This window comes from Haliotis asinina, chromosome 4 (genome assembly GCF_037392515.1).
Source record: "Haliotis asinina isolate JCU_RB_2024 chromosome 4, JCU_Hal_asi_v2, whole genome shotgun sequence".
Taxonomy (NCBI): Eukaryota; Metazoa; Mollusca; class Gastropoda; order Lepetellida; family Haliotidae; genus Haliotis; species Haliotis asinina.
In genome coordinates, this window is record NC_090283.1 from 66,720,310 (window position 1) to 66,792,398 (window position 72,089).

Genomic DNA, 72,089 nt, shown 5'->3' on the forward strand with positions numbered 1-72,089 from the left:
AGTCTTGATTCGCCCGTGAGCAAGTGCATACGCCGGTGATTTCACCTAGAAGCAGGCGATGTCTCAGCCACGAAGCAGGCAAAACACTGGTGTTGCACAGAGGTTGAGGGGGCGACCCCGAGAGGATAGGCGATGATGGTGAAAGGGTAGCAGGCGCAGGCAAACCCCTTTCGAGTCTTGACAGGAGGCTCCAAGGTGATTTGGTGGTGGTTCATGATTTGCCGTGTCAAATCTTTGCGATTCCCTGAGGTGTGGCATATGGGAAATTGCTGTGTGTCTACAGCTATTTACGTGAGGCATCTACTTGATGGGTAGATGCGACGGCATGACATGCTAGACGGACATTGACGTTTTGTGACCTTTTGTTATGCATGTTGATGTAAAGTGTAGTATGTGTTGTTCATCACGTGTAGCAGCTCAACTGCCAAAAGTACTTGAAGAACCACTACCTCCTTCCTTCCGTCGACTCAAGTGTGCCTTCACAGCAATCAGACTTTGGAATGAAATTTGTATCCTTCCAGGTTTCATGATTTGTATGATACATTTGTGTTAACATATTTGAGGTATCTGTCAATTATATACGGCAACTGTATGGGTATTGAATTCGTGAGCTATGGTTATCATGGTGCATGCTAAATTAAAAGGACAAGCTAACACCGTTCCCCTCTAATCCAAACCATTAACCTCCAATCAAAATAACATAAAATTAAAACGGGAAGTCTACGTCCTTCTCTCTACACTAAATCACTAACCCTTTCCGAATTAACCAAAGTGACATAACCTTAAAGCTAAAAGCACCAATACCGAGAATGTTAAAACTAAACCGCTAACCCAAACCTAAATGACATAAATTTAAAGCTAAAACCATGAATACCGCGGTGCGTATAACTGAATAATAAACACTGACAATGACAGAACGTAAAACTGGAGATAAATGCCAAACTAACAGTACAAAAGTAACGCCGCCTAAAAACACTAACCCCAAACAAAAAACATTAAATTAACGTGAAAAATATACCAACAGAGAGACGGTAACTACGAAACTCAAACATTACCAACTCAAAACAAAAAACACCTAACACCACTAATAAAAAGTAAAAGCGCGAAATAAACAAAGTAGGTGCAAATGGGTAGGTGATGTAACCCTTGACACAAGTGAAATGCTATACTTGCATCAAGGTCTACAAAGTCAGTCGGTCGGCCGAGGCATTCACAATATGTTACCAGGTGAAGGTGACATATTTACAATGCCTACAAAACTGGCCCGTAAAAATTGTCTTCAATTCCAGCTGGTGTGATCCTTAATACCGGGTTTCCATGTTTGCCGATAGTTTGATGTTGTATGGAAATGTAGCCTTGGTATTGTCTTTAATTCCAGCTGGTGTGATCCTTAATACCGGGTTTCCATGTTTGCCGATGGTTTGATGGTGTATGGAAGTTGTTTGACGTTGTATGGAAATGTAGCCTTGGTATTATCTTCAATTCCAGCTGGTGTGATCCGTAACACCGGGTTTAAGTGTTTGTCGATAGTTTGATTTTGTATGGAAGGATGAAGCCTTGGTATTGTCTTTAATTCCAGCTAGAGAGAAAGCGAAGACACTGCCTTTGTGATTCTCAGTGTTACTAAACGTCACCCTCACACAACACAAACACAATCACATCACATCACTACATTGTCTGGAATTGTGCTGTGATTGGTGTCATGTTTGCAGAAGCACTTGTTGGGGTGGGACACACAAGCTTGGCTCTGATGTTTTGATAGTAATGCCTAATCCGTGAGTTTCTGAGTGAGACATGGAAGCCAACCAAAGTGACGGCAATTACGACTGAAAGCACTAATCATTGATTCGTTGTTTTATCCCATAACTCAACGAGATGAGTGAGTCGTGTCAGGCTTAAGCTAACAACAGGTCTTAATCCATGAACGATTGGTCCTGTGAGTTCAATGCAGAGCTTAGTACAAACACTTATCAATGACCCAGGCTATATATACTTAGCAGTCAGAAACGAGCATCACGGCACTTGTGCTGATATTATTTGACACAGCTCATTGTCAGAATTCGTTCTTGAAGAACTACTTCATTCAAGTCATGGTCTGCGCACGTTTTAGAGCTCCTGTTTCAAAGCCACTGCACTTTGCCATCCTGGATCACAGTTTCGTGCGGCGACTTGTTCAAGTCTGTCCCCTCCACATGGCATCCTCACTACCGTGCGTGGGATTTGAGGGGCGACCGTCGCTCGGATGAAAGCGGAGGTGGATGCCCTTGATGCAGCTTTTCAGGGCATTGTGTTCTTTCAAGTGGGAGAGAACGACGTGTCGGAAGATGTTGCGACGCCGTCTGGATGCCACCCTTTGGGAACACAGCCAGCACATGAGGATGGGACCTGCGCTGCTAGCCAAGGATGGCGTACACCTGACACCAAAAGCTAATGGACAGTTCTGGCTTTCTATTCGTTAATGTATGTGTAGGTATGTTTAATCACTCACTCACTCACTCATCCACCCATCCACTCCTTGTGATATCAAATAAGCTGTTTTGCATCCCGCCGCACGCACAGGCTTTGGCTTTGGGTGGCTTTAAGGGCGGGAAAACATGACGGCAGCCACACGTGTCGCACATGACGCGAAAGTCGAGACACATGGCTTCCGATTCATGTCAAAGCCAAAGCCCTGGGGTCGATGTACGAAACACGACAAGTACCTAGAGCGTGAAAAACTGCCGTAAATCGGGATAAATCGGGCTTTAAAGCGCCCCGGCGTCGAACCCGGTAAAGACGTGTCCCTCCTGATGATAAAACCAGATAGCCCTGGGGACCAGCTTCACGTCGATGTGAAACATGTGAATAGGATGTCAATATTCAACGTTCGAGTAACGTTCGAGCTCTCCGAGTAAGGCTTTTTTTTGGTAAAATTACATGTCTATAACAGATGGCAAAATGGGTGTGGACGCCCAACCAGGCGCCCCTTGTCGACCCCGTGTTAACCCCAGGTGTTCCATGCACGTGGCCAAATATTTATGTATGATATGTGTGCAGTATGTCTCTTTCTCCCGAGGGGAGACAATTAGTGAACGCAAGATGCATAGATCAAACCCTTGTGATATCAAATCTGAGCTGTTTTGGCTCCCGTTACACGCACGGGGCTTAGCTTTGGGTGGCTTTAAGGTTGGGAAAACATGACTGCAGCCGCATGTGTCGCACATGACGTGGAAGCCAAAACACAGGGCTTTTGATCCAGAGTAACATCAAAACCCTGGGGTCGATGTACGAAACATGACAAGTAAGCGCAGCGTGTAAGACTGCCATAAATCGAGTTACATCGCGTCCCGACGTCGAACCTGTCGACGACAGGTCATTTCTGATGACATCACCAGATAGCCCTAGAAACCAGCTTTACGTCGATTTTTCAACGTAAGATTGGGCCGAGCACGGTAAGTGCCCATGTGGCCGTTAAGTGACGGCACCCTACGTCTCTTGCCCCCTGATATAGGCCTTCGGGAGTTGGTCATATAGAGCTTGAAGATCAGGCAAACGTCAAAGACTGTGAAATATAAAGAGAGCATAGCGTAAATGCTTCATGTAAAGTAATTCTCACTGCAACAACCTGCATATTAGTATTAAGTGAAACAGGGCTTTGAATAACGTTTTGTCTGACTAGAATGGATGACCCGCCAGTGGCTCTATCACCCAGAGGTGAAAAACAATGATATGCATTAAAATGACGAAGCTCAAATGTATCTGATTGTTTCAAATATGTATCTTGGAGACATAACGCTGAAGGTGTAAATACCCATTAAAATGACGAAGCTCAAATGTATCTGATTGTTTCAAATATGTCTCTTGGAGACATAACGCTGAAGGTGTAAATTCTTGGACTAATAGCTGTTATTCAGGTAAATTAGTCCTCAATCCTCTGCAGTTCCACTGTACAATATTATTGGAATAAACTATCTTTTAGGTGGATTTATTGGGAATCTACCCCGCACACGTTTTAGGGCGACAAGCTATGTGCCCTAGAATGGACGTTTTCGGAAACGTCCATGTCTTCACGTGACCCATATTTATTAAACAATTGTGACCCTTTCGGGGCTCTGCCACTTAGTTTTTCAAAGGATCTGGCCTTTTAGGTTTAGTTTTAACGGTTTCCGAAGATTTTGGAGTTGACTGAGAAGATGCCTCATGATCAGAGGATGCTACTGATTTGATTTGACACGAATGTTACTCTGGCGTTTGGGTAGATATTGTAGGTGAAATAATCAGAGGAACTTCTGATGTAATCCACGTCAAGTCAGTTTGACAGCTTGTGGTTGATTTTGTTATACTTGCTTCCGACGGTGTTTTAGTTATAGAAGCATGGCTTTCTTTAGGTTCAGAACTTTGGACTGGTTTTTTTGGCATCTGCAAAACTAATGTTTCGGGTGAATTTTAGTTTGTTGATGTCCATGTGAAACTTCCAGACAGGACAGTCTTTAGAAAAGGATGAATGGGCACCAGTGCAGTTTGTACATTTCTTAACGTTACTGTCACAAATCTTCTGTTGTATGTGTCTTTTCACCACAGTGAGCACAAACAACAGACAATGTGCAGTTATTAACCCCATGGCCGAACTTTTGGCATTTGAAGAGGGTTTGGAATGTACAATTCAACGTTGATGTTACAGTATCATGCTTTCATTGATTTCGGAACATTTGGAAAAGATAAAGAAAACAAATATGTGTTTGTGTTGACAGTAGCATCATTTCTACGGGTTGTAAAACGTTTGACAAAAATGACACCTTGCTCCTTCATCTCTGAGGCGATGTCAAGTTCTGACATGTCAGCAAACAAACGTTCACGGTCCCTGACAATTCCTTTGCTCGTGTTAAGTGTTTTGTGAGCCGAGATCGTAACTGGAATGCCGACAAAAGATTTTGTGCTCATAAGATTAGTGGCTTGCTGTCTTTTTGCACACTCAACCAGAAGGGCACCGGAACGTAATCGCCTAATGTAACTTCACCAGCGATGCCTTGTATACCTTTAGCTACGGCAAAAGGATTCAACTTTAAAGTAGTCTTGTCAATAGTCTCAACAACAAGAAAACGTGGCCAGTAATCAATTGAGTTGGGCAGTCTGTGGTCAGTTTCAACAGGATCAGAATCAAGTTGACGTTTGCTCTTTTTTTTGAGGGGTTTCGTAAGCCATGTTTTGTTAGTTAGATTTCATCATCTGAGCTCCCCACCCACCACGGAGTATCACAAGGACAGTGCTAAACGCAAGTGGGTCTCTGACTTGCAGCACCAAGGATACTCAGATGATATACTCTAGCGGAAGAATTAAGAATAACTAATCCACCAGATTGGCCCATGAGCCACCGCCTTCTGGGCATAAGACTCTTGGCAAAATACAAGTACATATTTTCATATTGCAAAATAAAAATAATGTCACCGTAATAATAAGACCAAGTCCGAAAATCAAACAATTCCAAATAAAATTTGTGCATTGACATATATATAGTCCATACACAGGGCTTGGCATGACCAGCCGATTGGTTGAACCGGGCCCATTCAACCACCCATCTAGGTAAGGTTCGAAGGGGTATGTTGAGCAAAGGGAACACGATTACAGGCCCCCAGTGCCCTCAACCCCCAGACTCCCGTCCTCCACCGACACAGGGCCGCAACCCACGGCAAACGGGTTGGTGGACCAAATATCCCCTCCGGGTCCACAACGGGCTTGTCGGCGAGCTCTTGGCGTTACCCCGCACCCACCACGAGGAGGTGGCTCGCCACGGGTGCCTTTGGAAGAAAGAATTTTTATCACCGGAAGGCACATAAGAGAGAATAAAAAACACATATTCTCTATAGTAATGGCAGTTTCAATATATGTTCATGCTGTCAATATAGCATTTGCTTCTGTGGTGAAGATAGAGCTTACATTCTAGAAGATATTGCTCTGGATCCACTAACAGTGGCACAAACTACAGCACCACCATCCATAAATACATCTATAAGTAAGGACTTGTATGCATGATATTTTGTTTTTATTTATCAAATCCTTCTTTACATAGTAGTTCATTAGTTTCTGTTTTTCTGAAACGGTGTCAGTCTTAGGTCAGACGACCTGCGGCCTCATCAGTTGTCTTTCTTTAGTCGCTGAAAGTGGACTATTTCCAGTAGTCAAAGTTTTCTCTTTGTAACAGCAATATAGATTAACATATACGTCTTCAAGATAAAAGTTTTCATCACTTGGTTGTAGTCACTTTTCTTTTGGTTGTAGAATCTACACCAGATGATATCCTATAATCGAACAAGTTGTTGTAATTGAAGTTGTACGCTGTATCTTCACTCACTAACGTTTAGAGAATGTCGAAGAACAAAAACACAGATTCTTGTGAACGCGATAGTTAGAGACAGATAAGAGAAAGAAAGCACCTTCAACTTAATATCCTTCACATGTACTTGCACCAAAGAGGTGCCGTTTCTGTAACATAGCATACATCTTGTATCGACCCTACAAATAGTACTTAGTGCCTCTCAGTCGGTACCTATTTACTGTTTGCTAGTGATCGCGACTGACCACTCAGGTATATTACTGGAAACAGAGTGTTGTTGTTTTCACCGTACCAGTGTTTTAAAGACGAGGACACCAATAGTTCGTTAATTCTTTTCTATGACGTGATCTCCATTCTGGTGTCTGTTGCGTGTCACCCATATCCTATATATGCGATCATTGCTTTTTGTTACATGTGACGGCTGTACAAAGAAATATCTGTACCTGGAAAAGACAATGCAAATATGTACATCCATCTAGGCAGCTGGGATGAGATAGCATGCATCAAAGTCGTAGGGCGACTCTCAGGAGAAACATTTTAGTGCGAACACCAATGTTATCATGTATGTTGAGACGAAATAGTTATATGGATGCATTTTTATGTTATAGCATTTCCATATAATCCAGAGCCGAAAAGTACTTGTCATGTCCAGGACAGGAGAGCGACAACCCTCACCCCCAGGACAGGAGAGCGAGAAACACCGATCTGATTCTTGATGGCACAGCGACGTGTATAACACAGAGGTTATCAAACGTATCAGGCACTTAGAGAGCATAACGGCATCAGGACATTATTGTCATTAATAGCCCGGTATTACATCTGTTTCAAAGGGAAGGTGTACGTCGTGCAAGTGGTGAAGGTGCCTGTCGTAGAAACGAAAAACCTGACCATCGTCATAACACTCAAAATATAACTGTGAACCGCACACTCCAACAAAGTGTTCACATCCAGATTCCTCACTCTGTTGATTGTAGCAGATATTCAGAGGACGTTGTTTATCCGATGTGATGTTATAGGCTATAAAATCTACTGAATCGCTGCTCCAGAATATTACCGTATCCGTCAAAAAACTAAAATGCTCAGTGTTAATATCAAATGTTAATGTGAACTTCTTCATGCGAGACAAGGGTTCTGATTTACTGTAGTCTGCAACACTAATCGTAACACCCTCGGAACCATCAGTCAAAAAATTATCTGCCATGCATATCATGACATTTGATTCCGTATATCCTCTGCAGTTATCAAAAATCAAGTTTGAAGCAATCACAGACGTCTCAAATTCGGTAATGCTGAAAGCTTGCACTTGTCCTTTATGATCGTAATAAAGATGTTTACTTGTTTTGTCATAATGTATAAAATACATTGGTTCATTAGGGTCTCGGAGAAGTGTTTTTGTATATTGTCCACTACTTAGACAGTGTTGATTTATTTTGTATTCATTTTCTTTATCTGAGCCAGACACAGACGTAAATAGCGAACACGACTCAGAATCTATTAAAAAAATCTTGTTTGCTGGTAATTGGTACATTTTTGTAAATGTGTTTGTGTCCTGGTTGAGATAATACATTATGTCATCTTCTGAAATTGTAAAGAGGATACCGAGGCTGTTGTGAGTCTGTCCTGGAAAGTTGCATAAACACGTTTGTAGTATGTCCGAGGTGCTTTGTCCTGATGGATCGTCTCTTGATGTATGATCTATTGACCTACCATTTCCAAATTTGTCAAGACCAAGAACACATGATGTAGAAAAGCCATCCGACTCGCACTGCCATTTGTCACTGCCTACTTCATATACAAATTCGTCTTTGTCAGGGCCGGACGATTTAATCTTCCAGGTTGCAGACGTTGGTCGGTTCGATAGGCAAGGATGAAACAAACACACTACTAGGACAGTGAACATGGTACCTTGCTGGCGTTGTACACGCAGCCTCAACATTCGAGAAGCCTTGCTATTTTACCGTGCAGTTTGTATTAACATGATATTAAACATGAACACATGCAGTTCTGAATAGGGTTTCTTAATGAGGATGTATATTGCTGTGATTTGAATCAATAGACCAACTGATTAGAACAATGAATATTCAAAACTGAAATCTCAATCTGAAAAGATAAGTTTTAGTTTTGGAGAAACGCACACATTCAATACTTTATGCAGATGCTTACCGATTAAATAAGGACGTTTATGTTTATTTTATGTTCCTCCCTTTCACAGCAAAAATAACTTCGTTTCCGTTTTTGCGGAAACCTGATGGATACTGGGTAATGTAGGTTTCTGCTGGCTTTCCGCTTCAGGAAATGCGCAATGAGAGTTTCCCCATAGTTTCCACAACTGAAAGTAACAAGTCTTGGTTTCCATCATGTTTCCCTCAGCTGAAACTATAGTTGGGAGTTTCCACTTAGTTTCAGTTCACTGAAACATTTATAGCTACAATAAATAAGTTTATGGTCTTGAGGAAACCTTGTGGATCCTGGATAATGTAGTTTTCCGAGAGGCTTCTGTACAGGGTATATGACAATGATAATGAGAGTTCCCGCTTAGCTGTATTATCAATTATATTTATTACATATTTATTTGAAGAAAAAAAATGGTATGATTCAATTGTTTCAGTTTTTAGAATACGTCACATTTAAATGCAACAGGGCAGCTGTAGTAGTACACAATTCGCTTTATTGTTTTAAGAAACACAGGCGATGAGAGAAGAGAAACAGAATTCTCTCCACACAAACATTGCTCAAGAGGTAGGCACACTGATTGAAGACGATCTGGTTTGCAGCGAGACACTGCACAAAGTGCTTTGTTCTTCTGTAGATGTTTGTTGGTATATCCGAGTCCTGGTTGATATCTTGCGAAACATCTGAATCCGAATCGATCAGGCTCTAAGTCACACTTGTGCTAGCTCGCAAACCTTGAATGGGCCTGTAAAACCATGGAACGTATGGTGAATAATAGACTAACTTGGTATTTTGAAAGTCATAACCTGATCACAAATATTCAATGTGGTTTCAGAAAAAATCGAAGTACCGTTGATCATTTAATATGTTTAGAATCCTTCGTGTAAAAATGCCATGGTCAATAAACAACATGTCAGTATTGATTTTCCTTGATCGCGAAAAAGCTTATGATACGACCTGGAAGCATGGTATTTTAAAGCATTTACATGATTTCGGTTTGCGAAGTCGTTTGCCTCAATTCATAGCCAACTTTTTAAGAGGTCGTCTGCTTCTTTTTATATCAGAGTTTTTAAACGACAGGCAATTTCAAGTAAGAGTAGGTTCAACCCTGTCTGATCATAATAATCAGGATCAGGGTGTCCCACAAGGCGGCATTTTGTCTGTCAGATTATTTAGTTTTAAAACAGTTTATCCAAGGTTTTAAACGATTCCATTGACAGATCACCTTTTATGGATGATTCTAACATTTCTTGTCGTGGCAAAAATATGCATACTAAAACTACAGTTTTGTTTGAATAAAATACATAAATGGTGTCTGAAAACGGCCTTAAATTTCAAAACAAATTGTATACACTTTTGTAGAAAATATAAGCCGCACAAGGACCCTCAACTATCTTTAAATGGCTCTCCCATCAGAGTTGTCAAGGAGGCCAAGTTCTTGGGTGTAATTTTCGATTCTCATCTAACTTTCTCACCGCACATTAAATCCCTTAAAGCTAAATGCCTGAAGGCACTAGATTTGTTGACAGTTGTTTCCAACTCAAAGTGGGGAGGGGATCAAACTACCCTCTTACACCTATATCGATCACTGGTCCATTCGAAACTCGACTATGGCTCCATCGTATATGGTGGAGCCTGCGAAAGCAACCTTAAACTTCTTGATTCTGTCCACCAACAAGGCTTAAGACTTTGTCTTGGGTCTTTCAGAACTTCACCCATTGAAAGTCTCTGCGTTGAGGCCGATGAACCATCTCTTACTCAACGTCGTATAATATTGTCTTTATAATGCATTACTAAATTAAATTCTAATAAATCTAATCCTGGATATAATTGTGTGTTCAATCCGCTTTATCAGGATTTGTATCACAAAAAAAGTCTTCTCTTCTTCCGCCTGAGGGCACAGAATTAAACCATTTATTTCTTCTAGGGGCATTCAGCTGAAACGTATATCGCCTTCCCGTCTTCTTTCTTCTCCTCCTTGGCAATTCTTCTCTTCTTCCGCCTGAGGGCACAGAATTAAACCATTTATTTCTTCTAGGGGCATTCAGCTGAAACGTATATCGCCTTCCCGTCTTCTTTCTTCTCCTCCTTGGCAATTCGTTAGGCTACAATTTGACCTAACATTAACATCACTTAACAAATCAGAAACAAATGACTTACTATATAATATAAACAACAATATCATCAGTTAAAAAAACAAATATAACAATTACAAATCCTTATTCACAGACGGGTCCAAGAACGGTGGCGCAGTATCTTGTGCCACTGTCATTGGATCCAGAACAATAGATCCAACAATAGATTACCGGATAGCAGGTCTATATTCACAGCTGAAGCTAACGCGATATTAACGGCTCTCAAATATATTCAAAGACACCCTAAATATAAACAGTGCATCATCTATTCAGACTCTCTTTATTGTCTTCAGGCTATTAAAAAATTATCATGTAAAGATGCCCTTTTAATAGAAATTATTGAACTGTATAATTATCTTGCTACTGGCCAATACGACATAGTCTTTCGTTGGCTACCAAGCCATGTAGGCATTTCTGGCAACACAATGGCCGATCTTGCTGCTAAGGCAGCACTAAACAAATCTGTGACTCCATTTCTTTATACTCTGATTATAAAGCTGCAACTAGATAGTATATCCGTGATCTGATGCAGAAGAGTGAGTGAGTGAGTTAATATTCTACGTCACATCGGCAATATCTCGGCCATATCGTGACGAGAACATTTAAACTAAATATATGCATATGGAAAAATCTGTCAACGAAGGACAGTAAAACAACTAGCATATCACAATTTTAATTAAAACTAGTATAGAAAGTTAAAACAAATAGCACTATTTAGACAATACATAATAAAAACAGACTATAGATCGCCAACAACTGAAGGTAGATCACCACACTAGGGACCATTGGGACTTTGCTACCTACATGGACCCTAGTTGGATTTACATCATCCCCTCAGCTGCTGGCGATTGTACGAAAGGTTAGCCAAAATTAAAAAAAACACATGAATACTACGATTAAAAACTTGGTACACTTAAATCTACTATGAATGTTTGTGGACTTACGTACCCTCTCAGGAGGATACTTCAATACTTCAATACTTCAATACTTCAACCCCCTTTGAGGGTACAGCCACCAACAATTTCAAGTTACTTATTCAAACTACCAATCATTAAAATACATCTATTTACAGAAACATACTATTCAAAATTCAACCAAAAAATCAATTTCCTTTAATACACCTATAATAAAATGAGAATTAACGTTGGTAAACAGATCCTTCATTGTTTTAACTGTGAAATACTTATCCCTTGTGATGGAGAATTCAACACAGTCGTGCAGAATATGCTTGACCGTGATTCTCTCATCACAAGGGATACAAAATGGACGATCCTCACCTTTCAACAGGTATGAATGAGTATATCTAGTGTGGCCAATCGTCGTCGTAGTATGACCTCTTCAAATCTCGACTGACAACCCAAGTAGGTATAACCAATGTAAGGTTTTATCTCATGTAATTTATTTATACCCACTTGGGTGTCCCACTTCTTTTGCATCAGATCACGGATATAACATCTAATGGTGGCTTTGTAATCACTGTAGGGAATAAGAAGCGGTGTCACAGATTTGTTAAGTGTTGCCTTAGCAGCAAGATCGGCCATTGTGTTCCCTGAAATGCCTACATGGCTGGGTAACCAACAGAAGACGATGTCGTATTGGCCAGCATTATATACAATTCAATAATTTCAATTAAAAGCGGATGTTTACAAGAAATATTTTTAATAGCCTGAAGACAAAAAAGAGAGTCGGAATAGATTATATACTGTTTACGTTTAGGGTGTCTTTGAATATATTTAAGAGCTGTTCATATGGCGTTAGCTTCTGCTGTAAAAAGAGAACTATTATCTGGTAATCTAGAAGATATTGTTCTGGATCCAATGACAGTAGCACAAGCAACTGCACCACCGTCCTTGGACCCATCTGTTAATAAGGATTTGTAATTGTTATATGTATGTTATATATGATTATATTCTTGTTTATATTGTAATTCATTATTTTCTGATTTTTTAAATGTAGTTAATGTTAGGTCAACCTGTGGCCTAACCAACTGCCATGGGTGAGAAGAACGAAGACGGGAAGGACCTATATTGTTCAGCTCAATACCAGCAGCAGCGGCACCCCCGTGGCGAGCCACCTCCTCGTGGTGGGTGCTGGGTAACGCCAAGAGCTCGCCCACACCCCCGTAGTAGACCCGGGGGGATATTTGGTCCACCAACCCGTTTGCCGTGGGTTGCGGCCCTGTGTCGGTGGAGGAAGGGATCCTGGTGGTTGAGGGCAATAGGACCTTGCAACCGTGTTCCTGTTGCTCAATACACCACTTTGGCCCTGATTTCGCCTAGACGGGTGGTCGAATGGGCCCGGTTCGACCAATCGGCTGGTCATGCCAAGCCCTGTGCATGGGGTATTATTATATTTATCAATGCACATATACCATTTGGAATTGTTGTAAATTTGGACTTGGCTTTTATAATCTAAAACATTTTTGAATTTGAAATATGTTGTTCTGTAATTTGCCTAGAGTCCTATGCCAGAAGGTGGTGGCTCATGGGCCAGTCTGGTACAATTATTAATCTTTTAATTCTTCTGCCGGAGTATATCATCCGGGTATCCTTGGTGCTGCAAGCTGGAGGCCCGTGGTGGGTGGGGAGCTCGGATGATGAACCATATTACCTTAACCATGGCCTACGAAATACCACTTAAAAAAACAAAACGTCCACTTGATATTGACCCTGTTGATACTGACCAGAGACCATCTGCATCGATTGAATATTGGCCACGTTTCATTGTGATTGAGACACCTGACAAGACACCGTTAAAACTGAACCCCTTTGCTGTGTCCAAGGGTATGCAGGGCATTGCAGGGGAGGTGAAAAACATTAGACGCTTGCGTTCGGGTGCCCTGCTAGTTGAATGTGGGAAAAAACAACAAGCAACGAACCTGATGAACATGAAATCTTTCGTGGGCATTCCGGTCACGGTCTCTGCTCACAAGACCTTGAATACAAGTAAAGGTATTGTGAGAGATCGTGATCGATTGTTGGATGATATCTCGGAACTTGATATAGGATCTGAAATGAAGGATCAAGGTGTGCGGAACTTGATATAGGATCTGAAATGAAGGATCAAGGTGTGCTCTATGTCAAGCGCTTTTCAACTCGCAGAAACAACGAAACCATCAAAACGAATACGTACCTGTTTACTTTTTGATCTCCAAATGCACCCAAATCAGTGAAGGCAGGCTACTGTAACATTCCAGTTGATACGTACATTCCCAACCCGCTCAGGTGTTTTAAATGCCAGAAATATGGACACGGTGTAAATACTTGCACATTGTCTGTTGTGTGTCCTCACTGTGGTGAGAAGACAAACACAACAGAAGATTGTGACAGCGATTATAAAAAATGCACCAATTGCTCAGGCGATCATTCTTCATTTTCTAAACAGTGTCCTATTTGGAAAGAGCAAATGGAGATCAATAAAATAAAATTTACACAAAATATCTCTTTTTCGGAAGCCAAAAAACTGGTAAAGAGTTATGCTACAATAACAAAAACATCATCGGGATCTAGTTCTAAAACAACATCAACCACAGGATGCCAAACTACTTTGACTTGGGTAAATTGCGATTCTCCACAGCTTTTGTACCCTGCTATATCATCACAGACCGAGGAATCACTTCCCAATACTTCAAAGTCTTCTTCTGATAACAAATCATCATCTCAGTCACACTCAAAGTCTCAGTCGACAGCTGATAGTCAGCAAGCTGGAAAAGGTCAACGGAAGTCAAAGTCTGATGCTCCAAAACAACAAAGTGGCAGAATTGAAATTGATTGTTTTCTTTTCTTCTTGTTTTTTATATTGCTGGAATTTTGGTACATAATTTGAAGAGGAAGAGTGTTTAGCAAGGGTTTCACCTAGTTTATTCGCAATATCTGATTTATCAGTCAGTAATTGATCTCCATGTTTAAGATGATGGACAGTAGATTTAGTACCTTTACCTTTGATTTTCTGGACCATGTTCCATACCTTGGACATGGGTGTCCGAGAATTTATTTTAGATACATAATTTTGCCAAGATTGGCGTTTGTTCTGTTTAAAAGTACGCCGTGCTTTAGCATTTAAAATTTTAAATTTATTTACATTATGCACCATAGGATGGCGACGGAAATAATGTTCTGCTTTTTTCCTTGCCTTCCTAGCTTGTTTGCACTCATCGTTGAACCATGGTTTCCTTATGTGTGGAACTACTGAGGACTTTGGTATACAGTCATCAGCTATGAAATTCAGTTGATCAGAAAAGCATTTAATAGCATCAGGAACGTCAATAAAACGTTCAGGTTTAAGTTTTTCAGCACACAGTGTTTCATATAAAGCCCAGTTAGCCTTTTTAAAATTTCGTCTTGACGATGGAGGAACATCGGATGGAGTTACAGCTTTTAATACAGTAGGAAAATGGTCACTTCCACAGAGGTCATCGTGGACTGACCATTCAAATTCATTTAGTAGTTCTGAATTTGTCAATGACAAGTCAAGAGCAGAATAGGTCCCTGTACCAGGGTGTAAATATGTGTTGGAACCATCATTATAAATACATAAATCATTATCAGAACAAAAGTCCTCCAACAATTTACCTGTAGTGTTTGTAGTTATACTACCTCAGAGTGGGTTGTGCCCATTTACATCTCCCATTATAATACAGGGTTTCGGGAGCTGATCATATAGAGATTGAAGATCAGTTTTGGCAAACGCCGAAGACGGTGAAGTATAAAGAGAACATAATGTAAACGCTACATGTAAAGTAATTCTCACTGCAACAGCCTGCATATTAGTAATAAGTGGAACAGGGCTTTGAATAACGTTTTGTCTGACTAGAATGGATGATCCACCAGTGGCCCTATCACCCAGAGGTGAAAAACAATGATATGAATTAAAATGACGAAGGTAAAATGTATCCCCCTGCTTTAAATATGTCTCTTGGAGACATAACGCTGAAGGTGTAAAATCTTGGACTAATAACTGTAATTCATGTAAATTAGTCCTCAATCCTCTGCAGTTCCACTGTATAATATTTATGGAATAAACTGTCTTTTTGGTGGGTTAATGGGGGATCTACCCCTCACCTTTTTCCAGGGCGACAAGCTATGTGCCCTGGGATGGAAGTTTTCTGACACTTCCATGGCCTCAAGCGATCCGTATTTATGGAATAATTTTACAATATTTTCTGAACCCTTCTGAGGTCTGCCACTCTTTTTTGAAGATTCTGTTCTTGAGTCAGTTTTACTTTGAACAATATTCTTAGAGCTTGTTTTTGATCGTGATTTGTGAGTTGACTGAGACAATGATTGTTCTCCAGATACAGATGAAGTCTGACTACAGGACTGTGACCCGGCTTTAAATGCCACCTGAGTGTTGACAGAAGATGTCAAGGTTTGCGTAGACTGTTCGGGTGCAACAAACTGAGCATTATTTGTTTTAACCCACGTCAAATCTGTCTGGCAATGTATCGACGAGGTAGTTACTTTTGAGGTATATTCAGGGGTTCTGACAACTGATGCAAATGATTCAGTATGTGCTGCAGATTCCACAAGTTTTTTGGCGTCAGAATAGCTGATGTTCTGGGTGAATTTAATTTTATTGATTTCCATTTGTTTTTTTGCAGACTGGACACTCTTTGGCGAAAGACGAATGATTTCCCGAACAATTTGTACACTTTTTATGGTCACTCTTACAGTCTTCTGTGACATGAGTATTCTCACTACAGTGGGCGCATGTTATGGGCTTGGTATATGTGTTAACACCGTGCCCATACCTTTGACATCTAAAACATTTGGGATGTACACGTCAACAGAAATATTACAGTAACCTGCTTTAACAGACTTTGGCGATGAGAAGGAGAACAGATAAGTATTTGTTTGGACCGTTTCATTGTTTCTGCGGATCGTGAATCTTTTAACACAAATCACTCCCTGATATTTCATCTCAGAAGCAATATCTAACTCTGACATATCAGCAAACAATCCATCTCTGTCTCTGATTATGCCTTTACTGGTATTCAGAGTCCTGTGGGCAGTGATAGAGACGGGAATTCCAACAAATACTTCCGTTGACATGAGGTTCTTGCTTGCTGTTTTCTGCTGCATTCAACCAACAGAGAGCCTGAACGCAAGCGTCTAACGTTTTTAACCTCACCTGCAATGCCATGTATACCCTTGGAAATGGCAAAGGGTTAAGTTTCAGTGGCGTCTTGTCTACAGTTTCAAGAACTAAATATCGTGGCCAATAGTCGATTGAGTTGGAAGGTCGTTGGTCGTCATCATCGTTGTCAAGTTGACGTTTATTGCGTTTTTGGGGGGTTTGGTATTCCATAGGTAGTATATATGGTTCATCATCCGAGCTCCCCACCCACCACGGAGTATCACAAAGGACAATGCTAAACACAAGCGGGTCTCCAACTTGCAGCACCAAGGATACTCTGATGATATACTCCAGCAGAAAAACCAAAAGATTAATTCTTCCACCAGATTGGCCCATGAGCCACCGCTTTCTGGGCATAAGACTCTGGGCAGAATTCATGTAAACAAAATTCAAGTCAAATAATATTATGAACAAAGGGTGCCAAGACTAAAGTTTAAACAATTCCAAATGCAATTTTGTGCAATTACATATTATCTATGCACAGGGCTTGGCATGACCAGCCGATTGGTTGAACCGGGCCCATTCAACCACCCGTCTAGGTGAAGTCATGGCCAAAGTGGTGTATTGGGCATTAGGAACACTGGTCCTGCTCCCTTGCCCTCAACCACCAGGATCCCTTCCTCCACCGACACAGGGCCGCAACCCACGGCAAACGGGTTGGTGGACCAAATATTCCCCCGGGTCCACTAGGGGGGTGTTGGCGAGCTCTTGGCGTTACCCAGCACCCACCACGAGGAGGTGGCTCGCCACGGGTGCCTGATGCAGAAGAAGTGGGACACCCAAGTGGGTGTAAATAAATTACATGCAATAAAACCTTATATTGGCTATACTCACTTGGGTTGTCAGTCCAGATTTGAGGTCATTTTTCGGCGATGTCGTATTGGCCATACGAGATATACTCACGAATACCTTTTGAAAGGTGAGGATCCTCAATTCCGCATGCCTTGTGATGAAAGAATCACAGTCAAGCATATCTTGCTGGACTGTATTGAGTATTCCATCACAAGGGATCAGTATTTTAATTCACAATCTATGAAAGATCTTTTTAGCAATATTAGCCTTCGTTTTATTCTTGCAATTTTAAAGGGTTTAGATTTGTTAACTGAACTGTAAATAGATAAATACTTTAAAATTGGAAGATTAAATTAGTAGCTCAAATCGTAAGTGGCTGTACCTTCAAAGGGGTTTGAAGTACCATAAAATAATTGTCCTCCTAAGAGGGTACTTAAGTCCAAAAACATTTGAAGTTAATTTAAGTTTTCCACGTTTTTAATCGTAGAATAAGTGTGTTTTTACTTTATGGCTAGATTTGTCTAAATTGCTAACAGCTGGAGGAATGATGTAAATCCAACTAGGGTCCATGCAGGAAGCAAATGTACTGTAAGTCCAAATGGTCCCTAGTATGGTGATCTACCTTCAGTTGTTGGCAACCTCTATAGATACATTGCTTTAGGTCTCTTCGCTAGTTTTACCTTCTACTCTGTGATATTCTACTTAGTTTTACTGTCCTTCGTTGACAGGGTTTACAATATGTCAATGAATGTCAAAAGATCTTTGCCTTTGCTAACAGCTCGAGGTTGTCTGATCATGTTTCCAACATTGAAATCCTATGTTAAGCTTTCAAAAGGCTTTGTGGTAGTCAATTGAGGACTTTTCAACCGACCAGTGGCAAACTACGACGTATCTCATATTGTTGATAGGTGTAGATGAACATTCGACTTCCTCTTGGTGGGTTTCGTGACTGGTATACTTTTGACTTTGTTATACTATAAATATATTTACTGACATTTATAAATATGTATAAAAATGTGAACTTTGGGTTATCTTCGACAATAACACTTTCTTGGACAGTTTCCTAGAATATTCAAAGCACATGATAAATTATTGGATGGATTAATATATAATATGGCGTTGATGGCATTCCAGCTACACAGTAACACCCAAATGTCAAAATCACGACTTCAGACGTTGATGTATGTCTCTGTAATAACTTCATCACAGCCTACTCCAAATCAATATATTTCCGCCGGTTTATTTGTTGATAAGCTGAGGAATTTAGGTAAATGATTGGTGATTTGGTTTATACGCTTTTCGTAACTTATTCCATTTGAACCTCGTCACCTCTGTTGATGAGCCCCCATGCGCACTAAAAAAATGACTTGGTTTCCAGAAACCTGGAAACCATCCGTAATGTGGGTAATTGCGGATTCCAGTTGGTGTCCATTCCCTGAAACTCACTAACTGAGTTTCCAACTAGATTCCATTTTCTAATCTGTGATTTTGGTATTTCTGTAAATGGAAAACTAAGTTCGGGGGTTTCTTATTGGTTTCCATATCTGGAATTTGCAATTCTCAGATCTCACTAAATGGAAACCAACATAAAGGCAGTTTCATGTTGATTTCCACTGCGCTGTTTTGAACTCAGTAACATAAAATGTGTAATTGTTTGCCATCCTGACATCCACTTGGTATCCATTCAGGGAATTCAGTTTCCAAATAGAATCCATAATGGACACTCAAAGCTCTGGTGATGGAAACTGACGCAAAGCTATGGTCATGTGTTAGTTTCCATTCCTGACAGAAACTTAGCTTTCACCAGGTGCTATAATTCATTTTGAATGTGCCTGGGGAAGGAATAGCAGATTCATATCATTGCTTAGATGAATAAGACGCAAGTAAATTGTTGACGCATCATTCAGTGGATATCACAATATTAAATGTGGCTTCAAACTGATGATACAAGAACAAACGATACACTTTGTTCCTTCACATTCTTGTTTATTCATGATGTAATGATGCATCATATTCCAACTACCATGCACCAACTTTACAATAATAGTACTAAACATGCTAATGGTGAAAGGACGAATGGCTATAAATGGCCTTTGTCCAGCTATGTGCGCGAGGCACACTTAGTCTGGTTTCTCTAGATTGGGATGAATGAGGCAAGTCCAGGTTTCATTTGTCTGCTTTGTCAAATTGAGGATCAGACGCTTTCTTTATCTGAAAAGAAATCATAAAACAGTGATATCTATATACAGGAATAAAAGGTGAGTTGACACTGCATAAGAACATTGCTCAGAATATAAGTCATTAAAACAATTGTCAGTCCGGTACTTATATGATGATATTTCTCAATATCCAGAATATACGTGAATTATACAATAAACTGAGGCAGTGCGTAAAGTTTAGCATGAAAAGCATTTATAGTTGGCATACTTTGACACTGAGTTCAAATACTTGACAATTAATCAGTGTCAGGCCAATAGTGTGTCGGGTTTCGTGTGTCGGCTTCATTGGGGCAGTCCCCACTTAACAGGCTCCTATTATCAAAATTAGCTAGCTGTAAAAACAGTGGAACGTACCTGAGTCAGGTGTTGACAGACGAAACCGGAAGTAATGAATCGGTAATCCATGGGCACGCGAACTTGTGACATTTTATAAAATCAACAGTTTTATGTACTGAAGTGGTCGTTTTCAGCCTTTGTCTTAAAATCACATCCTAACTGGGCACCCGTGGGGAACCACCTCCTCGTGGTGGGTGCTGGGTAATGCTAAGAGCTCGCCAACGCCCCCGTAGTGGACCCTGGGGGATATTTGGTCCACCAACCCGTTTGCCGTGGGTTGCGGCCCTGTGTCGGTGGAGGAGGGGATCCTGGTGGTTGAGGGCAATGGGAGCAGGACCAGTGTTCCTATTGCTCAACACACCACTTCGGCCCTGACTTCGCCAAGACGGGAGGTTGAATGGGCGCAGTTCAACCAATCGCCTGGTCACGCCAAGCCCTGAGCATTACTGTCTGTAATGTGGCACAAAATTTTGAGAATAGTAGTGTGTATATTATTAGGTCTTGGCCGATTTTTGGATATTCTGTGAATTTCAAATTTTACTAATTCATGTTTTTGCCTAGAGTCGTATGCCCAGAAGACGGTGGCTCATGGGCAAATCTGGTAGAATTATCAATGTTTTAATTCTTCTTCTGGAGTATGTCATCCGAGTATCCTTGGTGCTGCAAGCTGGAGGCCCGCTTACTTTAGCATTGTCCCTGTGATACTCCGTGGTGGGTGGGGAGCTCGGATGATGAACCAAATTAAACTAACCATGGCTTATGAAAACCCAACAAAAAAACCCAAAACGTCCACTTGATACTGACCCTGCTGATACTGACCATAGACAGTCTGCATCGATTGAGTATTGGCAACAATTCATTGTAACTGAGTGAGTGAGTGAGTTAAAATTTACCGTCACATCGGCGGTATTGCAGCCATATCGTGACGAGAGCATTCTTAAAAATGGAATCTATGTATATGATAGAAACCTGTCGACGACGGACAGCAAAACATCTAGAATATCACAATAAGAAATAAAACTAGCGTGAAAAGTTAAAACTAATATTCCTATTCAGACAATACAATATAAAAACAGGCTATATAGATCACCAACAACTGAAGGTAGATCACCATACTAGGGGCCATGGGGACTTACAGTACTTCTGCTACCTGCATGGTCCCTAGCTGGATTTACATCATCCCCTCAGCTGCTGGTGATTGTAAGCAAGATTAGCCACAAATTAAAATGACACATATTCTACGGCTAAGACAAAATGGTAGATCAAATTTGACTTCAAATGTTTTGGGACTTACGTACCCTCTCAGGAGGACAATGATTTTACAGTGCTTTAACCCCCCTCGAGGATACAGCCACTAACACTCTAAGTTACTAATTCAAACTTCCAAGCATAACATATTTATCTATTTACAATTCATTTAGCAAATCTAATTCTTTTTAAAATGCAATAATTAAATGAGAGCTAACAGAATTAAAAAGATCCTTCAAAGTTCTTGAATTAAAATGTTTATCCCTTGTGATGGAATATTTTTCCAGGACATGCTTGACTGTGATTCTTTCATCACAAGGGATACAAAACGGAGGATCTTCACCTTTTAATAAATACTCGTGAGTATACCTCGTATGGCCAAATCTGGACTGACAACCCAAGTAAGTATAACCGATGTAAGGTTTTATTTCATGTAATTTATTTATACCCACTTGGGTGTCCCACTTCTTCTGCATCAGATCACGGATATAAGATTGTATTGCAGCTTTATAATCTGAGTATGGAATAAGAAGTGGTGTCACATATTTGGTTAGTGCTGATTTAGCAGCAAGATCGGCTATTGTGTTACCAGACATGCCTACGTGACTAGGTAACCAACAAAGAACAATGCCGCACCGGCCAGTAGGAAGATTATTGTACAATTCAATAATTTCAATTAAAAGTGGATGTTTACAAGAAATATTTTTAATAGCCTGAAGGCAAGAAAGAGAGTCTGAATAGATTATATACTGTTTATGTTTAGGGTGCCTTTGAATATATTTAAGAGCAGTTAATATGGCGTTTGCTTCTGCAGTAAAAATAGAGCTGTTATCTGGGAGCCTAGAAGATATTGTTCTGGATCCAATGACAGTGGCACAAGCTACTGCACCGCCGTCCTTGGAACCATCTGTAAATAAGGATTTATAATAGCTATATTTAGTTTTTAATTGATTATATTCTTGTTTATATTGTAATTCATTAGTTTCTGATTTTTTAAATGAAGTTAATGTTAGGTCAGCTTGTGACCTAACCAACTGCCAAGGAGGAGAAGAAAGGAGACGGGAGGGAGGTATGTTTTCCAGCTCAATGCCGGCCGAAGAAAGAAATGGTTTAATTCTGTGTCCTAACGGTGGAACAAGAGAAGACCTCTTGTGGTACAAATTTTCATAAAGTGGATTGAACACACAGTCATATGCTGGGTTAGATTTATTAGAATATAGTTTAGTAATGTATTGTAAAGACAATTTTATACGGCGTTGTGAAAGAGATGATTCATCAGCCTCAACATAGAGACTGGCAACAGGTGAGGTTCCAAAAGATCCAAGGCAAAATCTTAGACCTTGGTGATGGACAGAATTTAATAGTTTGAGGTTGCTTTTACAGGCTCCGCCATAAACGATGGAGCCATAATCAAGTTTAGACCGTATCAATGATCTATATAGGTGAAGGAGGGTAGTCTGATCCCCTCCCCACTTTGAGTTTGAAACAACCTTTAACAAATCCAGTGCTTTCAGGCATTTAGCTTTAAGAGATTTAATATGAGGCAAGAAGGTTAAGTGAGAATCAAATATTAGACCCAGGAATTTTGCCTCCTTTATTACTTTGATAGGAGTGCCGTTTAAATACAGTTCAGGGTCCTTATGCGGTTTATATTTCCTAGAAAAGTGTACACAATTAGTTTTCGACTTCGAGAATTTAAAACCATTCTCAAGACACCAGTATTTATTTTATTTAAACACAACTGCAGTTGTCGTTCAATAGTATTCATATTTTAACCACGACAGGAAATATTAAAATCATCCACCAAAAGTGATCCATCAATCGAATCATTTAAAACCTTCGATAAACTGTTGATTTTAATACTAAATAAAGTGACGGACAAAATACTGCCATGTGGGACACCCTAATCTTGATTGTAAGGATCAGACAGGGTAGAACCCACTCGGACTTGAAATTGCCTGTCTTTTAAAAACTCTGATACAAGAAAGAGGCAAAGGGCCTCTCAAACCAAACTCATGTAAATCCTTTAAAATGCCATGTTTCCAGGTCGTATCATAAGCTTTCTCAAGATCAAAGAAAATTGATACAGCATGTTGTTTATTGACTATAGCATTTTTAACGAAGGATTCCGTACGTACCAAATGATCAATGGTACTACGATTTTTTCCTGAAACCACATTGAATATTTGTTATTAGGTTATTGGTTTCAAGATACCAAACTAATCTGTTATTCACCATACATGTTGTTCCATGGTTTTGCAGACACAGCTAGTAAGCGATATCGGTCTGTAATTTGATGGATCTGTATGATCCTTACCAGGTTTTGGTATTGGGACTACAATGGCATTACGCCATGAAGGAGGAAATTCTCCATATGTCCATATTTGGTCAAATATATCTAAAAGTGTCAATAGGCATTGTTCAGGTAAGCGTTTCAGTAGCTAGTAATGTATATTGTCATCACCCGCTGCTGTGTCATGAGCTTGCTCAAGAGCTGTATGTAGCTCATGTACGGAAAACACTTCATTGTAATCTTCACCATTATTTGATTCAAAATTAAGGTTTTTCTTTTCCTGTAACTTCTGGTATCTCTGAAATTCAGGAACATAATTTTCTGATGAAGAATTTTTGGCAAGTGTTTCGCCAAGTTTATTGGCAATTTGAGATGTGTCAGTAATCAAACTATCACCATCTTTAAGATGGTGAACAGGAGCTTTCGAACCTCTGAACCATGTTCCATACCTTGCACACTGGTGTGCGTGAATTAATCCTGGAGACATACTTCCTCCAGGACTGCTGTTTGTTTTGTTTGAAAGTACGACGTGCCTTCGCGTTTAGTACTTTAAACTTATTTAAGTTATGGACAGTTGGATGATTTCGAAAATAATTCTCTGCTCTTTTCCTCGCTTTTCTAGCCTGTTTACAGTCTGTATTAAACCACGGCTTCCGTACATGTGGATTTGTAGAGGATTGTGGTATACACACCGCAGCTATCTCATTTAAAACGTCAGAAAAACGATGAATTTTATCACGTATTTGAGTGAAACATGAAGGTTGGAGTTTAGATGAGCACAGTGATTTCAATAAGGACCAATCTGCCTTAAAAAAATTTCACTTTGTGTAAGATGGAGCTTGAGATGGGGAGATTTCTGATAAAATAGTTGGAAAGTGGTCACTTCCACAGTGGTCATTGTGGACTGTCCAATCAAATTCATGAAGTAGATTAGAGTCTGCAAGAGACAAATCCAGAGAAGAGTAGGTGCCGGTTGCAGGATGCAGATATGTATTTGAGTCATCATTGTATATACAGAGTTCATTATTGGATTTAAAATCTTCCAGTATTTTACCTTTACTGTTAGTATTTGTACTACCCCAGAGTGGGTTGTGGCCATTCAAATCACCCATTATAAGGCACGGTTTCGGAAGTTGATCATAGAGAGATTGTAGATCAGATAGTTGGAGTGCTGAGCATAATGTAAGTGCAACGTGAAGAGTAAGTCTCACTGCAACGGCTTGGAGATTAGTTGTAAGAGTTACAGGGCTATGAATAACGTCTTGTTTGACAAGTATTGACGATCCCCCAGCGGCTCTGTCACCCGGAGGTGAAAATCATATTGACGTAACTTAAAAAGATCAGTAGCTGCAATTCATTAAAATTGGTCCTTACCCCTCTGCAATTCAACTGTACTATATTTGGTGAATGATTCATCACTTTGGTGCATTTAATGGTGATCTACCACGCCTTGATCAAGAAGGCGACAAACTCCCTGTCCGGTGATGGATAAGTTCAGACGTGTCCATATCTTCGAGGGACCCAAACTTATTAAAAAGCTGAATCTCATCTTTTGAACCCTTAGCGACTCTATCACTTTGGTTGATTCTAGTAAGTGTTTGGTTTCCTTTCATAGTTTGTGTGACTTGATTTCCAGGTACAGTTTTTGACTGACACGAATCTGATTTGGATTTGGAATGAACATTTCGACCAGAGGATTTTCTATTATCTAACTGAGTCTTTGGACTTGCAGAATCCTGTGACAAAGGCATACGTTGAGGCTGAGATGGCGTCATGGCTGCAGTCTGAGTAGCAGAGTCTCCTCGTGGTAATAATTCCTTCTTTGTGATGGGTTCAGGAGAAGTAGATTTTATCCATGTCAGCTCTGTCTGACATTCAACTGAGAGTGTGGGCGTTGGTGGTCTTTTACTAACAGAAGCATAAGAGTCATTGGGGTAAACAGAGAGAACAAGCTTCTTAGCTTCAGCATAGCTGATATTTTGAGAATGTTTTATTTTATTTACTTCCATTTCTTTCTTCCATATGGGACAATCTTTTGATAAGGAGGAATGCTTTCCTGAACAGTTGACACATTTCTTAAAGGTATTTGTACAGTCTTCTGTAACATGAGTTGTGAGAACTACTTCAGAATTTTGACGCCTCGTAAAACGCTTCACGTGCGTGACCCCTTGATGTTTCAGTTCAACCATGATGTCAAGCTCCGTCATGTCCTCTAAAAGATGATCTCGATCCCTGACAATGCCTTTACTTGAATTCACTGTACGATGTGTTGACACTAAAACAGGGCATCCGACCAATGTATCAATTGACAGCAGGTTGGTTGCTTGTTGTCGTTTACTACTTTCAGATCTCAGTCTCCTGATATTTTTCACGTCTCCTGCAATGCCATACACTGCTTTGGAAACAGCAAACGGATTGAGTTTAATTGGTTTTTTATCCACAGATTCTGTTACTAGAAATCTCGGCCAATAGTCTACCTGTTTCAAAGGCCGATAACTGTCATTTGTGCTTTGGTCATTATCAAGCTGACGTTTTTTTCTCAGGGGGTTTTCAGGTTCCATATTAATGTATACAAGATCCATCCCAGCTCCCCACCCACCACCGAGTATCATAAAGACAATGCTATCTACAAGTGGATCTCCGACCTGCAGCACCAAGGATACTGGGATGATATACTCCAGCAGAAGGATTAAACAAGTAATCAATCTACCAGATTGGCCCATGAGCCATCGCCTTCTGGCACCAGCATCTAGGCAAATTTTATCAAATTTGAAAATTCATATATCATACATTATATACTTAAAACCAATTATGTCAACACTGTGTCCAAGTCAAATAGTTACTGAGCAAGGAAATTTAGTGCTCAGGGCATGGCATGACCAGCCGATTGGTTGAACCGGGCCCATTCAACCATCCGTCTAGGTGAAGTAAGGGTCGAAGGGGTGTGTTAAGCAAAGGGAGCACGATTACAGGCCCCCAGTGCTCTCAACCCCCAGACTCCCGTCCTCCACCGACACAGGGCCGTAACCCACGACAAACGGGTTGGTGGACCAAATATGCCCCCGGGTACACAACGGGGGTGTTGGCGAGCTCTCAGCGATATCCAGCACCCACCACGAGGAGGTGGCTCGCCACGGGTGCCTTGTAATTGAGACTCCTGACAAGACACCCTTGAAGTTGAACCCTTTTGCTGTATCCAAGGGTATTGCAGGTATTGCAGGGGATGTGAAGAACATAAGACGCTTACGTTCAGGTGCTCTGATAGTAGAGTGCGGGAAAAAGCAACAAGGAACTAATTTGCTGAACATCAAATCTTTCGTGGGCATTCCGGTCACGGTCTCTGCACACAAAACTTTGAAATCAAGCAAAGGTATCGTTAGAGATCGAGACCGATTGTTTGAAGATATGTTGGAACTTAATATAGGATCTGAAATGAAGGATCAAGGTGTACTCTACGTCAAGCGATTTTCAACTCGCAGAAACAAAGAAACCATGAAAACGAACACGTATCTGTTTACTTTTTCATGTCCTAATGCTCCCAAATCAGTGAAGGCAGGCTACTGTAAAATTCCAGTTGACACCTACATCCCCAACCCGCTCAGGTGTTTTAAATGCCAGAAATATGGACACGGTGTAAATACTTGCACATTGTCTGTTGTGTGTGCTCACTGTGGTGAGAAAACACACACAACAGAAGATTGTGACAGTGATTATAAAAAGTGCACCAACTGCTCAGGCGACCATTCTTCATTTTCTAAACAGTGTCCTATTTGGAAAGAGCAAATGGAGATAAACAAAATAAAATTTACACAAAAGATCTCCTTTTCTGAGGCCAAAAACCTGGTAAAGAGATCTGAACTTTCAGAGAGTTATCCTACAGTAGCAAAAACATCATCGGGTCTAGTTCTAAAACAACATCAACCACAGGCTGCCAAACTACTTTGACTTGGGTAAATTGCGACTCTCCACAGCATTTCTGCACTGCTGTATCATCACAGACTGCGGAATCACTTCCTAATACCTCAAAGTCTTCTTCTGATCACAAATCAGCATCTCATCAGTCACACTCAAAAGTCTCAATCTACAGCAGATAGTCAACGAACGGTGAAAAGTAAACCGAAGTCAAAGTCTGATGCTTCAAAACAACAAAGTGGCAGAGCTCCTCAAGGGTCACAGAACAAAATTCAGTTGTTCAATAAGTACGGGTCTCTTGAAGACATGGACGTTTCTGAAAACGTCCATTTTAGGGCACATAGCTTGTCGCCCTCTAAAAGAGTGCGGGGTAGATCCCCAATAAATCCCCCCAAAAGATAGTTTATTCCAATAATATTGTACAGTGGAACTGCAGAGGATTGAGGACTAATTTACACGAATTACAGCTATTAGTCCAAGATTTTACACCGTCAGCGTTATGTCTCCAAGAGACATATTTAAAACACACAGGTACATTTGATCTTCGTCATTTTAATGAATATCATTCTTTTGCACCTCTGGGTGACAGAGCCACTGGCGGATCATCCATTCTAGTCAGACAAAACGTTATTCAAAGCCCCGTTTCACTTAATACTACTATGCAGGCTGTTGCAGTGAGAATTACTTTACATGTATCGTTTACGCATGCTCTCTTTATATTTCACCGTCTTTGGCGCTTGCGAAAACCGATCTTCAAGCTCTATATGATCAGCTCCCGAAACCCTGTATTATAATGGGAGATTTAAATGGACACAACCCACTCTGGAATAGTGTAACTACAAACACTAAAGGTAAGTTGTTGGAGGACTTTTGTTCTGACAATGATTTATGTATTTATAATGATGGTTCCAACACATATTTACACCCTAGGACAGGGACTTATTCTGCTCTTGACTTGTCACTGACAAATTTAGAACTACTAAATGAATTTGAATGGTCAGTCCACGATGACCTCTGTGGAAGTGACCATTTTCCTACTGTATTAAAATCTGTAACTCCATCTGATGTTCCTCCATCATCAAGACGGAATTTTAAAAAGGCTGGGCTTTATATGAAACACAGTGTGCTGAAAAACTTAACTCTGAACGTTTTATTGACGTTCCTGATGCTATTAAATGCTTTTCTGATGAACTGAATTCCATAGCTGATGAGTGTATACCAAAGGCCTCTGCAGTTCCACACATAAGAAAACCATGGTTCAGCGATGAATGCAAACTAGCTAGGAACGCAAGGGAAAAGCAGAACATTATTTCCGTCGCCATCCTATGGTGCATAATTTAAATAAATTTAAAATTTTAAATGCTAAAGCACGGCGTACTTTTAAACAGAACAAACGCCAATCTTGGCAAAATTATGTATCCAAAATAAATTTCTGTACACCTATGTCCAAGGTATGGAACATGGTCCAAAAAATTAAAGGCAAAGGTACTAAATCTACTGGCCATCATATTAAACATGCAGATCAGTTACTTACAGATAAATCAGATATTGCAAATAACCTGGGTGAAACCCTCGCTAAACACTCTTCCTCTTCTAATTATTTACCTAAATTCCAGCAGTATCAAAAACAAGAAAAAGAAAACTATTAATTTCAACTCAGATGATGGGGAAGATTATAATGAAACTTTTTTCTATTCATGAGCTCTAAACTGCCCTTGATCAAGCTCATGATACATACACTATCAACTCCTGAAACATTTACAAGAATCCTGTTTGCAAACCCTCCTAAATATTTTTGATGATATTTGGACATCGGGTACCTTTCCTCCTTCATGGCGTGACGCCATAGTAGTACCAATACCTAAACCTCGACGTGATCATACGGATCCATCCAATTATCGACCTATTTCACTAACTAGCTGTGTTTGGAAGACCATGGAACGCATAATAAAAAATCGACTTGTTTGGTACTTGGAAACAAATAACCTTATCGCAGAGATACAATGCGATTTCCGTGAAAACAGAAGTAGAGTCGATCACTTAGTGCGTTTAGAATCATTTGTTAAAAATGCGCTGATTAATAAACAACATGCTGTGTCTATCTTTTTTGATCTTGAGAAAGCATATGACACAACCTGGAAATATAACATTTTAAGAGATTTACATGATTTCGGTTTGCGAGGTCGTTTGCCTCAATTCATAGCCAACCTTTTAAATAACAGGCAATTTCAAGTCCGTGTGGGTTCTACCCTGTCTGATCATTACAATCAGGATCAGGGTGTTCCACAAGGCAGTATTTTGTCAGTCACTCTTTTTAGCATCAAGATCAACAGTCTATCTAAAGTTTTAAACGATTTAGTAGATGGATCTTTATTTGTGGATGATTTTAATATTTCTTGTCGTGGTGAACATATGCATACTATTGAACGGCAACTCCAGCTGTGTTTAAACAAAATAGATAAATGGTGTCTTGAAAACGGCTTTAGATTTTCTAAATCAAAAACCAATTGTATACACTTCTGTCGTAAATACAAACCCCATAGGGACCCAGAACTATATCTCAGTGGTACCCCAATCAAAGTGGTAAAGGAGGCCAAGTTCTAAGGGCTTATTTTCGACTCACATTTGACCTTTTTGCCGCATATTAAGTCCCTTAAAGCCAAATGCCTGAAGGCACTCGATTTATTGAAGGTTATTTCAAATTCAAAATGGGGAGGGGATCAAACAACCCTCCTTCACTTATATAGATCACTCGTGCGATCGAAACTTGATTACGGCTCCATCGTATATGGTGGAGCTTGTCAAAGCAACCTAAAACTACTTGATCCTGTTCACCACCGAGGCCTAAGACTTTGTCTCGGTTCTTTTAGAACCTTTCCTATTGACAGTCTATATGTCGAAGCTGATGATCCTTCTCTTAACGTACGTCGTATCAAACTATCTTTACAATACATTGCAAAATTATTTTCTAATGAGTCTAATCCCGCATTTAATTGTGTCTTTAATCCTCTCTATGAGGATTTATAGAAGAAAACGTCTTCCCTTCTTCTGCCTCTTGGGCTCAGAATTAAGCCATTTCTTGTTGCTTCTAGCATTGAGCTGGAAAATATAGCTCCCTCCCGTCTCCTTTCTTCTCCTCCTTGGCAGTTGGTTAGGCCACAGGTTGACCTAACATTAACTACATTTAAAAAATCAGAAAATAATGACTTACAATATAAACAAGAATATCATCAATTAAAATATAAATATAGCAATTACAAACCCCTATTTATCGATCCAAGGACGGTGGCGCAGTGGCTTGTGCCATTGTCATTGGATCCAGAACAATATATTCTAGATTACCAGATAATAGTTCTATTTTTACAGCAGAAGCTAACGCCATAGTAACAGCTCTCAAATATATTCAAAGACACCCTAAACAAAAACAATATATCATCTATTCCGATTCTCTTTCTTGTCTTCAGGCGATTGAAAATTTATCATGTAGTCATCCACTTTTAATTGACATTATTGAATTGTATAATAATCTTGCTACTGGCCAATACGACATCGTCTTCTGTTGGTTACCAAGCCACGTAGACATTTCTGGTAACACAATGGCCGATCTTGCTGCCAAGGCAGCACTCAACAAAGCTGTGACACCACTTCTTATTCCATACTCTAATTACAAAGCTAGCATTAGAACCTACATCTGTGATCTGATGCGGAATAAGTGGGACACACAAGTAGGTATAAATAAATTACATGAAATAAAACCGCATATTGGTTACACCTACTCGGGATGTCAGTACAGATTTGAAGAGGTTATTTTAAGACGATGTCGTATTGGCCACACACGATATACTCATGCATACCTATTTATAGGTGAGGATCCACCGTTTTGTATCTCTTGTGGTGAGAGAGTCACTGTCAGGCATATCCTGCTTGACTGTGTTGAATTCTCCATCACAAGGGATAAGTATTATACAGTTAAAACAATGAAGGGTCTTTTTACCAGTGTTGGGTCTCCTTTAATTATTGGTTTTTTAAACGAAAATCTTTCGTGTAAATAGGTGTATTTTAATTATTGGAAGTTTGGATTAGTAACTTGAATTGTTGGTGGCAGTACCCTCAAAGGGGGTTGAAGTATTGTAAAATTATTGTCCTTCTGAGAGGGTACGTAAGTCCAAAAGCATTCACAGTCAATTTAAACATTCCATTGTTCTTAATCGTAGTATTTGTGTATTTTTACCTTTTGGCTAGATGTGTCTAAACAGCTGAGGGGATGATGTAAATCCAACTAGGGTCCATGCAGGTAGCAAAGGCACTGTAAGTCCCCATGGTCCCTAGTATGATGATCTACCTTCGGTTGTTGGCAATCTATAGCTTGTTTTTATATTGTATGATCCGAATAGTGATATAAGTTTAAACTTTCCACACTAGTTTTAATTTAAACTATGATATACTAGTTGTTTTACTGTCCTTCGTTGACAGGGTCTTATACTATACATATATTTCATTTCAGAATTAAATGTTCTCTTCACGATATTAACTCACTCACTCACTCAAGAACTCAATATTACTGTAGTTTGGATCAGCTCACCCACGATTAAAATGGTTCATTGTGTTAATGAATGAAAAATTATCTTTGCAAGAAAAAGATAGATCACAAATATCTCTAGTATATTATTGCTAATGTGCTTGTTGCGACTCAAAATAACTTCAAACGTATTTATAAATACGAATATTTATTTACGAAATCCTTTTCATATCGCTTTTGATATTTGCACCATTGAAAACAAATTGTAGTTGGGGATAGTGAGTCATTTTGCGTGTATAGGTTGTGGATTCTCTGACCAGATTTGGTGCATTGTTTGAATATGGCACAATGTTTTCAAAAAAATATTGAATATTTTTATATTATTGATTTATGAGATGATTTAGGTTTGCCATCTGATGTAAGTAGTTTTATGCTTATCATATCGAACGAACTCTGAATGAAGAAATGTGGATTGTGTTAGGCCCACAGAAAAGGTTGCGAAGAAGTTTTGATATATAGAATATATGGATATACAATGATGGATTGCCAACCCAAAATAGTTTATGAATTTGTTGACCTGGATTCTTTTCCTATAGCATATTCTACACTTTGCAAACTGATATTTATTATTTTTATTTGACACTTTATTGTTGTCAAGAGTGTATATATACGACAAGTTCCTGACTTTTTCTAATCGATGCATTTCTACGTTTCCAGCACAAAGGAGGGCAGTGTTGGAAAAACTGAAGAAGGCAGCCAGGACCAACTCATTTTGACATACAAAAAGTATGTATAACCTGAACCGTCCAGTACATAATGTGCATACAACATAACCAAATAATGTAAGTCCTAGGAATCAGTAAAAATGCACGACACAGTCACTATTCTTGTAACCTCCAACTGGAAACATGTTTCATTTATAGTTATGTATCATACACATGTCTCCTTTCAGAAGCTTTTTGATGGGTTTGGATGAACAAGATGGATCACTTAAGAAGGTGTGGGGAAAGGAGAGGCCCACGGCTTATACGCAAAAAACGGCAAAAAGTAAGTAAACGTATTCTAGTCATTTTACATCTCGCAGAGCTTAAAAAATTAAAGGAAACCTTTACAATATCAAGTTAATCTGGATTCTTTATATGTACATTCAAGGAATTTCAAAATTAACACTGTTTAAAAAGTCCAATTTATCCTTTGAAATATACAGCTTAAAAAGTTTTAAATAGTACATATTATGGTGCAGTGTATGCTTGTGACCACATATTCATAACTTGTCTCTCTGAATGACTCCACATTATTGCTTAAGAAAACATGTCTTTTCACAGTAACGGATAAATCGTAGTTCTATACACGTAATGTGTATTGTAAGTAACATTCAGAAAATAAATTATGGCTTTCAAAGGAGAATTTCTTCATGTCTCTGCACTCTATCATATATCAATAAGCCGTTCTGCGATTGAAAGTTTGGTCACTTTTGATGTCAAATGCTCAGTTTATACTTTTTGAGCTCTTTGTTTATTGGACATGGGGTTGAGTGTATTTCACCTCAAGCAATGTTTGACAGTTTGACAATGTCTTTTCTCTAGCCATGGATATCGCTGACGAATCCTTGTTTGTACTGATAGTTTGTTTTCTAAATTTCAGAAGCTGGAAAGCAGGAAGGCTGTGAAACGATTGACTGGCCGGAGGAGAAGAAGCACACAATTCTTCCTCTCGTGGGGAAAGAACTAACATTTCTCAAACCAGGAAGCCAAGTGATATGGGCTGATCTACAATTTTGTGTTTAAGAAAAAATATTCTATACTCACTGCTAATTATACCCTTGCTTTTGTTTCATTTCATAATTTGAATATTCCGAATGTTATTTGTTTACAAACAGATTGTTGAATATAAATAAAGTTTTAATGAATTTGTGTTTTATTCCGTTATTTGTCATCTTGAAGCCTTTTACCATAATGCAATTGTATAAAATACCTGATTTGCTACATGTGAGCCATGAAACAACCTCTTTTCCGGACGACTAGGTAAAGGGCCGACACGAGCAAGTTTCAGTTCGTGGAAACTGGGTATGAAACTAGGTTGGAAACTACAACACGGAAACCGGATTGAAACCTACAGTAAACTCATACATGGAAACCAGGTTGAAACCTACAACAAACTCATACATGGAAACCAACTGGATCCCGCTTGGAGGAGTGGGTAATGAAACGAACTGGAAACCATCCTGAAATGGTGCAGTTTCAGTTGCATGGAAACGACAATGAAACTATAGGAAACTCCCTGGAAACCAACTGGAAATGTTGGTTTCCATGACGTTTCTTCTCGGTTTCAGTGTTCCGGAAACCAACTTATTTCTGCTGTGGTGATGTAGGTCTCAGATATGTATGATTTCAATTCAAACCAAGATAAGATAAAGATCTGACGGCCTTGGAAACATAATTAAGGATTGAAAGGGACAGTCATATATAACTGATCTTCCCAAGGAAAGCAACTATTGTCCAGGAATTGTAGTGCTACAGATGGTCTGGGCAGAAGTGCTAGCAAATGTGCCTGGAACTCTAGAAATGGGAGCATGTTTTTCACGCTGATGGACGGTCCTGTAAAGGGTACATGTGAAGCTTCTCTGCGGTTTGAGCTTGCACGTTTTACCCTTGGGTCGCAACTTCAACTTTAAAAAATGTTTACCTTTTCATGTAATGAGTGAATGAATGATGAACAAAGGCAATATTTCAGCCATATCGTGACTAAAACATTCTCTATTCATTATTAAGATACATATTTTATAAAACCGAAGAAAGGATCGTAAAATGTCTTCATTGTCCGAAACTGAATAAAAACTCGCTAACATATATTTGGTAATAGGAAACAACAATACAATGAAAAAAATGGACTATTTATTGCCAACAGCTGACCTTTTCTTCTAGTTTAATATAGAACAGAAATAGAACTTATATGGCATTTAGATAAATAGTATTGCTTCCACCCAGTTATGGCGCAAACTGAAAGAGATAGCCAGCCGAGGGCAACAACTTCGGTGACTAGATGTCGGTCAGTAACAGAGGAACGAGTCCGTGTGTTCGAGTTACAAAAAAAAAAAAAAAAGCAGCAGCCAAATCGAGTTTTACCAGAACTCAGAATAAACTCATTTCTTTGATGATCAGCCATCACAGAAACAGGTAAGGGATGGCGTAGATCAAATGAATGAACTTTTTGTGAAAGTAACAGATGTTATGCTGGATTTTTCAAAGGTTTATGTTAAACTGGACGATCGTGAGAACGTTAACAAGTTGGATAAAGAACTTGGTAGATTAGAGTAGAAAACAACACAGTTCTTGATTCTGCAGAGTGATGTTTACAAAGTAGATCTGTACAGGCTTTTCAACGAGGGTGTTAAATCTCGTGTTGTCTGGCAACAAAGTGTTGTGTCTCGGAGACAATCTCGTGTTTGTATTTAGGTAGCAATCTGAGGAAGAACCCAGTGGCATCAATTTCCCATTTTGCGTCCTGACAGTACGGAGTACCACCAAGGTTCTTATTGTGTTCGATGCATCAGCTAAACACGAAGACCTCTCTTTAAATGATGCGATACATGCAGGACCTAAGTTGCAAAGTGAGCTGTTTGATGTTTCGATGCACTTAAGAACGTATCCGATGGCAATTATTTGTGACATAGCTGAAATGTTCCTTCATATCACTATGTCGCCAGATGATCGACCTTATCATAGATTCCTGAGGAGGTCAATGAATATAAAAAGAACTCCTGAGGTGTACGAGTTCTGCGGGGTTGTGTTTTGGCGTTACATCCTCGCCATTCTTGGCCCAGTTTGTGACACAGGAACATGCACGAGTTCACATGAAAGAATATCCAGTGGCTGCAGAAACTGTCATCAAATCGACATATATGGACGATAGCATGACTTTAGTCGAAGATGTGGAAAATGGTATAGAACTCTTTGCACAGCTGAAGGAACTATGGTCTAGGGCAGGAATGCATGCAAGAGAGTGGATGTCAAATTCCCTTGAGGTTTCAGATGGCATACCTGAGAAGGATAGGGTGAATGTGGTTGATCTCAGCCAAAACTCTTGACGTATTGTGGATAGCCACAAGTGATTGTTTTGCATTTAGGGTAAACTTTCTCATCACTTATGAGAAGATCTCAAAAAGGGTTTTCCTGAGACATGTTGCCAGGCTTGTTGATCCTTTAGGATCTATAGCACCAGTTATTGTTACTGCTAAAGTGATTCGGCAAGAGATGTGATTGGGATGATGAGGTAGATGGGGTCTTACAAGACAGGATAGAGCAATGGCTAAAAGACGTGAGTGGTCTGACACCCGTGGCGAGCCACCTCCTCGTGCTGGGTGCTGGGTGACGTCAAGAGGTCGCCAACACCCAAAGACTCGCCAAGAGCTCGATATTTGGTCCAACAACGCGTTTGCCGTGGGTGGCAGCCCTGTATCGGTGCAGGAGGGGATCCTGATGGTTGACAGCAATAGGGGCCCGTAACCGTGTTCCTGTTGCTCAATACACCACTTTGGCCCTGACTTCGCCTAGACCGTTGGTCGAATGGGCCCGGTTCGACCAATCGGCTGGTCATGCTAAGCCCTGTGCGCAGATTATGTAATTGCACAAATTTGGTTTGATATTGTTTCAATTTTGGTCTTGGCTTTTCCTTCACAGATTTTGCAAATTTGAAAAATGATGTTATGAACTTGAACTTTGCCTGGAGTCTTATGCCCAGAAGGCGGTGGCTCATGGGCCAGTCTAGTAGATCTATTAATTTTCAATTAATCTTCTGCTGGAGTACGCCATTTCAGTGTCCTTGGTGCTGCCAGTCGGAGACCCACTGGTGTATAGCATTGTCCATGTGATACTCGGTGGAGGGAGGGGAGCTGGGATAGTGAACTTTATATTATTAACCATGGCTCAACCCAAAAAGCATAAACGAGTACTAGATGAGTGTTTGTCATCTGATGAGGAAAATATCACAAACAGATATCCAGATATATGGAGTAGATTTGTAGTTGTATATTCGACTGATGGCGAACCACTAAAACTAAATCCGTTTACCACATCAAAAGCAATTTATGGACTTGTTGGTGATGTCCAAGCTGTTAGAAAAAATAGATCAGGGTTTCTCCTCATAGACTGTAAAACAGCGAAACAGTCAGCTACCCTCATAGCCACAACACAGCTTGCAAACTCTGAAGTTTCAGTTTCTCCTCACAAGTCTTTGAACAGCAGCAAAGGCATGTTGAGAGACAGAGACCGCTGGCTTGACCACATGAGTGAAAAAGAAATATTTACTGAACTGCGAAAACAAGGAGTCATTCATGTTAAAAGATTCACGTTTAAAAAAAATGGAGAAACTTTAGATACAAACACATAATTAATTTCTTGTTCACAACCCCAACACCCAAAGTAATATCGAGGTGGAACAGTATATTACAAACCCACTTCGATGTTACAAGTGTCAAACGTTTGGTCACGGTGCCCAATCCTTCAGAAATCGTGCAACATACTATAGATGTGGTAAAAATGATCATGAAGGTTCTGACTATTTGTCTTCTCCAAAATGTGTCAATTGTCTTGGAGATCACACGTCTTCATCAAGGTCATGCCATGTCTGGAAACGTGAATATGAAACTGTCAAAATCAAAATCCAAAAGAATGTCACATATCATGAGTCAAAACGTTTAGTTAATGTAGCCTCCCCTCAGTCATCAGGTGTACCATATTCTGCAGTTGTTGCTCGCCCCAATACTAAACGTGTTCTTTCAGTTGCACGTCAGACAGATATCACCTGGGTTAAAGATTACAAACACACTTTAATTGCATCAGATTCTACTGTTGATACCAGTAACACCATGCAACATCAGCTTGCCAGACTGAATCACAAACAGGAAAAATCCTTGTCAACAAGTAGATTACAGACGAAAATCTGATCGAGCACAAAAGGGATCACGTGATCCTGTACAAATCTATAACAAGTTTCAACTTTTAGAAGACATGAACGTCTCTCCTCATCCTCGTGCGCGAAATAGACGCAGTTCGCCTCGGAAGGGGAAAAGTCAGTCCCCAGTACTACCACCTGCTATAAAATGAAAAATAACCCCTTAATCCAATGGAATTGCAGAGGACTTAGGACCAATTTTAATGAAGTACAATTACTAGCACAGGATTTTAAACCATCAGCATTTAGTTTTCAAGAAACGTACTTGAAACAAAATGATAAGTTCGAATTGCATAAGTACCATACTTATCATTCTTTTTCACCCCCTGGTGACAAAGCCACTGGTGGATCTTCCATATTGGTGAGACATGGTATAATTCACAACACTGTTCCTCTTAAAACCAATCTTCAGGCTGTTGCTGTTCCGTCTTACTTTACATATAACCCTTACTCTTTGTTCCTTGTATATCTCCCCTTCTTCCATTCTCCATCAGACTGATCTTCAAGATTTGTATGACCAATTACCAAAACCATGTATCATAATGGGTGACCTCAATGGACATAACCCATTATGGGGAAGTCCTGATACCAACAGTAAAGGGGAAGTTCTTGAAGACTTTATATCTGATAATAATTTATGTATATTCAGTGATGGCTCTGACACATATTTGCATCCTGCAACGGGAACATATTCGTCTTTAGACCTGTCACTCACTGATTCAAACGTTTATAATGAGTTTGAATGGTCAGTCCATAATGATCTTTCCATCGGTACTTACAGCAATTAACCCTTCCAATGATCCGGGCACCCGTGGCGAGCCACCTTCTCGTGGTGGGTGCTGGCTAACGCCAAGAGCTCGCCGACACCCCCGTTGTGAACCCGGGGGGATCACAAGAAAAAAAATGGTGATTTACAAACATTTACAAAATTTAAATGTCATATTTACAAACATTTACAACGATTGTAAAGGTGATGTTTACAAGGCTTGTAAACTTTTGTAAATTTATGAAGGATTTTACCACTACTTCTTTCAATTGTGCCATTTCTGAAGAATCCCCATGACTCTGTAAACTTACTAATTTATTATTTCTTTTGTTCTGTTAGAGTGCTTATTGTTGATATGCATAATGGACACATTTATTCATGAAAACTGAGGGAATAAGCCATATTTTGTGTAGTCCATTTGTGCTTTATATCAATGCAACTGCGTCTGGTGCGTGAAAACATGAAAGTTGATGTGTACGGCCAGCATTGATCTATATACCAAATACTTGTGCTTGTTAAAACAGATGTCTTTGTTCGAGATCATCATCCCAAGCTCATTTCGGTGATTTTACCACTCTACTCCGTGGGAACTATATGCATTCTCTAAATAACACCTGTCACTAGACCTTTTATGTTGGTGCTCATTAACGGTGTTATGCAATTGGCGTATTCAAGAAATCTCATAAACATGCAAATAGATAATTGGTTGTGATTTCAGTACGTGTGGATTGGAGCAAATAGTCAAATGAATTAATGAAAATCATTGTGTAACAAGATTGATATAATCATTTACAAGAAGTATGTTACAGAATATTTAAATGGTGCGTGCCGGTCTATCATTTGTTTCTTTATGTTCGGCGTACATAAATTTTTAATTTATCATTCATACATAAAACATAACTTACATAATTGTACACTCTGCTTTGCATTTGGTAATTTTCGTGAATATAAGAAACTCTTAAAGTGCTACACAATCATGCATCATCAGTGTCAACAGTGATAGTACACTTCATACACAACTGACTCAACAAGATGGGAAAAAACTTTTCCATACTCTGTCATGGTCTTTCTTTCTGCTTGAAGATGTTTTTTTGTCTTAAGTCTATGGTTACTTCGGTGAGCATCCACAATTTTAACATCAAGACACCAAAAATAATTATCTTACCAATAACATTCTCATAAATGCTCTATATTTATACAATTAGTTTGTATGTGTGGACAGCACTTTACAAAGGTAAATAAACCAAAGTTCTAATACAAGATTATCATATGAGAAACCACGAGGTTAATTCTTCAATCATATTTAGTATCAAATCGAAAAGAAGCAGTGACGGAGGAAGGCAGATCTTAAGATGGACAGATTATTAAGATCAGATAATTCACTATTTCCATATAGGATTGTCGTCAAGCTTTACCCATGCTTGTAATTCAAATTTATATACATATGTGACACCACATGCTGCATTTAAATTTTGTATTGTATGTTGTATGGTACCGGTGTCGATATAAACTGTAAAGCTGTTCACAATCCCATTTCATTTTTCATCAATAGAAACAAACACAATAATTACGCACAAAAAATGAGATGTGTATATCATTCCCTCTGCTGGTGATGGCTGTGTTGAGCATGCCTTATAATCCTCTTACTCTTAAAATAAACAACTTCAGTCCAAAGATGATACCACTAGTGGGATTATTTGGCTGATTTGAGTTAGTGTTTTGATAACGTCTTGAACAATAGTCTATTTCAACAACATGGTCAATTGGTAAAATTCATCTTAAAGTGACATACCTTTATTTACATGTTTCACAAACCGTTGTGAACATGTGCACCTTCCATTGTATTTCTTGGTCGGAAAAGTTACAGAGAGGAAGAGTAACTCAGAGTAATTTGATGACCTTTTGAGATCTAAATACATATATGAACACCTGATGGGAAAATGCAGTTGATCATCGCACACCGACATACGGACAGTTTTGCTATCGTGAATTTGAGACTTTACATCTACAAAGCCGTTCAGAATGTCTGTCAGCGATATTTCTTCAGAGGGCACATTCAGCTCAGGTGAGTATATTGCAGATGACGCAAGTATATTATTTGTAAAATCAGGAAGGCAATCCTGATGACGCCATGTGTTCCTTCAGCAGTAAGGTTGTTGAAAAATCTTACACTCAAGACCACCATATCATTTAGCAGGGAGCTCAATACACAGAGTCGTAGAGTATCCCTGCCATTCAGTAAGTGTTTAGTGTATTGAATCACGATATGAAAACAACAGCCCGACTAATTGGCTGATCAAAGGTTTATTACATGTCATAAATATCCTTCCTGGGACTTAATCAGGCTATGGGGGTAGAATATATTCCCCAGGTAACACCAGCTTTTTTTTGTGGTTGAGCTGAAGGATTACCTGTTGCATGTAATTTCAATTATAATGTATAATTAGTATAAGACTGATTTTGGACGTATTCTAACAGACGTAAAACGTTCTGTTTTATGTTTTAAGACATAGGTTTCATCAAAAACAACAATGATGGAGCAATACAGACTAATCCCAGTATTCATGCATCTACGTATTTTGGGTTCCCATATTACACGTCATTATATGGATAGAATAGTGACTTTAATAGATATATCCTTTTCAAAATCGCTAAGGTATTTCAAAATCAAATTTAACACAAATATATTTTAAAAACTAAATTGATTGTTTATTTCTTTGTAAATGTTTGTAACGTTTTCAGACAAGATATTTTTATACGAAGTTGTATTAGCAGTAATTCGACTTTATTTAAGACTTTAGTTGCAATATCTGCTAGTCATTTTGTTTTTCAAAATGCTAATTGCATTTTTCCCATGAATTTACTTTCACAGACAACTGTGAGGTTGGCTCTACGGAATGCTAAGTCTGCAAGAGGAATGGCCCTAAGTCCACAACAGACATAAGAATATACTTTAATATGATTTAAATACAGTAACTGCAAGAGTTTCAATGCATTAAACCATTCAAGAAGTAAAACTTCAGGTGTCTCTACAATAACCTCGACATGAAAGTCTCTTCATTGTGATGACAATAAATTTAGAATTGCATTTTTTTCAGGTTGGAAACAAGACAGAGGTTCGGGTTGGAAACAGGATGCTAAGGCAGCTCTCCCTGTTATTCCAAGAGTTTCAAGGTATTGCAGTTCTGCTTAATGCTCTGTCCTATGTGCATCAGTGCACAACAAAAAATGAGCACAACCCACTGTCATATATATAAGAATGCTCATTTCTTGAGTTACAAACGTGACTTTTGTTGCACAGTAAAATTATGCAACAAAATGTGATGTTCATGGGCGATTTTGTTCAACCGTTTGAATCGGGTGCATGTGTTTGGTGACGACTTCTTGTTATAATTCTGTAATCACTGTATAATATACGTCAGTTTTATTGAAACATAAAGTTCCTGTCAGGGTATTGTATTTCGTTTGTTGCAGTGGCTATGACAAGGTGTTTGCAGACAAACAAGGAAACCGTGTCAAGAAAGACATCATTGCGTCTCAAGACACAATGATGTCATGAGAAAATGTTCCAGAAAAACTACAGTAAGTAAACATGAAAACCAATTTAACTAGCTTCGGGAATCAAGAATTAGATTAAACTGTTTGAAGAGGATGAACTACGTAACTTAGCTTACCATCAATTAACAAGGAAGAAGGCATGTTAATTGATGAATCTTAACTGAGATGATATCAATTAACAAGGCATTAGGCCTTGTTAATTAATGAACCCATGCTGACATGACTTGCTCATCAATGAACAAGGGATTAAGCCTTGTTATGTGTTGAGGCTTTGTTCAAGGTTGGGAGATACAGTAAAAATCACCCCACAGTATTGATCCGTGTGATCTTTCAAAGGAGAAAAAAGGTTGTACCATACAACACCTGTGTTCTAATGCACTAAATACACAAGTATCAATAATACTTGCTATGAGATTATGAGAATAACCATTGATTCTATTTTCACATTGGTTTACCATTCACTTAATGCAAGTATGATCATAGTGACTGTTTTCTTCAGAAATCGAGTCGAAGGGATGCAACGGGCAGACCTCCCCAGCCATAAGAAAACAAAATATGAACAAGTATTAAAGACTTCAAAACTACAATGCTACCCCAGTGTTTTTGATGGTATATTTGATAATAATATGTAACATATTTTCCGTAAATTTGTAAATGGAATGTTTTTGTATGAAATTTAATCTTCCTCTTTCTTGTTGTAATCTGTAAATAAACATCTAGTGTAAGCTTGACACTGTCTATTTGTTTTGGGGTAATTTCATTCGCATGAAAGACATGAGTATTATAAAAGTGAAACAAATTCCGCATTATAGAATACCATTTCCATCAACACGGCAGTATTGACCACGGAGCACTATCAAGCGAACATCAAATTTATTTCAATGTTATAATATGCTAAATTCCTTGTTCACGCGTCATAAACCAAATTCAGCACATTACAACTTTCACCACCTAAACAACCCATTCCTCGGCGCATTATCGCGATGATGACACTGCAAGATGTCAAACCAGCCTACAACTCATCAGAAACAATTTCAAAATGTTTTTTTTTTATCCATTTTTTTTATCCAAGAAAGATGCAGCAGAGTAGCGAGGGAAATGGGAGCAGTGTGACTCGCCACACCTCAAAAATGGTTCCTATGCCATGTGAATCAAATGACAATGCACAAAGTCGAACGAAGGCCATTCTGTGTTTTTTACAGGCACAAGGTGGATCAGAACGTACTAGTATTTGGCGTTACCACTATTGATCACGAGATAAAAAAACCCTAAAACATATGAAATATCAACATGTCATATATTCCACCACTATTAGTACTAGTAACATATATTCCATTATATCAGTTCTGCTGTTTGTAAGAAAATAAATAAAATTACAAGCGTACAATCGCGATTCAGAAGTGCAATATGTTGTACCAGGGAGCCTATATAAATCATTGTAGAGTATCCCTTGTTGTACTTGGACGTTCGTCCCTCGTATGTAGAGATGTTGAGTTTTCTAAATCCATCTCTGAATTTCCGTTCGATCCAATCCAACATCATCTCAGTAGAGATGGTGAACTACTGGAAACTGTGATTTGTCCAAGTACAAAGCAGGACTTGAAACTGACAAGCGTTTGCACCAGTTTCCGTGAGATCCAGTCATCCGAGAAAAACGGGTGTAGTTTCTTTGCAGCCCATAGACATAAAACATGTCATATGTACAAGTATCACACCTGCTTAATTACATAATGTGGCTGAGACAGGACTCGGGTGTATGAGTCATCAATCAATTTATTTTGTGTATGGTATATAGCCTGATAGGTGTCAAGTTTAAATTGCATGTGGTCAATGATTGAAGCTGTGTATTGCATATTGCCTTTAGCAGACGGGCAGCCATATATATAGGTGTCAATAAACCAGACATTAAGCTTTCTCCGTGATAGAGGGTGCTTCTTACATTCAACATGTTTTTTTTGTAACGAGTAGATTATTTACTTGTTTTAGACTACTACTCACGACCTCATACTCTGGGCATGCATACTGTTTCAAGCTAAGCAAACCTATTCACAGCGCATACGTTATGGGGGCAGCGCAGCACAACTGTTGAAACAACTTCTTCCCCCCAGCGCTGGGGGAAATTTAGTGAATCGCTTGATCTCCGAATTCGCGGGGTTTTTTCCATCGCATTTGTTTCTTTATAGGTTGAATTGGCATTTTTGTGATTTGTTTCGGTAACTGCATACCGAAAGGTATCAGAATCTGCAAAGTTGTGTTTTCCTTATTTATGTGATCTTTTAGAAAGTTTCGTTCCATGAGATAACCTATCAAAACAATACAACATATCAATAATGCCCTATGTTCCATGGTGGGCAGTTCTCTCTGGAGGTCTTGGTGTTTCTTTTTCTTTGGGAGCAGTGTCTGGGCAGCACTATGTTGCACCATGTTCAGTTTATTAATTTGCGTCTCCATACCAACATGAAATTTATCATCTCGAAAACGTTGGGATGGGCTTTTCCAACAAGTTACTTTAACCTCCCATGCCAACCTCCAACCTGTTATTTGTCCAGGGCACATTTCTGTCACGGGGTTCCATTCCTGAGGGTTATTGTTTAGTTATGGTAAATATATCAATATGTGTTAACTGCAACTAGCCCGTGTACAACAGGTGTAGTCCCACGAAGCCTAACATTATTCAGTCAGGTACAGTTCATTCGGCTTATGGGACTTCATGCCTCACTGATTTTATGGGATTATGGTGAATTGTTGCTTGGCTGACCACTGAAAGGAAGAATCAACAGAAACAACAAAAATCAAATATGATTGTGAAATATTTCAAAAGGTGACCTATCCCATCTGTATCACTGGTACTATTGGTAACGGTTGGATCGACCACATGATTCATAGCAACATAAACTGTCATGTGTTATGTTATCACAACACAATCTCTATCATTTAGCATATTATCAGAAGTAACAAGGTGATATTGTTTATGGCTATTGTTATTCACTGTTCCCAAACACAAAATAAGTGGGATAATGAGTCGGAATTCTTTTCTAAACAGTTTGCGCATAGTGAAAGAAACACCCATGCATCTTCACTCCACCGAACACTGTAGTAAGAGCATCAGCATCCTGTGCCTAACAGAGTGACCCCTGTCCACTGAACAGTGGTCTGTCCCACTCTTATTTCACGCCCCAATTACCTCATTAATTATGTCCTGGGGTCAAACTGTAATTAGCCTTTGGGATTTATTAGGTGTGAATTTTAGGCCTTGCGGACCCTGTTACCATCACCCACCAGTTATCTCCCCTTGTGGATCTTTACAAATTGTAAATGTCTTGTAAACATCATCTTTCCAAGCTTGTAAATGTCTTGTAAACATCATCTTTACAAGGCATTTACAAGCTTGTAAAGGTGAACTTTTTTTCCAGTGGATATTTGGTCCACCAACCCGTTTGCCGTGGGTTGCGTCCCGTGTCGGTGGAGGACGGTAGTCTGGTGGTTGAGGGCAGCAGGAGCCTGGAACCGCGCTCCTATTGCTCAGCACACCACTTCGGCCCTTACTTCACCTAGACGGGTGGTAGAATCGGCCCGATTCTATCAATCGGCTGGTCACTCCGAGCCCTGTGCATGGTGACTGTATTTTGCACATTTAACTATTATTGGGTATTGGCGGTTTCTATGTCAAATATATAAACTATTTATTGATTGAACTGCCTAGAGTCCTATGCCAGAAGGCAGTGGCCCATTGGCTCATGGGCCAATCTGGCACTATTGACCTCCAGGTTCAAATTGTCATCAAATAAATGTAGGGTCTGAACCAACCTGAATTTTATTCTGTTTGGCAATATTTGCTACCTGTGTTGATATTGCTTGAGTATAACATCCTTGTAGCCTTAGTGTTTGTCGTTGGTTTCCACTACAGCACTGTCCTCGTTGACACTCGATGGCGGGTGGGGAGCAGGGATGTCGAATGTTTACCTTCAACATGGCTTCCCCACAAATCACTGGTTCTCGGTACTCAACTAAAAGACGTCATATTGATATAGACACTATTCCGTCTTCTGATGATGAAAATTCTGGTTTAAATGTAGAGTCATGGCCACGATTTCTGTTTGTGGAAGGTGCTAAGGGTCTCCCGCTTAAGATAAACCCTTTTGTTGTCTCTAAGGCTGTGGAAGGAATATGTGGCACTGTGCAAACTATTACTCGTCTCCGTTCTGGCTCTTTGTTGACTGAATGTGCTAAAAGGCAGCAGTCTCTAAATTTGCTCAAAGCAAACCATTTTGCTGATACTGAGATTGTTGTATCTGTCCACAAGACATTAATTCGTGTCGAGGCATTGTTCGAGATCGTTCAAAATGTTTGTCTGACATGTCAGAAGAGGAGATTGTGGCAGAACTCAAGACTCAAGGGGTGAAACGTTTCACTAGAAAAGTTAATGACAGGGTTATCCCTGCTACCACCTATCTGTTTACCTTTGCGCGAGCCAAACTACCCAAATCCATCAAAGCTGGATATCTTAACATCGGTGTGGATACATATATCCCAAATCCACTCCGTTGTTTTAAATGTCAGCATTTTGGTCATGGGGAAAGTTCTTGTAACAACTCCCCAATTTGTTCCCGCTGCAGTGGAAATCACGAGAACACTGATTGTACAAATGCCATCAAATGCCATGAAGTGTGCAAACTGTAGTGGTGAGCATATGTCTTACTCTAAGCAATGTCCAGTGTTTGAGAAAGAATCTAGGATTATTAAAATCAAATATTCAAACAACATGTCTTTCTCTGAGGCCAAAACATTAGTTGCCGACCAGACACAAAACAACAGTTTAACAAAGCCATGTTCTGTCGCAGTTTCTTCTTCTATCCACAAAGTGGATAGTGTGTGCCAGACAGCCATTAGCTGGGTCACCGATCAGCAAACACTCCTTTACTCGCTCAGTGCAATAACTTCAACAACTGACACGCAGACTGATGCACCATCTACCCCCCAGTCTCAAACAGTTGATCGTAGACCAGAATCTGTGCCAGAACCCCATACTGGGAAAAAAACTGAACCAAACAAAACTGTCTTTTCCAAAGCAGAAAGAAAACAACATAAGAGAAAAGAAGCAACAGCTCTTAAGCACCTTGACGTATCTTTGAACAATTCTGTCGAGGTTCGTAACAGCTTTGAACCTCTGGATATGGAAACCTCTCCATTACAGTGCAGAGGACCTTCCCCTCATTCACGATCTCCTGTTAAGCCACCATGACTTCCTCCACCTGTTTATTACAATGGAATGTTAGAGGACTTCGGAACAAGTATAATGACCTCCAGCTATTAATCCAGGATTACAAACCATCAGCTTTTTGTTTACAAGAAACCTTCCTCAAGACAACTGATACATTAAATTTAAGACAGTACGACTCGTACCATTACTTTTCACCTGCAGGTGACAAAGCAACCGGAGGTGCTTCTGTTCTTGTACGACAGGGGGTAATTCACAGTCCAGTTTCTCTGAACACCCCTCTCCAAGCTGTTGCAGTACGTTTGACACTGAAAATTGTTTTCACCTTGTGTTCTTTGTATATCCCACCGTCCTATTCTCTTCACCAGTCTGATCTTCAGGCACTTTATGACCAACTTCCCAAACCCTGTGTAATAATGGGTGATTTGAACGGTCATAACCCACTTGGGGCAGTAATGACACTAATGCAAAAGGAAAATTACTTGAAGATTTTTTCTCAAATAACAATTTATGCCTTTTTAACGATGGTACTAAAACCTATCTACACCCTGGAACTGGCTCGTATTCCTGCTTGGATCTGATGTTCCTCCGTCTTCGAGATGGAATTTTGCTAAAGCAGATTGGGCTCGCTATGAAACTCTTTGTTCAGAAAAGCTAACACCAGATGATTTCATTGATGTTCCCGACTCTATACAGCTCTTTTCCTATAGGCTTCACAAAATAGCTGATGAATGTATTCCGAAATCCTCTATCATTCCCCACATACGTAAACCTTGGTTTACTGCAGACTGCAAACAAGCTAGGAAGGCACGGAAGAAGGCTGAGCAGTATTTACGTCGTCATCCAATGGTCCATAATTTGAATAAATTTAAAATACTCAATGCAAAAGCCCGGCGTACTTTTAAGCAAAACAAGCGCCAATCATGGCGAAATTATGTCTTGAAGATAAATTCACGAACGCCAATGTGAAAGGTATGGAACATGATCCAGAAAATTATAGGTAAGGGTAGCAAATCAAGCATACACCATCTCAAATGCGGAGATGACCTGCTGACGGATAAATCTGATATCGCAAATAAACTGGGTGAAACACTTGCGAAACATTCTTCCTCAGCTAACTATATTCCTCAATTTCAAACATACCAGAAACAGCAGGAAAAGACAATTCTCAATTTTCATTCAGATAATGGGGAAGATTATAACGAAATCTTTTCTATTCATGAGCTTCATACTGCTCTTGAACAATCCCATAATACTGCTACAGGAACTGATGGTATACATTATCAGCTCCTAAAACACTTACCAGAATCCTGTTTAGAGACACTATTGAATATTTTCGATGACATTTGGACATCAGGTAAATTTCGTCCATCCTGGCGTGATGCCATAGTTATACCTATTCCCAAACCTGGACCTGGCCATACCGATCCATCAAATTATAGGCCCATTTCTTTGACGAGCTGTGTTTGCAAAACCATGGAACGCATGGTCAATAACTTGGTACCTGGAATCTAATAATTTAATCACAAATATCCAATGTGGTTTTCGTAAAAATCGCAGTACCGTTGACCATTTAGTTCGACTGGAGTCATTTGTCAAAAATGCCTTTATCAGCAAGCAACATGCAGTGTCGATCTTTTTCGATTTAGAAAAGGCTTATGATACCAACTAGAAGCACGGCATCTTAAAAGACTTACATGACTGTGGTTTACGGGGCCGTATGCCTCAGTTTATATCACAGTTTTTAACTGACAGGCAGTTTCAAGTCCGAGTGGATTCTACCCTACCTGATCATTACCATCAGCATCAGGGTATTTTGTCTGTCACTTTATTTAGTATCAAGATCAATAGTTTAGCTAAAGTTTTAAATGATTCAGTTGATGATTCACTTTTTGTGGATGATTTTAATATTCCTTGTCGTGGGGAAAATATGCATACTATTGAACGGCAATTGCAACTGTGCTTAAACAAAATAAACAAATGGTGTCTTGAAAACGGCTTTAAATTTTCTAAATCAAAAACCAATTGTATACATTTCTGCCGCAAATATAAACCACACAAGGACCCCGAACTCTTCTTAAATGGCACTCCCATCAAAGTTGTTAAGGAGGCCAAGTTCTTAGGTCTCATTTTCGACTCACATTTAACTTTTCTGCCGCATATCAAATCCCTCAAAACTAAATGCCTGAAGGCACTCGATTTATTGAAGGTCATGTCTAATTCAAAGTGGGGAGGGGATCAAGCTACCCTTCTACATCTATATAGATCACTTATCCGTCCGAAGAGCAAGAGCAACTTAAAATTATTAGATTCCGTCCATCATCAAGGTCTAAGACTTTGTCTTGGCTCCTTTCGTACTTCACTTCTTGACAGCCTGTATGTCGAGGCTGATGAACCATCTCTTGAGCAGCGCCGTATAAAATTAGCCTTACAGTATATAACAAAACTACATTCCAGTGAGTCAAATTCTGCATATAACTGTGTTTTCAATCCTCTGTATGAGGATTTATACAATAAGAAATCTCTTGTTCCACCTCTTGGTTTAAGAATAAAACCACTTATTGTTGCTGCCGGCATTGATCTGGATACTATAGCTCCTTCCCACCTTCTTTCTTCTCCTCCTTGCAGTTGGTTAGGCCCCAAGTGGACCTAACACTGACCACATTAAAAAAATTAGACAACTACAATATAAACAAGAATTTAATCAATTACATACTAAATATAAGGCATATAAATCCGTATTTACAGATGGGTCCAAGGACGGTGGCGCAGTTGCTTGTGCCACTGTCACTGGATCCAGAACAATCTCTTCTAGATTGCCAGATAACAGCTCTATTTTTACTGCCGAAGCTAACGCCATCTTAATGCCTCTTAAGTATATATATTATTAAAAGACACTATAAACATAAACAGTATATAATCTATTCAGATTCTCTTTCTTGCCTTCAGCCTCTTCAGAATATTTGTTGCAAACATCCACTTGTAATTGAAATTATTGAATTGCATAATGATCTTGCTACTGGCCAATACGACATCGTCTTCTGTTGGTTACCCAGCCACGTAGGCATTTCCGGGAACACAATGGCTGATCTTGCTGCCAAGGCACCTCTCAACAAATCTGTGACACCACTTCTTATCCATACACTGATGATAAAGGTTCCATTAAATCTTATATCCATGTTCTGATGCAGAAGAAGTGGGACACCCAAGTGGGCATTAATAAATTACATGCAATAAAACCTTCTATTGGTTATACCTATTTGGGTTGCCAGTCAAGATTTGAAGAGGTTATCATGCGGCGATGTCGTATTGGCCATACGAGATATACACACAATATTTATTGAAAGGTGAGGATCCTCCATTTTGTATCCCTTGGGATGAAATAATCACTGTCAAGCATGTCTTGCTTGACTGTGTCGAATATTCCATCACAAGGGATAAACATTTCAAATCACCAACTATGAAAGATCTTTTTAGTAACATAAGTTCTCGTTTAGTTTTTGCATTTTTAAAAGAATTGGATTTGCTAACGGATTTGGAAATAGATAAATATTTTATGATCGGAGATAAATTGATAACAAAGATTGTTAGTGGCTCTATCCTCGAGGGGGGTTAAAGTAGTGTCAAATTATTGTCTTCCTGAGAGGGTACGTAAGTCCACAAACATTCAAAGTAAATTCAAACTCTCTGCTATTTTAATCTTAATATATGTGTCCTTTTAAATGCATGACTAGACGTGCCTAAATTGCTAACAACTGAGGGGATGGTGTAAATCCAGCTAGGAACCATGCAGGTAGCTAAAGTAATGTAAGTCCCCATGGCCCCTAGTGTGGTGATCTACCTTCAGTTGTTGGCAATCTATAGTGCATTTTTATGTTGTTTTGTCCTCTATAATTAAACTGGTTTATAACTAGTTACTAGTCTTAGATGGATATCTGTGATATATACTAGTGGTTTTACTGTTTTCCGTCAACAGGGTTTTAGTTTCTTATATTCTTTCATTCTACAATGTCATTCTTACTTGTTCCCGTCATGATATGGCTGCAATAGTGCCGATGTGACGATAAAATTTAACTCACTCACTCACTCCAATGATCCACCTATAACAAGATGGAATTTTCCAAAGGCCCATTGGCCATTATGTCTGGCTACCTGCCTTAAAGAACTTAAATCAGACCTCTTCATGAATGTTCCTGATCCAATTAAAATGTTCTTGGACAAACTGAAACATAGCTTATGAAACTATTCCTAAGTCCCCTGTAAATCGTCACATCCGTAAACCATGCTTTAATGATGAATTCAAACAGGCTAGGAAAAAGAGGAAGAATGCAGAAAAATATTTTCGCCTTCATCCCACTGTTCATAACTTAAATAATGTAAAAATCAGTTACGCTAAAGCACGACGAGCGTTTCAGCACATTAAACGTCATACTTGGAAAAATTATGTTTTAAGGATTGACTGTGCATTTCTTTCGTTGCATTGAGGTATGAAACTAAAAACCGATGTGCAAACTGTATGAATCCGCGCACCCCTAAACAGTATTTCTTGACTGGGGTTACTGTATACCAAATGTTGTGTGTGTCTGGGGAACAAAGTGCATCTTTATTACAGTGCGAAAAAAGTGATCCGGCATTTGGGTCACTTCTATCAAGGAGCTGGCGAAGTGCATGGACGGGACATTGGTTTATGCCATTCGTCGCGTACATTCGTTTGTCGCTTAGCGCTTCATCGCTGCTGAGACCACCCTGGATGGTTTTTTGTTTCGTTTCATGGGACAGTGTGACATATTCAACATTGCTATCGTCTACCGCAAATTCAAAGGATGTGGGTGTAAGCTGCTGGTGAAATTCAAGACCACGACTTACAAAATGCATGGCCAAGTCGTACCACACTTTGTACCGGAGGATAACAGGATTGGATGCCGAATGCAGATAAGTGCTAATTTTCATCAGATCAATTGTTTCAATAATTGATTTATGTTGTGTGGGACGTGACAAGCCATGCTGTACATTGTGTTTTAATTTAGCATCAAGCATATCATTTGCAGACTTAAACTGCTTATCTCTAACAATGTCAATATCTCTCCCGATGTCATTTAAGTGTCTTTTCAGGGCAGAACGAACATTTTTTAAAGTGTTCTTGTGATACTCGGCAGCATGTGCGGCCGGCATATTTTGACATCTTGTTTCCTGGTTTTTAGGTTGTGCCTCAGTGTAGAAAACTCTGAACTTTGTGTTAAGTTCCTCTGGTGTAATTGTTGAAAAACCCACAGTCCTCCCCTCTCTCTCGAACGACCAATCTACATAAACAGAATTAAAGCAATATCTAGAAATCTGACTATGACAGACCCAGCTATGTAAACTTTGAACTAGGTAACTTTATAGCAAATCATTTTTCTCAGTTAGATCTACATAACTTTATCTCATTCTGATAATTGTTCCATTTTCAAAAACACAAACCCAATCAATTTTGTGCTGATGAACTGTGTTTCGTTTTGAGAAAATATACGTAGGATGGAATTTGAAAGTAATATTCATATGAATTGTGTATATCTACCTTGGAACAGTTTAACACCCCATTTTGTGTTTCTCTTTGTGGATGTTGCTTGTCTGTGGTCGTCCATTCGAAGTAAATCATTGTTTGATAAACGTTTGAAACGATGTATTTGGGATGGCTTATCATCGACCTGCATTGCACTCTTCATCTCGTGATTTGCCGATGTATTTGTAGATCTGGTTGATGCTCTTATATCTAACAAACTTTCAATTTCTTCCAGGTCTAAATCATCCGGAAAATCAATGTTATCCATGCTAAGAGTTGCAACGTTTCCGGTAGATTGTTCTTCGAAAATCGACTCAAAATTCCCCAGATCAAAACTTCCGTACTTGGAATCGGCCATCTTGTTGGAATGTAAACAAGACAAGTTGCAGACGACTGTTCGCTGACTGCACGCGGTAACCACAGTAACCAATCAAATAATGTATTATGACAAACACTTTTTTTATTAAATAAACACTTTATTAACGTTCACGTATAATTTTGAGTTGTTTGTTTATGTTAACCACAATGTATCACTTCAATGTTAACCCAAAGTTCACAAAGATACCCAAGTGTAAGGGAATTCCCTCGCTGTGTAAAGGTATTCCCCGACGTTCCTTAGCTCCGAAAGTAGTCCAGTTCGGAGGGCGTGGCTTATATTTTTAGATTCATTGGGAAATGAAACCAAAAGAAATGTTCCCACTTAACCAATCAGATTGCCAGAATTTTAATGAACACAACAAAAATTTAATTATTCCAAAGTAAATTCCAGTACTATGTCAAGGGTATGGAATATGATCCAAAAATCTAAAGGCAAAGGTTCAAAATCCAGTAGTATTCAGCATCTCAAAAATGATAAAAATATACTAACTGAAACGATATTGCAAACAAGCTGGGTGAAACTTTGGCTAAACATTTGTCCTCCTCAAATTATCATCCAAAATTCCAGACTTATCAAACACACCAAGAGAAGAAACCAGTAAATTTTAAATCTGATGATGGTGAAGATTATAATGAGGTATCTTCATTACATGAACTTCATACTGCGCTATCACAGGCTCACGATACTGCAACAGGACCTGATGATATCCATTACCAACTCTTAAAACACTTGCCTGAATCATGTCTCGAAACGTTACTTGGCATTTTGGCCATATTTGGATAACACAACATTTTTTCTCTTCGTGGCGAAAAGCCATATCTCTTCCAATTCCACAGCCTGGGAGGGATCATACAGATTCATCAAATTACCGACCTATTTTCTTAATTAGCTGCGTTTGCAAAACCATGGAGCGAATGGTAATAATCGCTTAGTTTCGTTTTGGGAAACCAACAATCTGATCACTGATATACAATGTGGTTTTCGTAAGAATCGAAGCACAATTGACCACTTGGTTCGTTTGGAACCGTTTGTTGAAACTTCTTTCATTAACAAAACAACATGCAGTATCAATCATTTTTGTTCTAGAAAAAGCATATGATACTACTTGGAAGCATGGTATTTTAAAAGATGTACACTCTTTTGGGTTGAGGGGTCGCTTGCCTCAATTTATATCTAATTTCTTAAATGGCAGACAGTTTCAAGTACGTGCGGGATCAACCTTCTCAGACCACTTTCAGCAAGATCAGGGTGTTCCACAAGGCAGTATTTTGCCTGTGACTTTATTTAGTATTAAAATCAAGGTTCTAAGTGAGTGAGTGAGTGAGTGAGTTAATATTTAATTTCACATCGGTAATATCTCAGCCATATCGTGACAGGAACATTTAACATTTAAATGGAATGTATGCATATGTTAAAGAATCTGTCGTCAAAGAAATACATGTAAAATTAGTACTTATATATATACCATTTAAGCCAAAAACGAAAACACAATATAAAAACAGGAATATTCATCACAGTCAAGCAAGACATCCTTGACCGTGATTCTTTCATAACAAGGGACACAAAAAGGAGGATCCTCACCTTTAAGCAGTTATCCATGTGTATATCTTGTGTGGCTAATGCGACCTCGTCGCATGATGACCTCCTCAAATCTGGACTGACAACCCAAGTAGGTGTAACCAATATACGGTTTTATTTCATGTAATTTATCGATACCTACTTGAGTGTTCCACTTCTTTTGCATCAGATCACGGATATACGTTCTAATGCAAACTTTGTGATCAGTGTATGGAATAAGAAATGGCGTCACAGATTTGTTTAGTGCTGCTTTAGCAGCAAGGCCAGAAAGTGTGTTCCCAGAAATGCCTTACGTGGCTGGGTAAACAAACAGAAGACGATGTCGTATTGGCCAGCAGCAAGCTCATTATACAATTCAATAATTTCTATTAAAAGTGGATGTTTACAAGAAATATTTTTAATAGCCTGAAGACAAGAAAGAGAGTCTGCATAACTTATATATTGTTTACGTTTATGGCGCCTTTGAATATATTTAAGAGCTGTCAATATGGCGTTAGCTTCTCCTGTAAAAATAGAACTATTATCGGGTAATCTAGAAGATATTGTTCTGGATCCAATGACAGTGGCACAAGCTACTGCGTCATCGTCCTTGGACCCATCTGTAAATAAGGATTTATAATTGCTATATTTATGTTTGAATTGATTATATTCTTGTTTATACTATAATTGATTGGTTTCTGATTTTTTAAATGTACTTAATGTTAGGTCAACTTGTGGCCTAACCAACTGCCAAGGAGGAGAAGAAAGAAGAAGGGAAGGAGCTATATTTTCCAGCTTAATGCTAGAAGCAGCAAGAAATGCTTTAATTTTGAGACCAAGAGGGGAACAAAGGAAGACATTTTGTTATACAAATCCTCATAGAGAGTATTTAAGACTCAATTAAATGTGGAACAGGAGTCATTAGAAGCTAATTTTGCAATGTATTGTAACGATAGTTTGATACGAAGTACGTTGAGAGAAGGCTCATCAGCTTCGACGTATAGACTCTCGATAGGAGAGGTTCTAAAAGAACCGAGACAAAGTCTTGGGCCTTGGTGGTGCACAGGATCAAGTAGTTTTAGGTTGTTTGACAAGCTCCACCATATACGATTGAACCATAATCAAGTTTAGGTCGGACCAGTGATCTATATAAGTGAAGGGTAGTTTGATCCCCTCCCCATTTGAAACGACCTTTAATAAATCGAGTGCCTTCAGGCATTTGACTTTAAGGGATTTAATATGCAGCAAAAAGGTCAAATGTGAGTCGAAAAAAAGTCCCAAGAACTTGGCCTCCTTGACCACTTTGATTGAGGTACCACTCACATATAGTTCTGGGTCTTTATGGGGTTTGTATTTACGACAGAAATGTATACAATTGGTTTTTGATTTAGAAAATTTGAAGCCGTTTTGAAGACACCATTTCTCTATTTTGTTTAAACACAGCGGCAATTGCCGTTCAATGGTATGTATATTTTTACCACGACAAGAAATATTAAAATCATCCACAAATAAAGATCCATCTATTAAATCGTTTAAAACTTTAGATAGACTCTTGATCTTGATGCTAAAAAGAGTGACTGACAAAATACTGCCTTGTGGAACACCCTGATCCTGATTGTAATGATCAGACAGAGTAGAACCCACACGGACTTGCCTGTTATTTACAAAGTTGGCTATGAATTGAGGCAAACGACCTCGCAAACAAAAATCATGTAAATCTCTTAAAATGACATATTGCCAAGGTGTGTCATATCGAAAATCTCAATATTTCTCAATTTTCTCAATATCAAAAAAAGATAGACACAGCATGTTGTTTATTAATCAGCGCATTTTTCACAAATGATTCTAAAGTCACTAAGTGATCGACAGTACTTCTGTTTTTACGGAAACCACATTGTATGTCTGCGATAAGGTTATTTGTTTCCAAGTACCAAACAATTCGATTATTTATCATGCGTTCCGTGGGCTTGCAAACACAGCTAGTTAGTGAAATAGGTCGATAATTGGACGGATTCGTATGATCACGTCCAGGTTTAGGTATTGGTACTACTATGGCGTCACGCCATGAAGGAGGAAAGGTACCCGATGTCCAAATCTCATCAAAAACATTTCGAAGAGTTTCTAGGCAGGATTGTGCTAAGTGCTTCAGGAGTTGATAATGTATGTTATCAGCTCCTGTAGCAGTATCATGAGCTTGAACAAGAGCATTTTGCAGCTCATGAATAGAGAAAGTTTCATTATAATCTTCCCCATTATCTGAGTTGAAATTAATAGTTTTCTTCTCTTGTTGTTTTTGATGCTGCTGGAATTTAGGTAAGTAATTTGAAGAGGAAGAGTGTTTAGTGAGAATTCGCCCAGTTTATTTGCGATATCTGATTTATCAGTAAGTAACTGATCTCCATGTTTAAGATGATGGACACTAGATTTAGTACCTTTGCCTTTAATTTTTGGACCATGTTCCACATACACAATTTTGCCAAGATTGGCATTTGTTCTGTTTAAAAGTACGTCTCGCTTTAGCATTTTAAATTTTAAATTTATTGAAATTATGCACCATAGGATGGCGACGGAAATAATGTTCTGCTTTTCTCCTTGCCTTCCTAGATTGTTTGTACTTATCGTTGAACCATGGTTTTCTTATGTATGGACCCACAGAGGACTTTGGTATACACTCAACAGCTATGGAATGCAGTTCATCGGAAAAGCATTTATTAGCATCAGGAACGTCGATAAAAAAGTTCAGGTTTAAGTTTTTTCAGCACACTGTGTTTCATGTAAAGCCAAGTTAGCCTTTTTAAAATTCCATCTTGATGATGGAGGAACATCAGATGGTGTTACAGCTTTTAATACAGTAGGAAAATGGTCACTTCTACAGAGGTCATCGTGGACTGACCATTCAACTTCATTAAGTAGCTCTGAATTTGTCAATGACAAGTCGAGAGCAGAATAGGTCCCTGTCCCAGGGTGTAAATATGTGTTGGAACCATCATTATAAATACATAAATCATTGTCAGAACAAATGTCCTCCAACAACTTACCTTTAGCGTCTGTAGTTACACTACCCCAAAGTGGATTGTGTCCATTTAAATCTCCCATTATAGTATAGGCCTTCGGGAGTTGGTCATATAGTGCTTGAAGATCGGTTTTAGCAAACACCGAAAACGGTGAAATATAAAGTGAGCATAGCGTAAACGCTACATGTAAAGTAATTCTCACTGCAACAGCCTGCATATTAGTAATAAGTGGAACAGGGCTTTGAATAACGTTTTGTCTGACTAGAATGGATGATCCGCCAGTGGCCCTATGACCTGGAGGTGACAAACAATGATATGCATTAAAATGAGGAAGGTCAAATGTATCTGTTTGTTTTAAATATGTCTCTTGGAGACATAACGATGAAGGTGAAATCTTGGACTAATAGCTGTAATTCATGTATATTAGTCCTCAATCCTCTGCACTTCCACTGTACAATATTATTGGAATAAACTATCTTTTGGGGGGATTTATTGGGGATCTACCCTACACTCTTTTAGAGGGCGACAAGCTATGTGCCCTAGAATGGACGTTTTCAGAAACGTCCATGTCTTCAAGAGTTTCATATTTATTAAACAGTTGAACTTTGTTTTTGTGACCCTTTAGGAGCTCTGCCACTTTGTTGTTTGGAAGCATCAGGCTTTGGCTTCGGTTTACTTTTTACCATTTGTTGATTATCAGCTGTTGATTGAGACTTTGAATGTGACTGAGATGATGATGATTTGTGATCAGAAGACGATTTTGAGGTACTAGGAAGTGATTCCTCAGTCTGTGATGATGTAGCCTGGTACAAAAGCTGTGGAGAATCACAATGTACCCAAGTCAATGTAGTTTGGCAGCCTGTTGATGTTGTTTTAGAGCTAGAACCCGAAGATGTTTTTGCTATTGTAGCATAACTTTTTGGAAGATCAGATCCCTTTACCAGTCTTTTTGCCTTAGAGAAAGAGATATTTTGTGTAAATTTGATTTTGTTTATCTCCATTTGTTCTTTCCTAATTGGACACTGTTTAGAAAATGAAGAATGGTCGCCTGAGCAGTTGGTGCATTTTTTAAAATCACTGTCACAATCTTCTGTTGTGTGTGTCTTCTCATCACAGTGAGCACACACAACAGACAATGTGCAAGTACTAACACCATGACCAAACTTCTGGCATTTAAAACACCTTAATGGATTGGGTATATAGGTGTCTACATTGATGTGGCAATAGCCTGCCTTTACTGATCTGGGAGCTGTTGGAGTGGACAATGAAAAGAGGTAGGTATTAGTCTGAATGGTCTCCTGGTTTTTACGTGTTGTAAAACGCTTAACATATGTGATCCCTTGATCTTTCATATCTGAAACAATATCAAATTCACACATGTCGGCAAATAATCCATCTCTATCCCTGATGATTCCTTTGCTTGTGTTAAGTGTCCTATGCGGAGATACTGATACTGGAATGCCGACGAATGTGGTGGTAGACATCAGGTTAGTAGTCTGTTGTCTTCTGTTGCACTCAACGAGCAACGCACCTGAACGCAAACGTCTAATATTTTTGACGTCACCAGCAATTCCTTGTATGCCTTTCTGTATCGCAAAAGGGTTCAACTTTAGTCTGCTGTTATCTTGAGTCTCAATCACGACAAAACGTGGCCAGTAATCAATGGAAGTGGACAGTCTTTGGTCGTTATCATCTGGATCATTGTCAAGTGGACGTTTTTTCTTTGTAATGGGGTTTTTGAGAAGCCATGAGTGAGTGAGTGAGTTGATATTTAACGTCACTTCGGCAATATTGCAGCGATATCGTGACGTGAACAGTTAACAATGAACAGGACTATATGTATATTATAAAAAAATATCAACGAAGGACAGTAAAACAACCAGATTATCACAATTTGTAATAAAACTAACGTGGAACGTAAAAACTAATATCACTATTTAGACGTTGCAAAGTAAAAACAGGCTTTAGATCGCCAACAACCGAAGGTAGATCACCATACTAGGGACCATGGGGACTTACAGTACCTTTGCTACCCTAGTTGGATTTACACCATCCCTTCAGCCGTTGGCGATTGCAAGAAATGCTAACCACAATTAGAAGACAGGAACACTACGTCTAAAAATCCTGGTAAGTTCAAATCTACCTCAAATGCTTTGGGACTTACGTATCCTGCCAGGGGGACAATAATTTTACAGTATTTTAACCCCCTTCGAGGATACAGCCACTAACAATCTTAGTTACTAATTCAAACTTCCAATCATAAAATATATACCTATTTACAAATCACTTAACAAATCTAATTCTTTTGAAAATGCAATAATTGAGAAATGAGAATTTACGTTACTAAAAAGATCCTTTATAGTTCGTGATTTAAAATAGTTATCCCTTGTGATGGAATATTCAACACAGTCAAGCAAAATATGCTTGACTGTAATTCTTTTATCACAAGGGATGCAGAACGGAGGATCCTCACTTTTCAATAGGTATTCAATGAGTATACCTTGTGTGGCCAATGCGACATCGTCGCATGATGACCTCCTGAACTCTGGACTGACAACCCAAGTGGGTAGAGCCAACACAGGGTTTTATTTCTTGTAATTTATCTATGCCCACTTGGGTGTCCCACTTCTTCTGCATCAGACCGCGGATAAAAGACCTAATAGTGGTTTTATAATCTGAATATGGAATAAGAAGTGGTGTCACAGATTTGTTGAGTGCTGCCTTGGCAGCAAAATCGGCCATCGTGTTACCTGAAATTCCGACATGGCTGGGTAAAAGACCATGTCGTATTGGCCAGTAGCAAGATCATTATACATTTCAATACTTTTAATTAAAAGCGGATGTTCACAAGAAATATTTTTAATAGCCTGAAGGCAAGAAAGAGAATTGGAATATATTATATACTGTTTACATTTAGGATGTCTTTGAATATATTTGAGAGCTGTTAATATGGCGTTAGCTTCTCCTGTAAAAATAGAACTGTGGTCAGGTTCTGGCTCCAATGACAGTGGCACAAGCTACTGCGCCACCGTCCTTGGACCCATCTGTAAATAAGGATTTGTAATTGCCATATTTACGTTTTATATGATTATATTCCTGTTTATATTGTAGGTCATTGTCTGATTTTTTTTTTAAATTTTGCTAGTGTTAGATCAACTTCTGGTCTAACCAACTGCCAAGGAGGAGACGAAAGAAGACGGGAAGGAGCTATAGATTCTAGCTCAATGCCAGCAGCAGATATGAAAGATTTCACTCTTATTCCCAAAGGCGGAACAAGAGAAGACTTTTTATTGTATAGATCCTCATGAAGAGGATTAAAACACAGTTAAATGCAGGATTTGATTCATTAGAATATAGTTTTGTTATATACCGTAAGGATAATTTTATACGTCTTAGCCCTTGGTGGTGGATAGAATTTAATACTTTTAGGTTACTGTTACAGGCACCCCCATAGACGATGGAGCAATAATCAAATTTGGAACGTATTAGTGATCGATATAGATGAAGGGGGGTAGCTTGATCCCCTCTCCATTTAGAATTGGAAACGACTTTCAACAAGTCAAGGGCCTTCAAGCATTTAGTTTTAAGGGATTTTATATGTGGAAGTAACGTTTAGTGAGCATCAAAAATTAGACCCAAGAATTTAGCCTCCTTGACGACCTTGATGCGCGTGCCATCAAGAGATAGTTCAGGGTCTTTATTTGGTTTGTATTTACGGCAGAGATGTATGCAATTAGTTTTCGTGCAAGAGAACCATTTTCAAGACACCATTACAGTTGCAGTTCAATAGTATGCATATTTTTACCATGACAAGATATATTAAAATCATCCACAAATAACGATCCATCTATTGAATCGTTTAAAACTTTTGATGAACTATTTATCTTTATACTAAATAATGTAACAGACAAAATATTGCCTTGTGGAACACCCTGGTCCTGATGGTAAAGATCAGACAGTGTTGTACCCACTCGAACCTGAAATTGCCTGTCTGCTAAAAACTGAGGTATAAAATTAGGTAAATGGCCCCTCAACCCAAAGTCATGCAAATCTTTTAAAGTACCATGTTTCCATGTTGTATCGTAAGCTTTTCCCAGGTCAAAAAAGATTGATACAGCATGTTGGTTATTTAAAATGGAATTTTTAGTGAATGATTCCAACCGAACCAAAAGGTCAATAGTACTTCTATTTTTCGAAAACCACACTGAATGTTCATGATAAGATTATTCGTTCCTAAAATCCACACCAGTCGATTATTGACCATGCGTTCCATGGTTTCACAAACGCAACTCGTCAATGAAATAGGCCTATAGTTTGATGGATCAGTATGATCCCGGCCAGGCTTAGGTATGGGAACAACAATGGCATTACGCCACGACGTGAAAGTGTCCAGTTGTCCAAATATTATCAAAAATATTTAAAAGTGTTTCAAGACATGAGTTGGGTAAATGTTTTAAAAGCTGATAGTGGATATTATCAGTTCCTGTTGCTGTATCGTGAGCTTGTGCTAAAGCAGTACCAAGCTCATGTAGTGAAAATTCTTCATTATAATCTTCACCATTGTCAGAATTGAAATTAATAGTTTTCTTTTCTTGTTGTTTTAGCTTGTTGATATAGTTGCAATTTTGGTACATAATTAGATGAGGAAGAATGTTTAGCAAGGATTTTACCCAGTTTATTCGCAATAGCTGATTTATCAGTAAGCAATTGATCTCCATGTTTAAGATGATGGACAGTAGATTTAGCACCTTTACCTTTGATTTTCTGGACCATGTTCCATACCTTGGACACAGGTGTCCGAGAATTTATTTTGGATACATAATTTTGCCAAGATTGGCGTTTGCTCTGTTTAAGAGTACGCCGTGCTTTAGCATTTAAAATCTTAAATTTATTTACATTATGCACCATAGGATGGCGACGGAAATAATGTTCTGCTTTTTTCCTTGCCTTCCTAGCTTGTTTGCACTCATCGTTGAACCATGGTTTTCTTATGTGTGAAACTGCAGAGGACATTGGTATACACTCATCAGCTATGGAATTCAGTTCCTCAGAAAAAACATTTAATAGCATCAGAAACGTCAATAAAACGTTCAGGATTAAGTTTCTCAGCACACAGTGTTTGATATAAAGCCCAGTTAGCCTTTTTGAAATTCCGCCTTGATGATGGAGGAACATCAGATGGAGTTACAGATTTGAGAATAGTAGGAAAATGGTCACTTCCACAGAGGTCATCGTGGACTGACCATTCAAATTCATCAAGTAGCTCTGAATTTGTCAATGACAAGTCGAGAGCAGAATAGGTCCCTGAATATGTGCTGGAACCAACATTATGAATACATAAATCATTGTCAGAACAAAAGTCCTCCAACAATTTACCTTTAGTGTTTGCAGTTACACTACCCCAGAGTGGGTTGTGCTCATTTAAATCTCCCATTATAATACAGGGCTTCGGGAGTTGGTCATACAGGGCTTGAAGATCAATCTTGGCAAACGTCGAAGACGGCGAAATATAGAGAGAGCATAGCGTAAACGCTACATGTAAAGTAATTCTCACAGCAACAGCCTGCATATTAGTATTAAGTGAAACAGGGCTTTGAATAACGTTTTGTCTGACTAGAATGGATGACCCACCAGTGGCCCTATCACCCGGAGGTGAAAAACAATGATATGCATTAACATGACGATGGTCAAATGTATCTGTTTGTTTTAAATATGTCTCCTGGAGACATATCGCCGAAGGTGTGAAATCGTGGACTAATAGCTGTAATTCATGTAAATTAGTCCTCAATCCACTACACTTCCACTGTACAATATTATTGGAATAAACTATCTTTTGGGGGGATTTATTGTGGATCTACCCCGCACTCTTTTGGAGGGCGACAAGCTATGTGCCCTAGAATGGACGTTTTCAGAAACGTCCATGTCTTCAAGAGACCCATATTTATTGAGCAGTTGAATTGTATTTTGTGACCCTTTAGGAGCTCTGCCACTTTGTTGTTTTGAAACATCAGGCTTAGGCTTAGATTTGCCTTTAGCAGTTTGTTGACTATCAGCTGTAGATTGAGACTGAGTGTGTGACTGCGATGATGATTTATGATCAGAAGAAAACTTTGATCATCAAGGAAGTGATTCTTCAGTCTGTGATGATATAGCTGGGTATAGAACTTGTGGAGAGTCACTGTTGACCCAAGTCAAGGTAGTTTGGCAGCTTGTAGATGATTTGGTATTTTAGAGCTGCGCACAGATGATGTTTTGCTACTGTAGCATAACTTTCTGTAAGGTCAGATCTCTTCACCAGTTTTTTTTGCTTCAGAAAAAGAGATGTTTTGGGTATACTTTATTCTGTTTATTTCCATTTGCTCTCTCCAGATTGGCCACTGTTTCGATGAAGATGAATGGTCGCCTGAGCAGTTGGTGCATTTTTTAAAATCACTGTCACAATCTTCTGTTGTGTGTGTTTTCTCACCACAGTGAGCGCACACAACAGACAATGTGCAAGTATTTACGCCATGGCCATACTTTTGGCACTTGAAGCATCTCAATGGATTTGGAATGTACGTTTCCAATTTGAGTTGACAGTAACCAGTCTTTATTGATGTAGGAGCAGTCGGAGTAGAAAATGAGATCAAATAGGTGTTTGTTTGTTGGATCTTGTTGGATGTTTGGATCTCATTGTTTTTCCGGGTAGTGAAACGTTTTACATATAGCACACCTTGTTCCTTCATTTCTGAGGCAAAATCAATCTCCAGCATATCAGCAAAAAGGCAGTCTCGGTCTCTCACTATGCCTTTGCTGGTGTTAAGTGTTCGGTGGGCAGAGACTGATACGGGAATGCCGACAAAAGATTTAGTTGACAGGAGATTAGTTGCTTGTTGTCTCTTACTACATTCCATAAGAAGAGACCCTGAACGCAAACGTCTAACGTTTTTAACATCTCCTGCTATGCCTTGTATGCCTTTTGAAATGACAAAAGGGTTTAACTTCTTGTTAACGGTCTCAAGTACTATGAAACGTGGCCAATGTTCAATAGATGTTGAGGGTCTTAGTTCATTAATATCAGGTTCTGTGTTAAGAGGACGTTTTTTCTTGGTGGCAGGGATTTCGTAAGCCATGGCTAGTGCTTTAAGGTTCATCATCCGAGCTCCCCACCCACCACGGAGTATCACAAGGACAATGCTAATAACAAGTGGGTTCCCAACTTGCAGCACCAAGGACACCCGGATGATATACTCCAGCAGAAGAGTTATAAATAACAAATCCACCAGATTGGCCCATGAGCCACCGCCTTCTGGCATAGGACCCTAGGCAATTAAAAGTATCAAATTGTTTGTTACATATCAAAAGGACCAATACACATAAATATATATGTGCAAATAGTATGCTATGCACAGGGCATGGCGTGACCAGCCGATTGATAGAATCGGGGCAGTTCTACCACCCGTCTAGGTGAAGAAAGGGCCAAAGTGGTGTGTTAGGCACCAGGAACATAAGGTCCTAGTCCAAGTGTCCTCAACCACCAGGATCCCGTCCTCCACCGACACAGGGCTGCAACCCACGGCCATCAGGTTGGTGGACCAAATATTCCCCCGGGTCGACAACGGGGGCTTGGCAAGCACTTAGTGTTACCCAGCACGAGGAGGTGGCTTGCCACGGGTGCCTTGAGAAGCCATGGTTATGGTTGAATAGTTCATCATCCGAGCTCCCCACCCACCACGGAGTATCACAAGGACAATGCTAAAAACAAGCGGGTCTCCGGCTTGCAGCACCAAGGATACTCGGATGATATACTCCAGCAGAAAAATTAAAAGATTAATGATTCCACCAGATTGGCCCATGAGCCACCGCCTTCTGGCATACGACTCTATTCAATAATAAACAGTAACGTTTTCAAATTCTGTTTCAAAATTCGCCAAGGCTAGAAAATATAAACACACAATTCTCAAATTACAGGGCTGTAGCACATGGCTTGGCGTGACCAGCCAATTGATAGAATCGGGTCGATTCTACCACCCGTCTAGGTGAAGTAAGGGCCAAAGCGGTGTGTTGGGCACTGGAACGCAGTTAAAAGCCCCAGTATTCTGTAACAAACACATTTCTGCAAAAAGTATAAGCCGCATAAAGATCCTGATTCATTTTTAAATGACACCCCTATCAAAGTAGTAAAGGAGGCCAAGTTCTTGGGTCTTATTTTCGACTCACATGGAACTTTTCTACCCCACATTTTATCCCTTAAAACTAAATGCCTGAAGGCACGTGATTTGTTAAACGTTGTTTCCAAATCTCCTATTGGGGACTAGACCAAACTACCCTACTCCACTTATACAGATGTCTCATCCGTTTGAAACTTGATTATGGCTCAATCGTTTATGGTGGAGCCTGTAAACGCAAGCTTAAAATACTTGATTCTATCCACCATCAAGGTCTAAGACTTTGTATTGGATCATTTAGAACTTCCAACGTTGACAGTCATTACGTCGAGGCCAATGAGCCATTCAACTGTGTTTCTAATCCTCTTTATGGGGAACCGTGTTGCATATTCCATCACAAGGGATCAGTATTTTAATTCACGAACTCTGAAGGATCTTTTTAATAATACAAGCTCTCATTTAATCATTGCATTTTTAAAAGAATTAGATTTATTGACTGAATTGTAAATAGATAAATATTTTATTATTGGAAGTTTAAATTCATAACTGTGCTTGTTAGTGGCTGTATCCTCAAAGGAGGTTGAAGTACTGTAAATCTATTGTCCCCTGAGAGGGTACGTAATTCCACAAACATTCAAAGTAAATTCAAACTTTCCACGTTCCCTAATTGCTGACAGCTGAGGGAATGATGTAAATCCGGCTAGGGTCCATGCAGGTACCAAAGGCACTGTAAGTCCCCATGGTCCCTAGTATGGTGATCTACCTTCAGTTGTTAGCAATCTATAGCCCATTTTTATCTTGTATTGTCCTCTGTAGATAAATTGTTTTAGGTATAGTTACTAGTTTTATATTCTCATCTGTGATATTCTAGTTGTTTTACTGTCCTTCGTTGACAGGTTTTGTAATAGACATATATTTCATTTCAGTATTACATGTTCTCGTCACGATATGGCTGAGATATTGCCGATGTGACGTAAAATATTAACTCACTCACTCACTCACTCACTCTTTATGAGGATCTATACAATAAAAAATAGTCTCTTGTTCCGCCTCTGGGACATAGAATGAAACCTTTTCTTTCTGCTGGCAGCAATGAGCTAGCCAATATATCTCCTTCCCGTCTACTTTCGTCTCTTCCTTGGCACTTGATTAGACCCAAAGTTGACCTACCACTGACGAGGTTGATAAAATCAGACACAAATGAGATACAGTATAAACAAGAATATAACTAGTTAAAAAGTAACTAGAATACATACAAATCTTTGCTTACAGATGTTTCCAAGGATGGTGGTGCAGTGGCTTGTGCCACTGTCAATGGATCCAGAACAATATCTTTCAGATTACGGAATAACAGTTCTATTTTCACAGCTAAAGCAAACTCTATATTAACGGCTTTTAAATATATTGAAAGACATCCTAGACATAAATCGTATATTATCTTTTCCGACTCTCTTTCTTGCCTCCAGGCAGTTAAAAACCTGTCATGTAAACATCCACTTTTAATAGAAATAATTGAATTCTATAATAATCTTGATACTGGCCAATACGACACCCTCTTCTGTTGGTTACCAAGCCATGTGGGCATTTCTGGCAACACAATGGCCGATCTTGCTGCCAACGCAGTATTCAACAAATCTGTGACTCCACTTCGTATTCCACACACTGATTATAAAGCTACAATTAGATCGTATATCTGTGCTCTGATGCAAAAGCAGTGGGACACCCATGTGGGTGTGAATAAACTGCATGCAATAAAATCTTATATTGGTTATACCCACTCGAGTTGTCGGTCCAGATTTGAGGGGGTTATTTTGCGGCGATGTCGTATTGCCCATACGAGATATACTCACATATCTTGCTAGATAAATACAATCCAACTAGGGTCCATGCAAGAAGCAAATGTATTGTCCCCATGGTCCTTAGTATGGTGATCTACCTTCAGTTGTTGGCAACCTATCGCTCATTTTTATACTGTACTGTCCTCTATAGATACATTGTTTTAGGTCTATTCACTAGTTTTACATTCTACTCTGTGATAGTTAGTTTTGCTGTCCTTGGTTGACAGAGTTTTACAATGTAGAGAGGGTACGCAAGTCCCATAACATTCTAATTAAATTATAGCACTCCACTCTTTTACTCGTAGCATAGGTGTAGTTTTAATGTATGGTTAGATATGACGAAATTGCTAACAGCTGAAGGGATGATGTATATCCAACTAGGGTCCATGCAGGAAGCAAATGTACTGTAAGTCCCCATGGTCCTTAGTATGGTGATCTACCTTCAGTTGTTAGCAACCTATAGCTCATTTTTATATTCCAGGCACCTGTGGCGAGCCAGATCCTCGTGCTGGGTGCTGGGTAACGCCAAGAGCTCGCCGACACCCCCGTTGTGGACCCGGGGGGATATTTGGTCCACCAACCCGTTTGCCGTGGGTTGCGGCCCTGTGTCGGTGGTGGACGGGAGTCTGGGGGTTGAGGGCACTGGGGGCCTGTAATCGTGTTCCCTTTGCCCAACATACCCCTTCGACCCTTACTTCACCTAGACGGGTGGTTGAATGGGCCCGGTTCAACCAATCGGCTGGTCATGCCAAGCCCTGTGTATAGACTATATATATGTCAATGCACAAATTGTATTTGGAATTGTTTGATTTTCGGACTTGGCCTTATTATTACAGTGACATTATTTGGATTTTGCAATATGATAATTTGTACTTGAATTTTGCCTAGAGTCTTATGCCCAGAAGGCCGTGGCTCATGGGCCAATCTGGTGGATTAGTTATTCATAATTCTTCCGCTAGAGTATATCATCTGAGTATCCTTGGTGCTGCAAGTCGGAGACACACTTGTGTTTAGCACTGTCCTTGTGATACTCCGTGGTGTGTGGGGAGCTCAGATGATGAAATCTAACTAACTAAACATGGCTTACGAAACCCCTCAAAAAAAGAGCAAACGTCAACTTGATACTGATCACGTTGAAACTGACCACAGACTGCCCAACTCAATTGATTACTGGCCACGTTTTCTTGTTGTTGAGACTATTGACAAGGCCCCTTTAAGGTTGAATCATTTTGCCGTAGCTAAAGGTATACAAGGCATTGCTGGTGATGTTAAAAACATTAGGTGATTAGGTTCCGGTGCCCTTCTGGTTGAGTGTGCAAAAAGGCAGCAAGCCACCAATCTTATGAGCACAAAATCTTTTGTCGGCATTCCAGTTACGATCTCGGCTCACAAAACACTTAACACGAGCAAAGGAATTGTCAAGAACCGAGAACGTTTGTTTGCTGACATGTCAGAACTTGACATCGCCTCACAGATGAAGGATCAACATACATTATCAACTCCTGAAACATTTACCAGAATCCTGTCTGGAAACTCTCCTAAATATTTTTGATGAGATTTGGACATCGGGTAACTTTCGTCCTTCATGGCGTGAGACTACAGTAGTAGTACCGGTACCTAAACCTGGACGTGATCATACTTATCCAACCAATTATCGTCCGATTTCATTAACTAGGTCTGTTTGCAAAACCATTGAACGCATGATAAATAATCGACTTGTTTGGTACTTGGAAACAAATAACCTTATCACAGATATACAATGTGGTTTCCGTAAAAACAGAAGTACTGTCGATCACTTAGTGCGACTGGAATCATTTGTTAAAAACACACTCATTAATAAACAACATGCTGTGTCTATCTATATTTATCTTGAAAAAGCATATGACACTACCTGGAAATATGGCATTTTGAGGGATTTACATGACTTTCGCTTGCGAGGTCGTTTGCCTCAATTTATTGCCAACTTGTTAAATAACAGACAATTCCAGGTCCGTGTGGGGTCTACCCTGTCTGATCAATATAATCAGGATCAGGGTGTTCCAAAAGGCAGTATTTTGTCAGTCACACTTTTTAGCATCAAGATCAACAGTTTATCAACACTTGTAAACGATTCAATTGATGGATCGTTATTTGTGGATGATTTTAATATTTCTTCTAGTAGTAAAAATGTGCATACCACTGAACGGCAATTGGAGTTGTGTTTAAACAGAATGGATAAATGGTGTCTTGAAAACGGTTTAAAATTTTCCAAATCGAAAACTAACTCCATACGTTTTTGTCGTAATTACAAACCCCATAAAGACCCTGAACTATCTCTAGATTGGACGCCGATGAAGGTTGTGAAGGAAGCCAAGTTCTTGGGTCTAATCTTATTTATTTTTGGGTCTAATCATATTTAACGCTTTTACCACATATTAAATCACTTAAAACTAAATTCCTGAAACCACTTGACTTGTTGAAAGTGGTTTCAAATTCAAAATGGAGAGGAGATCAAGCTACCCTTCTCCATCTCTATCGATCACTCGTTCGTTCTAAACTTGATTATGGCTCCATCGTATATGGTGGTGCCTGCAAAATCAATCTTAAACTTCTTGATCCTGTCCATCACCAAAGTCTAAGACTTTCTCTTGGGTCCTTCAGAACTCCAGAACTTCACCTGTTGACAGTCTTTACGTTGAGGCCGATGAACCATTTCTTGCACAACACCGTATCAAATTATCTTTACAATATATCACAAAACTATACTCTAACGAATCTAACCCTGCATATACCTGAGTCTTCAGTCCTCTTTATGAGGATTTGTTTAGCTAAAAGTCTTCTCTTGTTCCACCTCTTGGGCTCAGAATAAAGCTTTTTATTCCTGCTGATGATATTGAGCGTCTTCTTTCCTCTCCCCCCTGGCAACATTAACTACATTTAAAAAATCAGAAACGAATGAATTACAGTATAAACAAGAATATAATCAATTGAAACCTAAATATAGCAACAATAAATCCTTATTTACAGATGGGTCTAAGCACGGTGGCTTGTGCCACTGTCATTGGATCCAGAACAATATCGTCTAGATTACCAGATAACAGTTCTATTTTTACAGCACACGCTAACGCCATATTAACAGTTCTTAAATATATTCAAAGACACCCTAAACGTAAACAATATATAATCTATTCCGACTCTCTTTCTTGCCTTCAAGCTATAAAAAATATCTCTTGTAAACATCCACTTTTAATTGAAATTATTGAATTAAATAATAATCTTGCCACTGGCCAATACGACATCGTCTTTTGCTGGTTACCCAGCCACGTAGGCATTTCCGGTAACACAATGGCGGATCTTGCTGCCAAGGCAGCACTCAACAAATCTGTGACACCACTTCTTATTCCTTCCAGTGATTACAAAGTCACCATTAGATCTGATATCCGTAATCTGATGCAAAAGAAGTGGGACACCCAAGTGGGTATAAATAAATTACATGTGATAAAACCTTACATTGGTCATACCCAATTGGGTTGTCAGTCCAGATTTGAAGAGGTTGTTTTAAGACGATGTCGTATTGGCCACACTAGATATACTCATGCGTACCTGTTGAAAGGTGAATATCCTACGTTTTGTATCCCTTGTGATGAGAGAGTCACGGTCAAGCATATTCTGCTTGACTCTGTTGAATTCCACTTCACAAGGGATAAGTATTTTACAGTTAAATCAATGAAGGATCTTTTTACCAGCGTTAATTCTCATTTAATTATAGGTGTTTTAAAAGAAATTGATTTTTTGGTTGAATTTTGAACAGTATGTTGTGTAAATAGGTGTATTTTAAAGTTGGGTAGTTTGAATTAGTAACTGGAATTGTTAGTGTCTGTACCCTCAAGGGGGGTTGAAGTATTGTAAAATTATTGTCCTCCTGAGAGGGTACGTAAGTTCACAAACATTCAAAGTAAATTCTAAATTTCCAGGTTTTTAATATTTCAATAAGTGTTTTTTTTTCATTGTATGACTAGATTTACGAAATTGCTGACGGCTGACGGGGATGATGAAAATCCAGCTAGG

General features: G+C 39.2%; 1 protein-coding gene across 1 annotated transcript; it reads right to left on the minus strand.

Annotated features, from left to right (window-relative positions):
- Window positions 1–10,405: 10,405 nt before the first annotated feature.
- LOC137281113 (uncharacterized) lies at window positions 10,406–53,465 on the minus strand. The gene is made up of 3 exons (XM_067812244.1): window positions 53,123–53,465; window positions 52,079–52,865; window positions 10,406–10,484 (listed from the first exon to the last, which is right to left on the minus strand). Exons 1-3 carry the CDS (start codon window positions 53,463–53,465, stop codon window positions 10,406–10,408), a joined length of 1,209 nt encoding a protein of 402 aa, XP_067668345.1.
- Between the last annotated feature and the right edge of the window lie 18,624 nt (window positions 53,466–72,089).

Coding starts and splice junctions, on each gene's coding strand:
- LOC137281113 (XM_067812244.1), bottom strand. CDS start 53,465: ATGGCCGATTCCAAGTACGGAAGTTTTGATCTGGGGAATTTTGAGTCG. Junction 52,866..53,122: donor GGGTGTTAAACTGTTCCAAG/GTAGATATACAC, acceptor CTGTTTATGTAG/ATTGGTCGTTCGAGAGAGAG. Junction 10,485..52,078: donor GGGGTGCGCGGATTCATACA/GTTTGCACATCG, acceptor CTGTGCCCTCAG/GCGGAAGAAGAGAAGAATTG.